The sequence below is a fragment of the Salmo salar genome, chromosome ssa17, assembly GCF_905237065.1.
Source record: "Salmo salar chromosome ssa17, Ssal_v3.1, whole genome shotgun sequence".
Taxonomy (NCBI): domain Eukaryota; kingdom Metazoa; phylum Chordata; class Actinopteri; order Salmoniformes; family Salmonidae; genus Salmo; species Salmo salar.
In genome coordinates, this window is record NC_059458.1 from 17,545,001 (window position 1) to 17,602,625 (window position 57,625).

At 44.2% G+C, this 57,625-nt stretch overlaps 2 protein-coding genes and 1 long non-coding RNA gene across 6 annotated transcripts in view; 2 read left to right on the forward strand and 1 right to left on the reverse strand.

Moving 5' to 3' along the window:
- LOC106575332 (uncharacterized) overlaps positions 1–90 on the forward strand; it is a 2,497-nt gene extending 2,407 nt beyond the window's left edge. Inside the window, exon 6 of the mRNA XM_045700375.1 lies at positions 1–90. This exon is cut by the window's left edge and continues 270 nt beyond it. Coding sequence (XP_045556331.1) covers positions 1–17 — 17 coding nt within the window. The 3' untranslated portion in view covers positions 18–90.
- Positions 91–3,392: 3,302 nt separating this feature from the next.
- LOC106575299 (uncharacterized) lies at positions 3,393–10,427 on the reverse strand. 3 transcript variants are annotated; one of them, XR_001321728.2, is made up of 7 exons: positions 9,839–10,427; positions 7,607–7,749; positions 7,143–7,344; positions 6,837–7,055; positions 6,124–6,316; positions 4,640–5,821; positions 3,393–4,369 (listed from the first exon to the last, which is right to left on the reverse strand). It is a non-coding gene; the product is annotated as an uncharacterized lncRNA (long non-coding RNA). The 3 variants fall into 3 exon arrangements; XR_001321724.2 differs by having other exon boundaries at positions 3,393–5,821; positions 9,839–10,425; XR_001321726.2 differs by lacking the exon at positions 9,839–10,427 and adding an exon at positions 9,086–9,810 and having other exon boundaries at positions 3,393–5,821.
- Positions 10,428–17,745: 7,318 nt separating this feature from the next.
- On the forward strand, positions 17,746–55,164 carry LOC106575301 (sodium channel protein type 2 subunit alpha). Of its 2 annotated transcripts, none has more exons than XM_014151744.2 (27): positions 17,746–18,030; positions 22,380–22,696; positions 23,982–24,100; positions 24,447–24,536; positions 25,134–25,262; positions 26,457–26,548; positions 30,037–30,318; positions 34,237–34,300; positions 35,240–35,381; positions 35,853–36,059; positions 36,802–37,062; positions 37,271–37,612; positions 37,859–37,988; positions 38,491–38,729; positions 39,406–39,579; positions 39,848–40,204; positions 40,465–41,010; positions 46,055–46,190; positions 46,555–46,709; positions 47,161–47,334; positions 47,964–48,086; positions 49,034–49,309; positions 50,143–50,196; positions 50,427–50,564; positions 51,515–51,619; positions 51,858–52,128; positions 52,226–55,164. In XM_014151744.2, exons 2-27 carry the CDS (start codon positions 22,433–22,435, stop codon positions 53,389–53,391), a joined length of 6,036 nt encoding a protein of 2,011 aa, XP_014007219.2. In that variant the 5' UTR covers positions 17,746–18,030; positions 22,380–22,432; the 3' UTR covers positions 53,392–55,164. The 2 variants fall into 2 exon arrangements, with proteins under 2 accessions (XP_014007219.2, XP_014007218.2); XM_014151743.2 differs by lacking the exon at positions 26,457–26,548 and adding an exon at positions 26,733–26,824.
- The last annotated feature ends 2,461 nt before the right edge of the window (positions 55,165–57,625 follow it).

Sequence of the window (57,625 nt, forward strand, 5' to 3'; positions counted from 1 at the left end):
TGCTCTTCCCTATGTGAAGGGAGCACTCTGGCGTGAGTTTGAGATCAATAAATAAGCCAGATCATTTATATCATTGGCGTGAAGCGACTCCTTCACTCCATCCAGGCTTTTCCGTGTATTTTTGACAGTGAGAATTGCAGAGGAAAAAAGAAAATAAGATAATAAATAATCATAAAAAATGAATGATTTATTTGATTTGAAAATGTAAAAGGTTGTTACATTCATATGTTGACATGGTAAAAAGTCTAGACCCCTCTTTGACCAGGAACCAAATCAAAGTGTGAACAGGTAACACAACAATGGTGCCTGACCTAGTGGTGGTGTTCAAGGCACTCTCAGGTTGACATTAAACGGGCTGTGTGTGGCTCTCTCCCTACCGCCCCACGGTAAGGCCTCCGCATCAACACAAAACAGCCTCTTCATCTTTGTCACCGCTGGTGAACAGAACTCAGAGAAAAAAGATATCACATGTGGCGTTCCAAAAGGTTCGGTTTTGGGTCCGGTACTGTTCAGTTTATGCAGTATATGTAACCCCTTGGCAGCATGATCAGAAAGCACATCATTGATTTTCACTGCTACGCACAGAAACTTTACATTTCTGTGTCACCAGAGTATTTTAGCTCCACAGATAAATTCTTAGACTGTATTAGTGATTGAAATACTTGGATGGCTCACAACTTCCTCCAGCTAAATCAAGACAAGACCGAGGTACAGTTATTACAGAGAATTTGGCTCCCATTTTAATTTACGGGCAATAAAGATAAAACACCAGGTACAAAACCAAGGTGTCATTTTATATTCTGAACTCAACTTCAAATTACACATTAGGAATGTGACCAAAATAGCTTTTTACCACCTGAGGAATATTTCCAAGGTGTGGCTGTTTCTCTCTCAGGCTGGTACAGAGAAACATTTTCTATGCTTTTATTACAAGCAGGCTTGACTACTGCAATGCTCTCCTGTCTGGTCTACCCAAGAAAGCCATTGGTCAACTGCAAAACATACAGAACGCTGCAGCACTGGTACTGACCAAGACCAGACAGAGAGCACACATTAAATCAGGTTTAAGGTCTCTGTACTGGCTGCCTGTGAGTTTCAGAATTCATTTTAAGATTATTATATCGGTTTTTAAATCAATCCACAATTGTGCACCCCCAATACATGTCAGACATGCTTTTAAGTTATGTAACCAGTAAGTCCCTCAGGTCCTCTGTCCCCAAAGCCTAGGACCAAGAAGTATGGAGAGGAAGCCTTTAGTTATGCCCCCAACCTCTGGAATAGCCTGCCAGAGAACCTGAGGGGGGCTGAAACTGTGGACATAATTTAAAAGAGATGTTTTTAGTTTTGCTTTTCCTAGGTGTGCTTTTTAGTTGTTCAGTCTTTGTTATTCTTTTTTTTTATCCTCTTATTTCAGTTTTTATTTTCATCGTTTTTTATGAATTGTTTTCCCTGTGAAGTGCAGTGTTGCATTTATGTCTGAAATGTGCTGTATAAATAAAGCTTGATTGAATTTGATCTAAAAGGCCCTGCTTAATCAAAGGCTTTATTAATTAAATCTCTAATGTGACGGACACAATATGATCCTACATTTACAGTATGTTGTAATCTCAAAGGTTTCCCTCATGCTTTGAACATCTGCATAATCATCTGACAAGATACACTATATATACAAACGTATGTGGACACCCTTTCAAATTAGTGGATTCATCTACTTCAGCCACACCTGTTGCTGACAGCTGTATAAAATCGAGCACACAGCCATCCAATCTCCATAGACAAGCATTGGCAGTAGAATGGCATTACTGAAGAGCTCAGTGACTTTCAACGTGGCACCGTCATAGGATGCCCCCTTTCCAATAAGTCAGTTGGTCAAATTTCTGCCCTCCTAGAGCTGCCCTGGTCAACTGTAAGTGCTGTTATTGTGAAGTGGAAATGTCTAGGAGTAACAACGGCTCAGCCGCTAAGTGGTAGGCCACATAAGCTCACAGAACGGGGCCGCAGAGTGCTGAAGCGCTAGCGCGTAAAAATCGTCTGTCCTTGGTTGCAACACTCACTACCTAGTTCCAAACTGCCGCTGGAAGCAACGTCAGCAGAAGAACTGTTAGTCGGGAGCATCATGAAATGGGTATTCATGGCAGAGCAGCCGCACACAAGCCTAAGCTCGCAATGCCAAGCGTCAGCTGGAGCGGTGTGAAGCTCGTCGCCATTGAACTCTGGAGCAGTAGAAACACGTTCTCTGGAGTGTTGAATCACGGTTAACCATCTGGCAGTCCAACAGACGAATCTGAGTTTGCGGATGCCAGGAGAACGGTACCTGCCCGAATGTATAGTGCCAACTGTAAAATTTGGTGAAGGAGGAATAATGGTCTGGGGCTGTTTTTCAAGGTTCGGGCTTGGCCCCTTAGTTCCAGTGAATGGAAATCTTAACGCTACAGCATATAAAGACATTCTAAGCAATTCTGTGTTTCCAACTTTCTAGCAACAGTTTGGGGAAGGCCCTTTCCTGCATGACAATGCCCCCGTGCGGAAAGCGAGTTCTATACAGAAATGTTTTGTTGAGATCGGTGTGGAAGAACTTGACTGGCCAGCACAGAGCCCTGACCTCAACCCCATCGAACACCTTTGGGATGAATTGGAACGCCGACTGCGAGCCAGGCCTAATCGTCCAACATCAGTGCCCGATCTCACTAATGCTCATGGCTGAATTGAAGCAGGTCCCCGCAGCAATGCTCCAACATCTAGTGCAAAGCCTTCCTAGAAGAGTGAAGACTGTTATAGCAAAGGGAGAGGCCAGCTCCATATTAATGCCCATGAGTTTGGAATTAGATGTTCGACAAGCAGTTGCCACATACTTTGGTCATATAGTGTATAACATCATAGCCCAGGTTGAAATGCAACCTTTCATCACAAGAAGGAGAATGCCAGAGTTGTCACTTGTACTGGGTATCTTTAGGTAGCGTCAGTGTGTGGGTGTGTGTCTCTCCTCTACCTTCGAGACGTGACTCTCCCTTAGGGGCGATAATGGCATTCTCCATGACAACGGCCACATGACATCGCCGCTGCCCTTGAGGGCCAGGACACATCCTCCGGGGGGGATCACCGTGGAAACACGATAGGGTCAGAGGTCGCCTCACAAGCTAGAGGAGAGGAGTGTATCCCAGGGCTCTGCCCTGGTCTGGTAGTAAGAGGCTTTAACCACAGGCTGCATCTGCTCTGGCTAGGTCTGACTGTATGTAGCGACGGCTGCTTGCTGGCTGTCTCTCTAAGGCCAGAGCTGAATCAATATACAGTGGATGCACTCAACACCCATGCATACTGTTACACAGTGCAGCCTTCGGGCAGGGGTACAGTATGTCAACAGTACAAGATTTAACACTGTACATCATCTCAGTTTATTCAGTAATGTGTTGCACTCTGAACAACAATGCATAGCAAGAACGTTATTTATTTCACATCATGTAGATTTAATATTACATATCTTCCTGCAATGCTCTAACCATGGCACCGTGTAGAATATCCTGTAGAATATCATTGTGAAATAGCAACCATAACGCGATAACGGACAAGATAACAAGGCTTGAAATAAAACACACTAATCCATTAAAAATATATAGTATAACCAGTAAAGACAAAGAAGATGAATGATAATTGATGCTCTTCTTTAATATCTGGATATGTCAATGCTAATAATTGATCAAGTGTGGATCACAAAACAGCTCACACAGTGGTTCTGTACATGAGAAATTTGTGAAGTGTGCTCCTGCCCTCCGGTGGCAAAAGAAAGCAACACACTTGTTGATAATGGCGTATCATTTACTTATAGAAATGATACATGTCTGGAAGAAAATATATAGAATAATTCTTGATTTGTACAGAATGAAACGTAACATTTTAAGTCATCTTATTTCAGAGTTCTCTGTCCTTGACAAACAAAAAGAGATACTGAGGAGAGATTACGTATTATTTAATCTCGGTTTTGGCACATTTCAACACTAATGAGTCAACAGGAAACTCCAAGTACAAACATGTAGATCCCATAAATACTGTACTACCAAGGTCAAATAAATACATCTTCGCATACAAGTCAAATATCTTAATAACAGATACAAAAACAAACATTCAGTGAAAATAAAATGACCTGTACACTAATCAAACTCTTGGATGAAGTCTTGGATAAATGTTGTTTTTATAATGTGCTGACTCCCAGTGAAAAACAGGGGCCTGGGCTTCTTTGGAATTTGTCGGTCCATAAGTGGGGTCCATTTGGAGGTCATGTGACTATGTGGTTGCCGGCTCTACCTCACTGCAGTTGCCTCACCCTAAACAGGAACTTCCATTTCACAGATTTACTATGAAGCCATTATGGCCCCTGTAGGACAAGAGACACAAATATCACCAGTTTAGATTAGGTCCTTCCTCCACCAGGTCACACAGAGTGTGAGCATGTCAATAGAGGTATTCTACAGGGCCATATACCACATTTTGCACATACACATGAAGATAACAGACAAACACCAAGGTGTCTCAGAAGAATACCAGTCTGCCAGGATTGTTTAGAAAGGCATTTGTCGCCATTTAATGTAACAAACAACATCTTTCCAGATAGAAAAAAATCCCACTGTAGAATATACACACTTACATCAAGATATGCCCTTCCCTTCTTTCCTGTGTAAAGCAGTGGAGGCTGGTGGGATGAGCTGTATGAGGACAGGCTGAATGTCTGCAATGGAATGGTATCCAACACATGGAAACCCTGTTTGACTCCGTTCCATTTATTCCAATCCAGCCATTCCAATGAGCCCGTCCTCCTATGGCTCCTCCCACCAGCCTCCGCTGGTGTAAAGAGTTCACCTGTGGAACATGTGAGGTTCACAGAGAGATCATGAAAGTTAAGAATGGCAACTTTATGTATGGAAGCAAGCACATCGTAGTATGATAGGGGTAACCAATGGTTCAATTTTGGGTCCAATCCAGTTGCTACAATGGCAAAATTTGCATGTCATCACCGTGTTAGTGCAGGTCAAAAATCACCACTCACCACATTGGTTAGCGGTAAGGCAGTGGAGGGTGAGGAGCCTGAGAGGGAGGAAAACAAGTCTGGTGCTGGCCTTCGGGGACAGGAGGACTGGGACTTACGGACGGCTAGAGCCACAGCCTGGGCAAAGCAGGAGGGGATGGCAGTTCTCCTGGCCAGGGCTGCAGGCACGTATGGTTTGGGTGAAGTCAAATTAATCATGTTCGGTTTGGGTGATGAAGGGGCATTAGTCTGATTGTCTCCCGCAGCTGGTTCACAGAAGGTACGACTCAGCGTAGGAAGAGAAGGGGGAGGATAAGAGGGAGGGCGGTGATTTCTTCCCCCAGGAGGCCTCACTCGTAACTGGGTCGGCTCCGTCTCCTCCTTACCATAGCACACACGGGGAGGGGAAGGGGGAGGAGGGGAAAAGAAACGGTCCTCTGCTGACTCCTCTATCACCAGACTGGGCTTCCGGAACAATCCCCTGCTCTCTAGTAGTTCAGGAGTTGAGGTCACCTCATCTCCACGTATTCCATCTCCAGGTATTCCATTTCATCTCCAGGTCAGCCGTGTATGGGTTGGGAATCTCTGAGAGTGTATCCGACTCCTCCGGGACTTGTACCTCTAGACTTTTCTGTAGTTCTGAATCTAGACTGTCTGTGGGTGATTCGGACTCCTCCTGGGCCTCCATCTCTGAACTCTCCTGCTTGACTACCACTGGTGATTTTGGTGCGGTCTGGTAAAGCTCACTAGGACTAGACACGGTTGGAGCACTGAAGACCCAGTCAGTGGAACCTTCTGGAGACCCTGAAGGAGAAAGTTTAGAATCCATATCAGGGTCTGGGGTGGATCCCTCAACCTCTGACCTCAACCTCTGACCTATAGAGCCCCACGATGGTGGTGTAATAATACCCATAAAACCTAGCGGACAAACAAGGAAATGGTTCCAATCGTTTTCCACCATTCATTTTTCTAATAGGGGATTTTAGAAACACTTAAAATAAGGGCTGTGTTTCGTAAAGGCTTAACAAAGCAGACAAGCAAAGAAAACCATGAAAGAGTATCGAGACACAGCCCTAAATCCTACTCCCTAACCACCAATCACTCACCGGCTGGACGTTGAGGTTGGCAGGGACGCTTTGGGAGCCTGCCATGTGGAGCGTGGGTGCCCGTTTTCTTCTTGGCCATGGTGTCGTCCATGGGCAGGGTGTTGGAGGAGTGGACACCCAGGGAGTTCATGCTGATGCTGGCCACCCGCTGGTTTTTCAGACCACGTGAGGCCGGGGCACTCACTGAGAGACCCTTTAGAAGAAGACCACAGCAAAAAACACACATCACAAAGCTTTATCAGTGTACACTGAAATCCCACCACACACTGAAATCTAGTACGGCTGAGAGAAAAAAGCTGCATTCACAGATCTAGTCAAAGTCTAAAATCTATTTCTTACACAATGCTTACGTACAATGGGGGGGGTGCTCTACAGGTGCTTCTAGGAGAAAGAAATAGCAACGACAGATAATTGAAAGCTGGTATTCAAATGAAATGTGTTACTATGGGGCATCTTCAGCCATTTTTGTTAAGTTTTGTTCCTTAGGGGGGAAAGTGTGATAACCACTTCAGGACTGACAGCTGTTCAAGATTAGAAATAGGCATCCATGTTAGCATTTTCATATTTACAGTATATATATGCACTATGCACTCAGTGGGTAAATAATATACTGTAGACGGTCTCCAAAACACAGTTTGGGTATGAAACAAGTATGACATCACTACCAGTACCACCAAAACGCAAAAGCAGAGTAGCATAAAAACATCTCTCACCTGCTGTTTCCTTGGCGTACAGTTCCCTTAGTCCATAGTCATCGAGGGACCTGCTCAGGTTTAAAGGTTCTTCAGAGCCGTTGGCTCTCAGTAAAATGGTGGACTCCAGGTCAAACTCACACACACCGCAGGCAGGAGCTGCTCCAGAGGGACTCTAGGGTTGACCCTCACAACGGCCTTATGGTTCTTCTTGTAGGTGATTAGCAGACGTACAGTGACCTATAGGAAACAGTATCCCTTCAGTACATAAACTGACCTAGGTTGGAGATTGGCTAGTGTGTACAGATGCATTTTGTTAGTATTTACCTCTGGCACGTACAGCCTCCTTATCTTCTCCTCTCCCCCTTTAGGTTTCAGTAGGATCCTCTGAGCCTCCATGGCTCCAATCAGAGAGCTGGTTTTGAAGGAGATTTTGTTTCTATTGGCTGACTGGAGTTCTATGGTGAAGTCAGATGGATTCAGGTGGTACTGGGCACAGAGTGTGACCAGTATGTCCATCACAGGTTTACTGTAGAGATAGAAACACAGTGCAGGTGTACCACATGTGTCCACAGTATAGAGTTATATTCATGGTTTAAAATTCATTTCAATGACGTTCAAATATAAAAGGAACCAATTTACATTTTAGTCATTTAGCAGATGCTCTTATCGAGAGCATCTTAGTGAGTGCATACATTTTCATACCTTTTTCGTACTCAGTCAATCCATTCCAGATACACAGTATGATTTGGTATTGCTCCAACGAAACATTCTGTCTGTATGCCTCTTACCTCCCATTTACCGTGGCCGTTTTCTCCAGGCAGAACCACTGCTAGAGTATGCACCCTCTCCATCAGGTTCTCCTCCATGGACCCTCCCCAGGGGTCTAGACGCGACCAGAGTCGGAGACTTGACTGAATCTCAGCTGAATCTCCTAACAGAGAGGGACAATGTCAACATAAGGAGAGGAGATGACATCCTGTGAGAAGCTGATGTCACAGTCAACTACAAGTGTTACTATAATACATGAGTTACACTGCATGACCAAAAGTATGTGGACACCTGCTCGTCCAACATCTCATTACAAAATCATGGGCATTAATATGGAGTTTGTCCCCCTTTGCTGCTAGAACAGCCTAATGGCTTTCCACTTGATGTTGGAACATTGCTGTGAGGACTTGCTTCCATTCAGCTACAAGAGCATTAGTGAGGTTGATGTTGGGCGATTAGGCCTGGCTCGCAGTCAGCGTTTCAATTCATCCCAAAGGTGTTCGATGGGGTTGAGGACAGGGCTCTGTGCAGGCCAGTCAAGTTTTTCCACACCGATCTCAACAAACCATTTCTGTATGGACATCGCTTTGTGCATGGGGACATTGTCATGCTGAAACAGGAAAGGGCCTTCCCCAAACTGTTGCCACAAGGTTGGAAGCGCATCATCTTCTAGAATGTCATTGTATGCTGTAGCGTTAAGATTTCCCTTCACTGGAATGAAAAACAACCCCAGACCATTATTCCTCGTCCACCAAACATTACAGTTGGAACTATGCATTGGGGCAGGTAGCTTTCTCCTGGCATCCGCCAAACCCAGATTCCTCGGTTGCAACCGAGGACAGACAATTTTTACGCAGTACGTGCATCAGCACTAAACAATCCCATTCTGTAAGTTTGTGTGGCCTACCACTTCACTGCTGAGCTGTTGTTGCTCCTAGACGTTTCCACTTCACAATAACAACACTTACAGTTGTCCAGGGCAGCTCTAGCAGGATAGAAATGTGATGAACTGACTTGTTGGAAAGGTGGCATCCCATGAAGGTGCCATGTTGAAAGTCACTGAGTTCTTCAGTAAGGCCATTCTACTGCCAATGTTTGTTTATGGAGATTGCATGGCTGCTTGCTCGATTTTATACACCTGTCAGCAACAGGTGTGCCTGAAAAAGCCAAATCCACTAATTTGACAGGGGTGTTCACATACTTTTGCATATATATATACTGTATATAGTCTATCACAGACCGTAAGACAGTCATCCTCCTTTTCTCAGACAAAAACATGGACTTTTCCCACAAGACTTACTCAGCAAGAGTAACTACATTTAAATTGTTTTAATTTGAAATTGTCACCAGACTTGACCACCTGGCAATTACTGGATTTTGACTGTGTGCGCATTTGGCACACTAGTTCTAAATTAAATGTTTTAATGTCACTACCAAGTACATTTATACTACTTCTCGTTAAAAAGTTATACAAACTACATCAACATGAATCTACTTACGAGACAACATCGATACGGCTTTTCTGGACACGTTCGTCAAATAAGGGAGACCTACTGTAATATTCACGCACCAACCGCGACGCACACAAACGTATTGTTCACCGTTTTGGGGCACGCGTGGTTGACAAAACGGAGCACCAGCATGCAAAGTGTCAAACTCCTGGTCTATATCAGACATCCCCCAGAGTATTTAAAGAAGTGAGTTCAACAATGCATGCCTTCCTCAGCAGCTCTGAGTAACTGTTCGTCGCCACGTTCCGATACTGCAACGCATGAGTGCTTGCTCTCTGGAATGCGTTGCTAGTAAGCTTTATAGCTGTTGGACTCCAACAATTTGGAGTTGCCTGCGCTCCACTCAATGTGGAAGAATATCCTGGGAGCTCCTGTGAACATCTAAATGACATAACCAAAACACGTTTTACCTTATAGCCGTTCTGTTCTGGGCTCTACAAAATCCACAACTGAATGTTGGTGGTAATCAGAGCACCTAATTGAATAGGTTAAACACTTAAATTCACACTTATTTTTTGTCTCTTTAAAAAAGAGCAAATATACTCAGAATAGACCAAACACATAATGAAATGCAGCCCTGCCTGGGCCATGTTGGTCAACTGGCTAATGCTAACCAGAATAGGCTTTACTCCTCCAAGAGCAGGAGGGATTAGTGCTCTCCAAGCCCTGTCCCAACACATTGTCCAGCAGTTACACAACAATCAAATCCACAAATCAGTTTCAAATAGACAATGTCCTTACCTCTCTCTGTCCAGAAATGAGATATCTTCAATCAACATGACTGTCATTTCACCACCATCGAGGGAGAGAATCAGAGAGAGGGAGAGATCCCTTGCTCTGTAATCCTTGTTTAGCAGACAGCCTACTGCCCCTTCTGGCCCTGCTCAGCCCTCTGACATCACAGACTGTCCTGTCTACACCTAGACCCTACTGTACTATACAGCCTAGTGAACCCTAAGGGCTCCTATGGCATTATTTCAACTGGGTGAACCCTCCGTAGTCCCTTTAATTTGTAAAAACACTTCTAATCTTCTTAGTTGCTGTATCCTTCTCATCCTTCACGGACTAGAGACTCTACAGTATGCCTTATAGGTCTGTGTGCTGCCATCTTTGCATCGTCAGTCATGTTGTCCTGTGTGGTGATACTATACTGAAGGTAACCCATTGCGATTTCTGTGTCTACAATGCATTCACATCAATGGGGAGGACTGATCTGGGGTGTATTCATTAGTCAGATTCCATTGCAAAACGTTTCGTCTGTTGCAAAACGTTTTGCAACAAAAACCCTTTACTCCAAATGAAAACAAGAGTTTGTATTGTACAAATTCATGTACAGTACCCGTCAAAGGTTTGGACACACCTACTCATTCAAGAGTTTTTCTTTATTTTTACTATTTTCTACATAGTAGAATAATAGTGAAGACATCAAAACTAGGAAATAACACATTTGGAATCATGTAGTAACCAAAAAAGTGTTAAACAAATCAAAATATATTGTATATTTTAGATTCTTCAAAGTAGCCACCCTTTGCCTTGATGACAGCTTTGCACACTCTTGGCATTCTCTCAACCAGCTTCATGAGGAATGCTTTTCCAACAGTCTTAAAGGAGTTCCCACAGGATGAGCACTTGTTGGCTGCTTTTCCTTCACTGCGGTTCAACTCATCCCAAACCATCTCAGTTGGGTGTAGGTCGGGGGATTGTGGAGGCCAGGTCATCTGATGCAGCACTCCATCACTCTCCTTCTTGGTCAAATAGCCCTTACACAGCCTGGAGGTGTGTTGGGTCATTGTCCTGTTGAAAAACAAGTGATAGTCCACTAAGCGCAAACCAGAGGGGATGGCGTATCGCTGCCGAATGCTGTGGTAGCCACGCTGGACAAGATATCTAAATAAATCACAGACAGCGTCACCAGCAAAGCACCCTCACACCATCATACCTAAAGGAGATGGTAAACAGTTTATTTGCAAAGCATTATGCAACAGACGAAAGGTTTTGCAACAGAATGCAGTTGCCTGTGATTTATGGAGACAAAGTAGCACCATTGAGGGAGTAGAAGTCTACTGTTTGGAGGCTCTGCTTGGTTCAACACTATCACACAAGGTCAGACTGGACTATGGCAGGCGATGGACATTGTCTCTATACTAAAGTTTAATTTACACAGTAGCAGTCACTCACCAAGTAGGAGTTTAATCAAATTAAGCCCAGGAACACATGTCCACATTGAATGTAAACGTGTAATCTTCTATACTTATCTAAATGTGTTGCATTGGCTACATTTCATTGTTACAAATCGCGTATCACTTATCTGGTGTGCACTGATGTTTATATACTGAAATCTGTGAGATGGACACTCACACTATCATTTTTAAATTGCTGTCTTAGAATAATAATCAACATGTCCCCTACTATTACAGCCTACGCACACAGGTCTAAACTTATCCATCTTTAAACAGTGGCGGCCATGTTGATGAACATTTCTGAAAAACGTTGCACCCTGACCCCATAGTGAATAGTCGTATCTATAGGTGAGGAAATAGAGTCAGGAAGTATAATACGATCTCATTTTCCTCATTTTCCTCCTTTTCCCGCATGCCTTTTTTTTAATCTCAATGCACTGTTTACTCGAGACGGTTTATTGAATAGGTCAGAGGTAACTCTGGAAGTTTTGACTCTGGCTTGTGTGTGTAGCCCCTAGACTCCTACTGGTTTCCTGTCCTGTACAATCCCCTGATCACATGTCCACCAGCAAAATGGAGGTTAGTCCGAAAACATTACCATCTGACTAAATGAACAGTTTTAAATAAATCAACATTTGACCGAAGCACAAATTTAGTCAATTCATTCAGAATTTTCACTATCCAGTTATTACTATTCTTTTCAGTCTTGGAATAATCAGGAAGGGCAGTAGATTTACAGTGTATTGAGTGGCTAACTAACTCCCAACATCCCCTCCCTGAGTACTATGGCATGATATAACCCTAAATACCACAGAGCTGTAAGGGTCAAGCTGTTGCAAGGCACTCACATTCACCACTAGCCCTCTAATGAAAACGATAGCAGAGTCACAGCCAAAGGTCAAGAGAGGACAGGAGCCATGAGCTCCACCTCAGTCACATAGCTGACATTGTTTCGGGAGCACAGTGAGGTCAGTCAGATGCTCTGCCAGCCTGATAAACAACTAAAGATTTTGTCACAATATGACATCCCAGACACCTTCAACTGTCTTCTTCTACTTGAGGAGAATGTAATGTGTCTGGAATGTTATATTGTGACCATTTTTTTAAGTATAATTTTTTGCATATGCCTGTTGTCACTTTGAATGGCAGGTCCAGGTTTAGATCAGCGCTTGATCAATAGTTTGATTAGATGCCTTAAGGATTAAAAATATGGTGTTTGGGAGAAACCCGAGTTTGTTCTTCTTGGAAAGTCATGTTAAGCTGAAGTCTTGGGTGTGTCTGTCGATGGAGTGATCGTTGATCGTGAGATTATGTACGTGTGTGTGCATGTGTGTGTGTGTGTGTGTGTGTGTGCGTGCGTGTTGCAAGTGTACAGTGCATTCGGAAAGTATTCAGACCCTTTGACTTTTTCCACATTTTGTTATGTTACAGCCTTATTCTAAAATGGATTAAATGTTTTTTTCCTCATCAAACTACACACAATACCCTATAATGACAAAGCAAAATAAGGTTTTTATAAATTTTTGCCAATATGTTAAACATAACAAACGGTATTATCACATTTACATAAGTAAGCACCTTTGGCAGCGATGACAGCCTCGAGACTTCTTGAGTATGACGCTACAAGCTTGGCACACCTGTATTTGGGGAGTTTCTCTCATTCTTCTCTGCAGATCCTCAAGCTCTGTCAGGTTGGAAGGGGAGCGTTACTGCACAGCTATTTTCATGTTTCTCCAGAGATGTTCGATCGGGTTCATGTCCGGGCTCTGGCTGGGCCACTCAAGGACATTCAGAGACTTGTCCTGAAGCCACTCCTGCAATGTCTTGGCTGTGTGCTTAGGGTTGTTGTTCTGTTGGAAGGTGAACCTTTGACCCTGTCTGAGGTCCTGAGCACTCTGGAGCAGGTTTTCAGCAAGGATCTCACTGTACTTTGCTCCGTTCATCTTTCCCTCGATCCTGACTAGTCTCCCAGTCCCTGCCGCTGAAAAACATCCCCACAGCATGATGCTGCCACCACCATGCTTCACTGTAGGGATGGTGTCAGGTTTCCTCCAGACGTGATGCTTGGCATTCAGGTCAAAGTGTTCAATCTTGGTTTCATCAGACCAGAGAATCTTGTTTCTCATGGTCTGAGAGTCCTTTAGGTGCCTTTTGGCAAACTCCAAGTGGGTTGTCATGTGTCTTTTACTGAGGAGTGGCTTCCGTCTGGCCACTCTACCATGAAGGCCTGATTGGTGGAGTGCTGCAGAGATGGTTGTCCTTCTGGATGGTTCTTCCATCTCCACAGAGGAACTCTGGAGCTCTGTCAGAGTGGCCATCGGGTTCTTGGTCACCCCCCTGACCAAGGCCCTTCTTCCCCAATTGCTCAGTTTGGCCGGGCGGCAAGCTCTACGAGTCTTGGTGGTTCCAAATTTCTGGATGTTGATTAAGGCAGCCCTCCGCACCGCTCTGATTCAGAGGGGTTGGGTTAAATGCGGATGACACATTTCAGTTGAAGGCATTCAGTTGTACAACTGACTAGGTATTCCCCTTTCCCTTATGTAAATATGGTATTTCTGTTTTTTATTTTAAATAAATTTGTTAACATTTCAAAAAAACTATTTTCGCTTTGTCATTATGGGGTGTTGTGTGTAGATTCATGAGGGAAACATTTTATTTAATCAATTTTAGAGTCATCCTTTAACATAATAACGTGGAAAAAGTAAAGGGGTCTGGATACTTTCTGAAGGCACTGTATGCATGAATGTGTATTGGTGGCTGTGTGTGTGTGTGTGTGTGTCTGTGTGTTTTTGTGTCTGTGTCTGTGTGTGTGTGTGTGTGTGTGTGTGTGTGTCTGTGTGTGTGTGTGTGTGTTTTTGTGTCTGTGTCTTGTGTGTGTGTGTGTGTGTGTGTGTGTGTGTGTGTGTGTGTGTGTGTGTATGTTTGTGTGTGTGTGTATGTGTGCGTCTGTGTGTGTGTGTGTGTGTGTGTGTGTGTGTGTGTGTGTGTGTGTGTGTGTGTGTGTGTGTGTGTGTGTGTGTGTGTGTGTGTGTGTGTGTGTGTATGTGACAGAAACTCACACGTATTACTTTCATCACTGAGACGGTAATGAGAAGAGAACAGTGTAACCATGATGACAGGCAGCTTCAGGAACTTCCTTGATGAGGAGCCAGGTGAATGTCAAATAGACAGACACTCCACAAGGGCAACACTACAGCCTTTTACTCACTATGACAGCATATAAAAACGAAAATGTCATGTTCTGTGTTAAATTCAGGTATAGTTTGACATGTGAGGGGTTAGATGTGTATATGATGGAGATGTGCTTTCTTGGCTGGTTGTAAAAATGCACATTCACCAGCAGAGGGCAGGGACCTGCAGGAATCACAGGGTGGCTACATTTAAGGTGGAAAAATGGTATAGACATACTACTGTGCTTCCCTCTACACACACACACACACACACACACACACACAGCTTGCCGGTTCTCCCTGAGTGCCACTTCAGAGAGAACACATGTCGCTCTTTAGTTAGCAGTGTAGTTCTTTAGAATGCTCAAGTATGGCTTGTGCTAAGAAGACAGATTAGTAGCCTGTTTCACCCACACTACACTACAGCCCATCTGACAGAGAGCCTGCGTCCCAATAGTCTACCGTGGCACCCTGACCTTGTGTCCTACCCTTCGTCTTCTGCATTAATCTGAATGAAACAGCTGGATAGGTGGAAGCAAAATCATCTAATATGATTTCTGCCATTATATTTGTTGTTTTCAAATTGGTGCAGTTGTGGAGGATCAAGATCTCCAGTGTGCTGGAGTTTCTTTTTCGGCCGAGGCTACGAATATAGAGTTTCCGCTCCCGTCCCTCCCCTTCTGGAAACTTCTTTCTCAAATCTAAGAATCCAAATCACATACTGTGCCTGTGTTATTCACACAGGTTCATGTTTCTCTCTTTACTCGCCCTCTTCTGAAGCCTCAACCAATTAGATCGATAGGATGATGTAGCCGATGTGTCTGCCTCATATCTCTGGAAAGCTGCGACTACAACGAACGTTCCAAAAATATACAGTGAGCTCCAAAAGTATTGGGACAGTGACACATTTTTTTGTAATTTTGGATTGTAAATAATTCAATAAGTGCAGACTGACAGCTTTCATTTCAGCTGTACCGTTTAGAAATGACAGCACTTTTTTAACATAGTCCCCTCATCCAACCAGTTTGTTGATGAGTCACAAGCTTGATGTAATCATTGCGTGCTTGGAATATGGGACCAAATACTACTACACTTTCCTACTTTAATACATATAGAAGTGAATTTGGCCCAATAGTTTTGGTCCCCTAAAATGGGGGGGGGGGACTATGTCCAAAAAGTGCTGTAATTTCTAAACGTTCACCTGATATGGATGAAAATACCCTCAAATGAAAGCTGACGGTCTGCACGTTAACCTCACAGACATTATATCATTTCAAATCCAAAGTGCTGGAGTACAGAGCCAAAACAACAACAGAAACGCGTCACTGTCCTAATACTTTTGCAGCTCACTGTATATGAAGTCTACATACAACCGTATGTCGGTTGTAACAGATATTGCCGTAGCACACGCAAGAAGCAGTCTACACATTGCATTGGGGAAAAAACAATCAGCGTTTTGTGTGGTGATGTAATTTTTATAGTTATGCTGCCATATAGTTAGCAGTCTGCCTCCAGTTTAGCCAATGTTTGCAAAGATGCAAAAAAAATGTTTAAACATTAAATTCGCTATTGACTATCTGTCTGTGACTTACTTGTATGATATGCTGTGTAGGCTACATATAGCTTGCCTAAATATCTGCATGTAACTCCCCTCCTGAAAAAAAAAAACGAAATTGCTAAACAACCTGTGTGTTGTGCGTATTTTTGCAATAGCCTACTGTTACAACAGATGTACGTTTCTTCGAAGCGTTTCGTGAACAAGCGGAAGGCGGAGTCATGGAGTGACTGAGCAGCAGCTGAGAGGTAGGCTAGTGGTCTATTTAATTGAGTCTAGCTCAGACTTACAAATGTATTTTTTTTTAATATAGATTTGTTTTACTGGATTTCATAAAACATTCACACAAACAATACAAGACAATAACCAATGATAATCTGGATGGTTGAGGCTATGTAATGGCCAATGAGAGGCTTTGAAGCCACCGGCCGCCATAGTGGCACTCCCCAGAATGAGCAGTCCTCCATTGGAATGAAAGAAATTCTACAGTATGTCAATAAAATGACAAAATTGCATGTATTTAAGTATTCTTAAGGAATATGTTTTATATATATATATATGAAATAAAATCATGTTAAGTTCACTTAATATAATTTAAAAGTATGCATTAAGGTGTCTGTAGAACATACTTGTCAAAAACGAATGTAGACATTAATAAATGCATTAAAAAAAAATTACAACTGAGGGGAGTACCAAAATGGCTGTGCTGTGGTTTTAAAACAGCGCCCCTTTCAGACATCTAGAGATATCATTGGCAATAAGCCAGATCCATAAGTATTGGCACCCTTGAAAAAAGAGAGCAAAAAAGACTAACATCCCTGTTTTCAATACTCTAGCACCCTCCCCTTGCGAGGATACTGACACTGAGCCTCTTTGTAAAATGTTGTATGAGATTGGAGAACACGTTGGGAGGGATCTTAGACCATTCCTCCAGACATAATCTTTCCAGATACTTGATATCCTTCGTCTGCTCTAATGGACTGACCTCTTCAACTCAAACCACAGGTTTTCAATGGGGTTCAAGATGTTGATTTGTCATGAACAGTGCATGTGCCCATAGACATCGACGTGGCGCTTGCGCACAGGGGGAGCGCGGGGTGTTCCCATTGGGGGCCCGAGTGAAAAGGTTTGGAAACCCCTGACATAGACAATTAATGACAATCAATTATTTTTTAGGCTACCTTCCTATGCTTCTTTCTTATAATCTACAAATAATGGCTTAACTTGTTTTATACGTGGGTGTCGCAATTAGATCATTTAATTTGTTGTCATACATATCAATGACAAGAAGCATATTGTTTAACAGATTTGCCTTCAATTGACATATACACCTCTAGCAAGGCATTTATCAAAATTGGTAGGGATGTTGTTGTCTCTACATGTGTGTTACTCAAACACACGAACGCACTGAGCAAACGGTGATCACGATCATATTTTCCATCGATATTGTTCAAAAAGCTTGAGTCATTTGCGGTCATGTCTCGATAATGTAAAAATAGATGGCAAAACTGCTTCTTAGGCTATAACTTAGGATAGATGACTCTAGTGTCATGGACATAAGATATGCTCATGGCTATCGATAAAACAATGCTACATAGAGAATGTAGTGGCAAAATACAAACGTTTATCCATATTTCAGCTAACAGGATCTCTGGTGGATCCATCACAAGGAATAAACAACTGGTATGGGTAAGGGAACGCCCAGGCACTGTTATGAGATCCATTCACACCCATTCAGTTGGGTGGGTGACGGTGACGCGCGCTTGGGAACAGATTTTGTCACTCACGTCACTGTTTTCGGGAATTGTGGTGATTGAGAGAGATGGCCACTGTTGCTCCTTAATGTTCCTCGCTCTTTCCAACTATGGTCTGAGTCCCTCGGTTTTTGGAGACTTATGTGCGTCAGATGGTGGTGGCAGGGCGGAGATGTTACAAATGAGAAGCGGTAAATTCGAGGAAATACACGGATACGTCAATATGGCGACAGCTGCCGCCTCCCCTGCTCGTTTTGACTCCACGACAATTAAGGTATGGCTATTAGTCTCACCTTCTCTTTCAGATTATACCTGTAGCCTGTGCTTATTGTTCGTGATAAGGCGACATAAATGTATTTAAAAGCAAACCACTGGACTTGTCTAGACGGATTTATTAGCCATCAATCGGTTCCTAACTTGTTTCACACCTTCATGTGTTTGGCTATGCGTTTCATGATGACAAAACGGCTGTATGTTGTGGTTACCTGTGTCTCTGTTAGTAGCTTGCCATTTGGTTTCTGTCTGCCGTTTGGCGTATGAGCCACAAATTGTTTTTTTCCGTGTTGTTTCACATTTCAGCACCATGGACAGCAGACGTGTTCCGAGAAAATTAGGCAACGCAGCAATACGTACTAATATGGACGGTTACTACAACTCATATGTCACATTTAATGTATTGATATAATAACAGTATGTATTTATTTAATATATGTGTTGAGTACATACTTCTGTTGATAACAGCCTACATAAAGTCTCGAGGGATTCGTGTGTCTGTGAACAGATCGGACAAATTCCAGCTGTGATATCGATCACATGCCGAGTATGATATTCCCGAAGCTTCTTTATCCCGATCACAGACAGACATCATCATATTAAAACAACCTTTTTAAATGTGGAGGTCGACATTTGAAACATTCTTCGGAGAAATGCCGTCCACCCAGGACTACCTTTTGATTTGAAATGTCTTTGAAAATGTCATGTCCATTCAAAACCCTAACGTGCCAGAAAGCATAGCTACCGATGCATGCTAAAACTGGAGATCGCATTGCATTCATCGTTAGAGTTTATAAATAATCAGTGTCTGCGGTGTTGTTTGACTCCAGGCAAAACAAGCCGTCAGAGACTGGTTCAGTTGTGGGCGTGTGTACTAGCATAGGGTCTAGCAAACCTCTCATAGGGCTCTTAGGTGACGTGCTGTCAACTAACTCACACATCAGAGCAGTGGGTCCCCAGGCTGTCTTTAGAACACAAGCAGATGTGTTTATGAATTTCCCCATGGGGAAAGCTAGCTAGGACACAGTGACACAGATATCGGCTAATGTACAAAAAACCATAGGATATACAGTTGAAGTCAGAAGTTTACATACACTTAGGTTGGAGTCATTAAAAGTAGTTTTTCAACCACTCCACAAATTTCTTGTTAAGAAACTATAGTTTTGGCAAGTTGGTTAGGACATCTACTTTGTGCACGACACAAGTAATTTTTCCAACAATTGATTACAGACAGATTATTTCACTTATAATTCACTGTATCACAATTCCAGTGGGTCAGAAGTTTACATACACTAAGTTGACTGTGCCTTTAAACAGCTTGGAAAATTCCAGAAAATGATGCCATGGCTTTAGAAGCTTCTGATAGGCTAATTGACATCATTTGAGTCAATTGGAGGTGTTCCTGTGGATGTATTTCAAGGCCTACCTTCAAACTCAGTGCCTCTTTGCTTGACATCATGGGAAAATCAAAAGAAATCAGCCAAGATCTCAGAAAAAAAATGTAGACCTCCACAAGTCTGGTTCATCCTTGGGAGCAATTTCCAAATACCTGAAGGTACCATGTTCATCTGTACAAACAATAATACGCAAGTATAAATACCATGGGACCACATAGCCTAGTGGTTAGAGCGTTAGACTAGTAACTGAAAGGTTGCATGATCAAATCCCTGAGCTGACACGGTAAAGATCTGTCGTTCTGCCCTGAATAAGGCGGTTAACCCACTGTTCCTAGGCTGCCATTGAAAATAAGAGTTTGTTCTTAACTGACTTGCCTAGTTAAGGTAAAATAAAAATACTGCTCAGGAAGGAGATGTGTTCTGTCTCCTAGAGATGAACATACTTTGGTGTGCAAATCACTCCCAGAACAACAGCAAAGGACCTTGTGAAAATGCTGGAGTATACATGTACAAAAGTATCTATATCCACAGTAAAACAAGTCCAATATTGACATAACCTGAAAGGCTGCTCAGCAAGGAAGAAGCCACTGCTCCAAAACTGCCATAAAAAAGCCAGACTATGGTTTACAACTGCACATGGGGACAAAGATTGTACTTTTTGGAGAAATGTCCTCTGGTCTGATGAAACAAAAATAGAACTGTTTGGCCATAATAACCATAGTTATGTTTGGAGGAAAAAGGGGGTTGCTTGCAAGCTGAAGAACACCATCCCAACCGTGAAGCACGGGGGTAGCAGCATCATGTTGTGGGGGTGCTTTGCTGCAGGAGGGACTGGTGCACTAAACAAAATAGATGGCATCATGAGGTAGGAAAATTATGTGGATATATTGAAGCAACATCTCAAGACATCAGTCAGGAAGTTAAAACTTGGTCGCTAATGGGTCTTTCAAAAGGACAATGACCCCAAGCATACTTCCAAAGTTGTGGCAAAATGGCTTAAGGACAACAAAGTCAATGTATTGGAGTGGCCATCACAAAGCCCTGACCTCAATCCTATAGAAAATGTGTGGGCAGAACTGAAAAAGCGTGTTCCGAGCAAGGAGGCCTACAAACCTGACTCAGTTACACCAGCTCTGTCAGGAGGAATGGGCCAAAATTCCCCCAACTTATTGTGGGAAGCTTGTGGAAGGCTACCCGAAACATTTGACCCAAGTTAACCATTTTAAGGCAATGCTACCAAATACTAATTGAGGGTATGTACATTTCTGACCCACTGGGAATGTGATGAAAGAAATAAAAGCTGAAATAAATCATTCTCTCTACTATTATTCTGACATTTTACATTCTTAAAATAAAGTGGTGATCCTAACTGACCTAAGACAGGGAATTTTTACTAGGATTAAATGTCAGGAATTGTGAAAAACTGAGTTTAAATGTATTTGGCTAAGGCGTATGTAAACTTCCGACTTCAACTGTATGAGGTCACTGTAATTCCCCATTTTTACGCCTATTCCATGCCATAAATTAGAACAAAGGTGATTTCGGGCACACTTTATTTAGATAGTCCATCTGTAGATGCTCAAACGATGGTCATACTATCTGTTGATAAGCAACTGGTTGGTAAGGTTACGGTTAGGTTTAGAATAAGGCTTATAGGGTAAGGGTTAGTGCTAGGATAAGGATAACCGTTAAGTTTAGGGTTAGGTTAAGGGTTAGGGTTAGTAGATGGTTAGTTGAATTGTTACTTATAGTCTGTAGAAACACTCATCAACTCTGAAAACACCTACTACTTTGGCGTCAGTTGCTCAAACAGCAATCAGAAACCAAATGGTGCTAACTTGATGAATGCAAAATGAGATCCCTCCTCGGCTGGCCTAGGAGCCCCGTGGAAGTGTATGCTGGGTGCTGTGTCACTGTTTTGTATGTGCCATTTGTCAGTAGTCAGACAATATAGGGTTGCCATTTCTCATAAGTCAGACGATATTAGGGTTGCTAGGTGACACATCTGCAGCTCCTTCATTGTTTCAGAAATATTACATGATAAAGACTGACAATGAAGGCTTTGTCAGTAGTACCATTCCGTAACGAGGATCACAGTGTTAAAGATGTGATGAGAGAGGAGCCGCTGGTGGATCACAGTCCTATTCTCTGGCCCCTGCTCCCAGACAGGGAGGCCCCACTGCCCTCACTGGCCTCTGAATATGTGTTGTCTTCAAGGTACAGGCTTTGTTCTAATGGCCCACTTGGGTTTCAAGGGAGTGCTTGTTTGTATCTCTCCCTGGGCCTCTGGAGGAAACAGGGTAGGCCTTTGGAGAGAGGGAGAGAAAGAGAAACGGGGGAGCAGGGAGGGGGAGAGGAAGGTGTGTGTGGGCGTTGATTGATGTTGATGGAGAATCGGCCATGGCGAGAGAGAAAATGAGTGGTTATTTCCATCACAGATGTATCCACAATGAGGGTGATCTATCCACAGCAGTTGGCTGCTTTTAAAACAACCACAGTGGCAGTGACAACCCTGGGAACATATTGAAGGCCACCTAAGTAGAATTACATTTAAGAAGTTTAAAATAATCTCTGTGGTCACCTATATCTCTGTTGTAACTTGGTGACCGCTTCCCTTCTCAGCAGAAAAAGAGTGTGTATTGTTTCATATAAACAAAAGGGCTGTAACCAGGTCTCTGTATATGATGGCGTACTGGTATATATGAACATGGTGCTACAGTACAGTAAGATACAGTAGACGTCATGGGACATTAAGATTATATTGCCATTCATGCTGTTTCAGTTGTGTCCTCCCAATACGTATTTGACATTCGTCTTAGGGGGAGGGGGGAGTATTTGTCTGAACATACAGTAGAGTACTGGGTGTATCCCTGGCCACTTGTCATGCACACCATGTGCTATAGGCTAAATGTTGTAGCTGGGCCTTCCTGATCTCCCTCCCTCTCTATCCCAGCCCCCTGCCCTGGCGGAGCCCCAAGCATCCCTGTGAAGGAGCACCATGACAAGATGGCACAGCTGCTTGTACCGCCCGGACCTGACAGCTTCTGCCACTTCTGTCCCGACTCGCTTGCCGCCATCGAAAGGCGCGTCGCTGAGGAGGAGACCCGGAGACCCCGCGTTGACCGCTGTAGCGACAGCGATGACAACGGGCCCAAGCCCAACAGCGACCTGGAGGCGGGGAAGTCCCTCCCCTTCATCTACGGTGACGTCCCCGAAGGCTTTGTCTCCACCCCTCTGGAGGACCTGGACCCCTTCTACTCCAATCAGAAGGTACGTCTGGAGTCTGGACACACCCACACCTAGCCTAAGTTCCAGATCTGTTTGTGCTGTCTCGCCAACTCCTATTTCATGTCATATGGTACTCAGGCTAAACCACACCCACAACGTTTATGGTTTGGTCAATTTTTCAATCCCAAATTGTTATGGTACATTCACAAGACATTGCAAGACTCATTGGCAATCACGTTATCCCCTGCTGGCCAATAATGACACATAGGAGTTCACAGAATGTTCAGAATTTTAAGCAAAGCTAGCATACCATGCTCCAAAGCGGCAACATGGTGTTGTCCTCATGCTGCCTTCATGTGCCATGTTGTGTCATTTATGCATTAACTGGTGCAATCAGTGATGCATCTTCAAAGAATAACAAAAACAGACCAAATTACATTTGAGGCACTGTTTCTGAGCACTCAGTTCATGTCATCACACTCTAGGGTCCTCCTCAGATGGTGCCAAGGCTAACTAGCAGCCACACTCTAGGGTCCTCCTCAGATGGTGCCAAGGCTAACTAGCAGCCACACTCTAGGGTCCTCCTCAGATTGTGCCAAGGCTAACTAGCAGCCAACACACAGGTGGCAGGAACTGAGCTGAACTGTGGCCCCAGCTGAGTCTTTGATGTAGTCATCCAGACACAGTGTACTGTAGAAGCCCCTTCTGTAGGACGGTTGTTTACAGAGTCTACCTAACACTTTCACACTGCCGTGATCAGACACACACACACACACACACACACCCACATAGACGGAAACACACAAACACACTTAGACAGAAACACACATACATGCACACAGAGATACACTTGCATGGGTAAACACACACACCCCTCACACCCTACACACGTGTGTACACATACAAACACATAGAAAGTCACACTTGCACGGGTACACATACACACACGCGCATCATGAGTCCATCTGAGAGAGAGAGGGACTGCCTGACTGCTCTCCTGTCCTCTGGGGTTTGAGCGTGCCAGACAGAAGGAACAACACCAATAGTAACAGGACCACAGGACAGCCTCAGCACACCATCAACAGTGGTGGACAATGTCTTGGCCTTGCCTTGGTGCTGTGGTGGTGTGTACAGCTGGGATGGGTGTGTTTCACAGCCACAGTCACTTCTTGTAGTCTTAGTTCCATAGTCAGTCAAAGATGTTCTACATATTACCTCATGTCATTTGGACAACTCAACTCAACTCTTCTCTCTCTCTCTCTCTCTCTCTCTCTCTCTCTCTCTCTGTCTCTCTGTCTCTCTTTCTCTTTCTCTCTTCCTCTTTCAGACATTTATAGTATTGAATCGCGGCAAGGCAATATTCCGTTTCAACGCCACTCCTGCATGTTACATCCTAAGCCCCTTCAATCCTCTACGGAGAATAGCAATTGCAGTTTTAGTACACTCATATCCTTTCACATCTATATCAAGGCTTGGTTTGATATAATGATGGCCTAGTTTGGTGTCATATGGAGCATGTATGTGAGAGAAATGTGACTAAATTGTATGTCGACTTTGAAAATATGTTATGGTAGAGGGTTCCCTGAGTGGTTCGTGTCCATGTGACCTGACCAAGAAAAAATTCTGGGTCGATATTTCTAGGCTGTATAGGGCATGGAGTTTTTCCTGGTAAAGGCCTATGCTCACGGAACACTCGGGGCCTAGTCCTCATTATTAGTTAGCCTTGATGTCACATTGCTTTACATGTGTCTCTGAACGTGTTGGGTTCTTTCCTTGACTTGTGTCTCTGTACGATGTTCAGCATGTTGATCATGTTCACCATTTTGACCAACTGTGCATTTATGACTCTGAGCAACCCACCGGACTGGGCCAAGAATGTTGAGTAAGTAACTTATATTCTAGATTTAATTCCTGTAGGTTACTTATTATTGGCTGTTACCCTATTCAATTGACACCAGTTTTTATAGCTTCCTTGGTAAGGCAAAGATACAATTCTGTTTCCAGTGTGAGAATGCATATTTGCGTTTGGGCTCAAGTAATCTCAGGAATTTCTACTGTGAGAAACCAAAAGAAACGAATTAGCATGACAATTCAAACATTGGCTATGCTCCAGTATCCACCACAGGAGGTTGGCGGCTCCTTAATCGGGGAGGACGGGCTGGTAGTAATGACTGGAGGAATAGGTGGAATGGTATCAAGTACATCAAACACACGGTTTGATGCCATTCCACTCGCTCCGTTCCAGACATTATTATGAGCCGTTCTCCCCTCAGCAGCCTCCACTGATATCCACACTAGCATAACACTTACAATTGTTATCTTGGTATCAAAATTGGAACAGAGCCTACACTGGCACAGGACAAATAGTGTTGTTTTGGTCTAGCCCCAGAAAACAGGCATAAGGTTTTGATTGAATAGGGCTGTTGTTGTTGACTTCCATAGCAACCATCATAATGCCTTTCTCTCTTGGTTTGATCAGGTACACGTTCACAGGGATTTACACATTCGAGTCTCTCATTAAAATCTTGGCGAGGGGGTTCTGTGTGGGGAAGTTCACCTTCCTCAGGGATCCATGGAACTGGTTGGACTTCATGGTAATATCCATGGCGTAAGTATTACCACAGATGTATGTAGGACTTATATTTCCAGCTAGGATCAATAGAATAGGATATTATGAGGCATTGACACATTATTATCTAGGACTGATGTATGTATTTCTCCTAACCAGTGTAGATTAAGAAAAAAAAGTATAATTAATATAACACTTCACTACAAAACTGCTACTCATGTCACTAATCCAAATATCAATATATACTGACTATACCAAACGTTATGAACACCTTCGGTTGCCCCCCCCACCTCCGCTCAAAATGCTGGCCCATGTTGAGCGTGGAAAACCCAGCAGCATTGCAGTTCTTGACACAAACCGGTGTGCCTGGCACCTACTACCACACCCCGTTCAAAGGCACTTAAATCTTTTGTCTCGCCCATTCACACTCTGAATGGCACACGCACACAATCCATGTCTCATTTGTCTCCAGGCTTAAACATCTTTCTCTAACCTGTCTCCTCCCCTTCGTCTACACGGACTGAAGTGGATTTAACACGTGACTTCAATAAGGGATCATAGCTTTTCACCTGGAATCACCTGTTCAGTCTATGTCATGGAGAGAGCAGGTGTCCTTATTGTTTGTACAGTCAGTGTATATTCTGATTCTGCCGTGTAACTGGAAGGACTGGTTTGAAAAGTGTGGACACAGAGGTTAGAGCAGTATCACCACACTCAACCCTCTAGACCGGTGCATTCAAACTTTTTCAGCGGGGACCCCATTTTTTGGGGGGGGGGCCAGAATTTCTGGGGACCCCGTTTATTTTGTTCTCGTGATCCCACCCCGAATCTAATGGCGCAACCTTAGTTCGTTACGTTTCTATTTTCACATTAACAAAGGGCCATCAGTTCATTACATTTTAATCTCTCTTCAAAAAGAAAAGAAGCCATTAACTACATTTACTCAATAAAATAGTATTTTTCAAATGATCTGTCTCGAAAACGTATATAATGTATGTATGATACTCCTGTGTTTATGGTGTAGTACATTTGATCGAATGAATTCTACTGTGAAAGTGTGTACTGTGCGCGTATGTGTGTACCTGCGTCTGTACGTGTGTGTGTGTGTGTGTGTGTGTGTGTGTGTGTGTGTGTGTGTGTGTGTGTGTGTGTGTGTGTGTGTGTGTGTGTGTGTGCATTTGCAAGTATGTCAGGGTACAATGCAGATTTTTAACTGTGCATTTAATCCTGCAGGTATGTAACAGAGTTTGTAAACCTAGGCAATGTTTCAGCCCTGCGCACTTTCAGAGTATTGCGAGCTTTGAAAACTATCTCGGTAATCCCAGGTAAGAACCTGTGTCTGCTCTCTCACCCGTCAGCCAAGATGTCTTTTGTTTGTGACGTTTGTCGACCCCCCCCCAACCCCCTTGTGTTGTCATGGTGTCTGTCCTGTCCGTTTTTGTGTGACTTCCCCCTTCCCTCGCTCCTCCTCCCTCCCCCAAACCTCCCCCCTGCTGCCTTCCCTTACAGATATGTGACAGAGTTTGTGGACCTGGGTAATGTCTCGGCCCTCAGAACCTTCAGGGTTCTCCGAGCCCTCAAAACTATATCAGTCATCCCAGGTGAGAGAGCCCAGGTCAGAGGCTAAAGGTTAAATGCTTAAATGCTAGCAACAAGGCTATAAGCTAACGGCTAATGGCTAATTCGCTCCATCTGAGATACAGTAACTGCTCATCTCACGTTAGCTTAGCCTAGCGTTGTTGCCTCTGTCACGCTGCCTTTCCACAGGCCAGTAAAAGCAGGAATCCGGGCCCACTCCATCGAGATGGAAAAGATTCCACGCTTTTAGACACATTACGTTACTTTCACTTTCTTCCTGTAATTCTCTTTCTTTGTTATCTTGCCCTTTGGGGAAATTAGGTGGAATATTTATTATTTGTTTGCTTTTTTTATGCATGAGACATTGCAAAAGACAATTTGTGTGGTGAGCATTTGTGTCAAGGGTTCCCCCTCTCTGTCCTTGTTCTAGGTTGCATGTATGTCTTGTTCACTGTGTGTGGTGGTTGTTGAATAGGGTTGTACTAGAGTGATGCTAGGCAATGCCATGACACACACACTCTCACAACGTTGTCATCTCTCGGTTTCATGGACCAACCAATCACATCATTGACCCCATGATTAGTGGGGGTCTCTAACTTCAACCTACATCAGCCCGCTTTCAAATGAAATCCAATCCAATCAAATCAAATGTTATTTGTCACATGTGCCGAATACAACAGGTGTAGACCTTACATTGAAATGCTTACTTACAAGCCCCTAACCAACAATGCAGTTTTAAGAAAAATACCAAATAATTAAAGAGCAGCAGTAAAATAACAATAGTGAGGCTATATACAGGGGGTACCGGTACAGAGGCAATGTGCGGGGCACCGGTTAGTCAAGGTAATTGAGGTAATATATACATGTAGGCAGAGTTATTAAAGTGACTATGCATAGATAATAACAGAGAGTAGCAGCGGGGGGGAGGGGGGGAATGCAAATATTCTGGGTAGCCATTTGATTAGATGTTCAGGAGTCTTATGGCTTGGGGGTAGAAGCTGTTTAGAAGCCTCTTGGACCTAGACTTGGCGCTCTGGTACCGGTTGCCATGCTGTAGCAGAGAGAACAGTCTATGACTAGGGTGGAGTCTTTGACAATTTTTAGGGCCTTCCTAAGACACCAACTGGTATAGAGGTCCTGGATGGCAGGAAGCTTAGCCCTCTGTAGTGCCTTGCGGTCGGAGGCTGAGCAGTTGCCGTACCAGGCAGTGATGCAACCCGTCAGGATGCTCTCGATGGTGCAGCTGTAGAACCTTTTGAGGATCTGAGGACCCATGCCAAATCTTTTCAGTCTATTGAGGGGGAATACGTTTTGTCATGCCCTCTTCACAACTGTCTTGGTGTGGTTGGACCATGTTAGTTTGTTGGTGATGTGTTCGTGCTCGGTACTCCTTTTCCTGTAATCCACAATCATCTCCTTTGTCTTGATCATGTTGAGGGAGAGGTTGTTGTCCTTGCACCACACGGCCAGGTCTCTGACCTTTTCCCTGTAGGCTGTCTCGTCATTGTCGGTAATCAGGCCTACCACTGTTGTGTCATCTGAAAACGTAATGATGGTGTTGGAGTCATGCCTGGCCATACAGTCATGAGTAAACAGGGAGTACAGGAGGGGACTGAGCACGCACCCCTCAGGGGCCCCCGTGTTGGGGATCAGCGTGGTGGATGTGTTGTTACCTACCCTACCACCTGGGGGTGGCCCGTCAGGAAGTCCAGGATCCAGTTGCAGAGGGAGGTGTTTAGTCCCAGGGTCCTTAGCTTAGTGATGAGCTTTGAGGGCACTATGGTGTTGAACGCTGAGCTGTAGTCAATGAATAGCATTCTCACATAGGTGTTCCCTTTGTCCAGGTGTGAAAGGGCAGTGAGATTGCATCATCTGTGGATTTGTTGGGGCGGTATGCAAATTGGAGTGGGTCTAGGGTTTCTGGGATAATGATGTTGATATGAGCCATGACCAGCCTTTCAAAGCACTTCATGGCTACAGACGTAAGTGCTACGGGTCGGTAGTCATTTAGGCAAGTTACCTTAGTGTTCTTGGGCCCAGGGACTGTGGTGGTCTGCTTGAAACATGTTGGTATTACAGATTCAGACAGGGAGAGGTTGAAAATGTCAGTGAAGACACTTGCCAGTTGGTCAGCGCATGCTCAGACTACACGTCCTGGTAATCCGTCTGGCCCTGCGGCCTTGTGATTGTTGACCTGATTAAAGGTCTTACATCGGCTGCGGAGAGTGTGATCACACAGTCGTCCGGAACAGCTGATGCTCTCATGCATGTTTCAGTGTTACTTGCCTCGAAGCGAGCATATAAGTAATTTAGCTTTTCTGATAGGCTCGTGTCACTGGGCACCTCTCGGCTGGGCTTCCCTTTGTAGTCTGTAATAGTTTGCAAGCTCTGCCACAGCCGACGAGTGTCGGAGCCCGTGTACAGGTATTATGATTATATCTTAGTCCTGTATTGACGCTTTGCCTGTTTGATGGTTCGTCGGAGGGCATAGCGGGATTTCTTATAAGATTCCGGGTTAGAGTCCCGCTTCTTGTAAGCGGCAGCTCTACCTTTTAGCTCAATGCAGAGGTTGCATGGCTTCTGGTTGGGGTATGTACGTACGGTCACTGAGGGGACGACGTCATCGATGCACTTATTGATGAAGCCAGTGACTGATGTGGTATACTCCTCAATGCCATCGGAAGAATCCCAGAACATATTTCAGTCTGTGCTAGAAAAACAGTCCTGTAGCTTAGCATCTGCTTAGCATCACTAAAACCCCAACACACTTGGTCCCTATCAAACTGAATGATCACAATTTGTCCATTACGTAATTATTACATTGCTGTACAGATCACTAAGTAATGATATGAATATGATATGATATCTGTAGTGATCTGAGTCTATTCAGAAAGAGAATTTGATTATCAACAAACAGACTTTCTGTGTAGACAGTTTGCTAGGAGTTAATCTAAGTGTGTTATGAACTGGGTAATCTTAACACCAACAACACCATCTCTGGAGAGATCCATGAGAAAAAAAATGATCAGTCTATACCTCAACTGGCTCCTGTATGAATGCCATACAGAAACTTGACATATGGATCTCCTATGCTGCTTGCTAGCTATCATTGGGGGCTGAAGCATTTCTATATACCTTAGCATTTCTATACTATATTTCTATACTGTATTATGTATCTATTCTATTAACCAGTTGGAGCTGTTAACCAGGACTGTGCGTCGTCCCTCCCTTGCAGGACTCAAGACCATCGTGGGCGCTCTGATCCAGTCGGTCAAGAAGCTCTCCGACGTCATGATCCTCACCGTTTTCTGTCTCAGCGTCTTCGCCCTGATTGGCCTGCAGCTCTTCATGGGCAACCTGAGGCAGAAGTGTATCCGCAACCTCGTCAATGACACGATCCCCGACGACCGCCTGAACAGAACTCTGGGAACTCCAAACTTAAATGGAACCGATTTCAATGGCACTGATTTCAACGTCACGAGCTCCGTAAACTGGACTGAGTACATCAACGATGAGAGTAAGCTAAGTGCTTGTTTTGTCTGCAGGGGCACCGGGGTAATGAGGGTCAAGTTCTATACCTGAAATAGTATCTGAGTCACACTACTCAGACAGACTTCATATTCCGTGAAATAAAACCAGACAGCCCATGCCCTGCTCACTTTCTGTGAAGCAGCGTGATAAAGAGTGACAGCGATTGGTGGGGAATTGTGGAAAATGTGGCGGATAATCGCCCACAACAAGAACCCCCCCCACCGACCCCCCATCCCCTCCTACACACTGTCTGTGTGTGAGAAAACAGGCACATTATGAGAGAAAGAGAGAGAGAGGAGGCTGTCACTGGCCGCTGGTTGGGCGCGGCAGGCGGGCAGGCAGGTGGGCACACAGACCAGACCAGCAACATATGACACTGATGTCATGGGGAGAGAGGGGAGACGGCGGAAACGGAGGAGGAGATAAATGAAGAAGAGAGAAAGGGTAGAGTGAAAATGGTCTAAGGATAAAGAGGAAAGGGATTTACAAAGATAGAGAGAGCGGGAGAGAGAAGATAGAGAAAACAGGGGAAAATGACAATGGAACTGATGCAATGTCATGCAAATAAATCAATTTGAGTGAGAGATGGAAAGATGGAGAGAGTAATGGAGGATGTGAGTCACAGATGTCTGGGAGGGAGGTGTAGCAGTTAGGTGGGTGAGAGTTCCAGTAAGCCTCCATCTCTCTGCAGCCAGCAGTTTTTAGTAATCAAGGCCAGAAAGTCACAGGGTCAAACTCTATTGGACATCTCTCTGTCCTCTTCCCCTGAGCTGTTGGTACACTGTCAAACAGACAGTATATGTCTCATTGACCTCCAGTCTCAGGGGATACATTAGTTTGAATAATTGATATCCTTGTATAATTTAATGTTTACTCCTTGCGTCCTTTGTTTTTGTGAATAATTTATTTATTGACAACAACCTATCATTCACCCACAGTAGTGGCTATGAAGTGGTTTATTGTGGTCCTCCTTGGTCCATAATGTTCCAGTTATGGTCATGATGAGATATTGTTGGAGTTATTACCTCTGCACGATATATAAATATACAGTTGAAGTCGGAAGTTTACATACACCTTAGCCAAATACATTTAAACTCAGTTTTTCACAATTCCTGACATTTAATCCTAGTAATAATTCCCTGTCTTAGGTCAGTTAGGATCAACACTTTATTTTAAGAATGTGAAATGTCGAATAATAGTAGAGAGAATTATTTATTTCAGCTTTTATTTCTTTCATCACATTACCAGTGGGTCAGAAGTTTGCATACACTCAATTAGTATTTGAAAGCATTGCCTTTAATTGGTTTAACTTGGGTCAAATGTTTCGGGTAGCCTTCCACAAGCTTCCTACAATAATTTGGGTGAATTTTGGCCCATTTCTCCTGACAGAGCTGGTGTAACTGAGTCAGGTTTGTAGGCCTCCTTGCTCGCACATGCTTTTTCAGTTCTGCCCACAAATTGTCTATAGGATGGAGGTCAGGGTTTTGTGATGACCACTCCATTACCTTGACTTTGTTGTCCTTAAGCCATTTTTCCACAACTTTGGAAGTATGCTTGGGGTCATTGTCCTTTTGGAAGACTCATTTGCGACCAAGCTTTGACTTCCTGACTGATGTCTTGAGATGTTGCTTCAATATATTCACGTAATTTTCCTGCCTCATGAGGCCATCTATTTTGTGAAGTGCACCAGTCCCTCCTGCAGCAAAGCACCCTCACAACATGATGCTGCCACCCCCGTGCTTCACGGTTGGGATGGTGTTCTTCGGCTTGCAAGCCTCCCCCTTTTTCCTCCAAATAAAACGATGGTCATTATGGCCAAACAGTTGTATTTTTGTTTCATCAAACCAGAGGACATTTCTCCAAAAAGTACAATCTTTGTCCCCATGTGCAGTTGCAAACCGTAGTCTGGCTTTTTTATGGCGGTTTTGGAGCAGTGGCTTCTTCCTTGCTGAGTGGCCTTTCAGGTTATGTCGATATAGGACTCGTTTTATTGTGGATATAGATACTTTTGAACCTGTTTCCTCCAGCATCTTCACAAGGTCCTTTGCTGTTGTTCTGGGATTGATTTGCACTTTTCGCACCAAAGTATGTTCATCTCTAGGAGACAGAACACATCTCCTTCCTGAGCGGTATGACGGCTGCGTGGTCCCATGGTATTTATACTTGCGTACTATTGTTTGTACAGATGAACGTGGGACCTTCAGGCATTTGGAAATTGCTCCCAAGGATGATAGGCTAATTGACATCATTAGCCTATCAGAAAAAAGCCATGACATAATTTTCTGGAATTTTCCAAGCTGTTTAAAGGCACAGTCAACTTAGTGTATGTAAACTTCTGACCCATTGGAATTGTGATACAGTGAATTATAAGTGAAATAATCTGTCTTTAAATAATTGTTGGAAAAATTGGTTGAAAAACAAGTTTTAATGACTCCAACCTAAGTGTATGTAAACTTCCGACTTCAACTCTATATACACACACACACACTGAGTGTCTAAAACATTAAGGATGCCTGCTCTTGCCATGTCATAGACTGACCAGGTGAATCCAGGTGAAAGCTATGATCCCTTATTCATGTCACTTCAATCAGTGTAGATGAAGGGGAGGAGACAGGTGTAAGCCTTGAGACAATTGAGACATAATTTGTGTATGTGTGCTATTCAGAAGGTTAATGGGAAAGACAAAATATGTCAGTGCCGTTGAACTTGTCGAGTGAACGCCCCGAGAAAGTGAGGCTGTTGTGAGGGCAAAAGGGGGATGCAACTCAATATTAGGAAGGTGTTCTTAATGTTTTGTACACTCAGTGTGTGTGTGTGTGTGTGTGTGTGTGTATATATATATATACTAAACAAAAATATAAACGCAACATGTGACAATTTCAATGATTTTACTGAATTACAGTTCATATAAGGAAATCAGTGAAATGAAATAAATAAATTAGGCCCTAATCTATGGATTTCACATGATTGGGCAGGGGCGCAGCCACTGGAGGGCGTAGACCCACCCACTTGGGAGCCAGGCCCAAGCAATCAGAATGAGTTTTTCCCCACAAAAGGGGGAATTACGGACAGAAATACTCCTCAGTTTCATCAGCTGTCTGAGAGGCTGGTCTCAGACGATCCGGCAGGTGATGAAGTTTACACGTGGTCTGCGGTTGTGAGGCCGGTTGGACGTACTGCCAAATTCTCTAAAATGACGTTGAAGGCGGCTTATGGTGGAGAAATGAACATTAAATTCTCTGGCAACAGCTCTGGTAGACATTCCTGCAGTCAGCATGCCAATTGCACATTCCCTCAAAACTTGAGACATCTGTGGCGTTGTGTGACAAAAGTGCACATTGTCCCCAGCACAAGGTGCACCTGTGTAATGCTGTTTAATCAGCTTCTTGATATGTCACACCTGTCAGGAGGATGCATTATCGTGGCAAAGGAGAAATACTCACTAATAGGGATGTAATAAATGTGTGCACAAAATATAAGGTTTTTGTGTATATGGAACATTTCTGAGATATTTTATTTCAGCTCATGAAACATAGGACCATAGGACATGTTGCGTTTATATTTTTGTTCAGTATATATTAAGGACACCTTCCTAATATTGAGTTGCAACCCCCCTTTTGCCAAATATAATATATAATGATAATAACAATTATTTGAATAAAGTGCTTTTGTTTATTTCACTCAAAGCACTCAACAGCAGAGCCACAGCAGATTGTTTGCTTAATTCATAAATCAGAATACTGTACAAGTTTTGAAAACCCATTAACATTATTTGCTCAATTTCAAACCTTTCAATCCAGTTTCAAACCTCCCTCCTCTCTTTCCTCACTGCCCGCCTCCCTCCTTTCCTCCCGCGCTCCTCAACATATTGACTGATTGTTCCTCTCTCTGTTCTTCCTTCTAGGTAATTACTATTACCTCCTCAACCGCAGGGACGCCCTCCTCTGTGGGAATGGCAGTGGAGCCGGGTGAGACTCGACAACATCCTTTATTTATACAGCCAATTACATTCACCAACACAGCCTCAACACGCATACGGAATTCCCGAGCACGATTACAGGCACACAATAAATATGTTTATCGTGCACTGTCAGATTAATATAATAGTTTGATTGAAACCTTTACGTGCTCTGCAAGAAGAACGATTTACCGAATAATCATGTTTCAATGGACACATTGGAAAATCAGCAATCAAAATAAACGTTTTTACAACAGCGAACGTGTTATTTTTGCAAAGACTATTTGATTCTGAGTTCGGACGTATGAAGTTTGTTTGTGAAAAATATTTGTAAGATGCGTACTTTCAGTATGTATGTGCTGCCGGCGCTGCTACATACACGTATCAAATACACAGCTGGAACGCCGATTAAGCTGTTTACCTGTCCTAATAAACAGAAAGACTGCTCAGAAAAGCAGGTGTTTTAATTGACTTTGACCATACGCCGGTTAAGATAAGCAGAGTAATGCCATACTCTGCCTTCTGCCTTAATCAGTTTAATATCAAGTTATTAGTCTGCATGTAAGCGTACTCACACGTTTCCTTAACACTTAGGCATTGAAGACATGCTAACTAGAATAGAGCACTTGGCGCTAATACAAGAGAGTAGAGAGGACTATACTATTTCAGCAGAATTTAGTTGGATTCATTTGATGTGGTCAAGTCAGTTGAATAAAAACAGGTGCTTCTTACTGTGGATAGTGTTAATGTAGTCAGGCTGATCATATAAAATGAAATCATATTCAGTGTAAGTGCAGTTAAGTCAATCTAATGAAAACCAATGCTGCTCAGTGGACACCGTAAGTATCCACTGTATCGCTCTGAACTGTACAAGTGGCTTGTGGTTGTGGGTTAGTGACCACCACATGTTTGCTGACCTGTGTGTTGTGTACGGGGGTCTTCACCACAGGTTGTGCCCAGAGGGATTCACGTGCATCAAGGCGGGCAGGAACCCAGACTACGACTACACAAGCTTCGACTCGTTTGGCTGGGCCTTCCTGTCCCTGTTCAGACTCATGACCCAGGACTTCTGGGAAAACCTCTACCAACAGGTGGGCCAAAGCGATTGGTTAGAAACAAAATGTCCACTCACTGTTTGCTGATCTGATATACTTGATCCCCTTTTAGTGCTTTATCATTGAAAATAACAGTGAAACAACTCAGGAATACTGGTAAAGAAAATAAAATGCATATAATGAAAACAATTCTCTATCTCCCTCCCCTCCCTCTATCCTTCTCTCCCTCCCCTCCCTCTATCCCTCTTTCCCCTCCCTCTATCCCTCTCTCCCTCCCCCCCTCTATCCTTCTCTCCCTCCCCTCCCTCTATCCCTCTTTCCCCCTCCCTCTATCCCGCTCTCCCTCCCCTACCTCTATCCTTCTTTCCCCGCTCCCTCTATCCCTCTCTCTTTCCCCTCCCTACCTACCTTCTTATCACTCTCTCCCTCCCACCCTATCTCTCACTCCCTCTCTATATCTCTCTCTCTTTTCTTCTCCCCCCCCCCCTCTCTCTCCCTCCCTCTTAGACCCTGCGAGCGGCGGGGAAGCCCTACATGATCTTCTTTGTGTTGGTGATCTTCCTGGGTTCCTTCTACCTGGTCAACCTGATCCTGGCTGTGGTGGCCATGGCCTACGATGAGCAGAACCAGGCCACCATAGAGGAGGCAGCCCAGAAGGAGGAGGAGTTCCAGGCCATGCTGGAGCAGCTCAAGAGACAGCAGGAGGAGGCATTGGTATTGGCTGATTTCTGGTTGTGAATTTGCATTGCAGAGTTTGACTTTTTTATAATTTGCATTTGAGTCATTACGCAGACCATCTTATCCAGAGCGACGACACAGTATTGGGTGCATACAGCCAAAGTCCTTCCTGTCTTTCTCTGTCTTTCCCTACCTTGCCCTTCCTCTCTCAAGTCCATAATCCTCTCTTACTTAAGTATGTCTTGGTGCTTGGTTGGTGTCAAGCTTCTACACACAAGGGTGCTCCATTACTATGGAAACAAGAGGTAGATAGAGAAGGAATTATTACTCTGTGCAGTATTGGTAGTACAGTATTAGGTTCCGTGAAGGGAGGGAGGTTCCATCTGCTACATCATTTCTTATTTACAATAACAGCTTGACCAAGAGTCCAGTAATGCAATAATAACAAAAACATGGATATCACAAAGATTTTATATACTGAGTACAAGGTTGCTTTTGAAAAATGTATGATTTTGTATCCCAGGTTATGCAGGGTTGTTATTATTTCAAAGAGCAATCGGGTTGTTCACTTGGTTCCGGAACAGATAACCTTTTAGTCTTTGCCAGTTTCGTTAAGAAAACAGTCAGTTTGTGGGACAAAACACAGGCCTCCATTTTTAGAAGTTCTTTGAAGTTGATTTGGGTATTTGTGCTGCCTGCTGTTCTGCTCTGTGCTCTGTCCACCAAAGACGGGTGCCGGTTGCCGTGACAACTGTGCTTGTGTGTGGTTGGCTGGCAGGTTGCCGCGGCAGCAGCCACAGAGAGCCACGGAGAGTACAGCGGGAGAGGGGGGCCCTCCTCAGAAGCCTCCTCAGGGACCTCCAAACTCAGCTCCAAGAGCGCCAAGGAGAGAATGAACCGCCAGAAGAGAAAAGAGAGGGGCGAGCACGAGAAGTTCCACAAGTCCGAGTCGGAGGACAGTATCAAGAGGTTAAGCTTCCGGTTTTCTATGGATGCCAACCGGCTGTCCTACGAGAAGAGATGCTCCTCACCCAACCAGGCGAGTACACAGTGAGGGGAAAGGGCCATTGTCTTAGTCACCATTGTCCTCATTGCCATCATCTTCCTCATCACTGCACTGGGCAGAGTGTCCACTGAACCACTCCAATCTTGTGGGTCTCCCTTCTTCTGTTTCATCGTCTCTATCACCTCTATCCTTCTCCTCTTTTTCAGTACTGATACCTTTCTCTCCTCTCCCCTTCCACCAGTCTCTCCTCAGTATCCGTGGCTCCCTCTTCTCCCCGAGGAGGAACAGCCGAGCTAGCCTGTTTAGCTTCCGAGGCCGCGCCCGCGATGTGGTCTCCGATAACGACTTCGCCGACGACGAGCAAAGCACGTTCGAGGACACCGACAGCCTCCGCGGCTCCCTGTTCGTGCCTTGCCGTATTGAGCGCCGCTCCAGCACGGTCAGTCAGACTAGCCTGGCCCCTCAGCGCGTCCTGCTGCCCGCCAACGGCAAGATGCACTGCACCGTGGACTGTAACGGCGTCGTCTCGCTAGTGGGAGGGACCTCTGTGCCCACCTCGCCTGTAGGACTGCTCCCGCCTGAGGTGAGCTATAGTTTTTATCAGTCCAGGCTCCAAATAGTATTCATTTTCTTTTTGTTGAGCCAGATGTCATGGGTTTGCACATTTGGGATTATTCCATTTGTTCCTTTGCTCATCTAAAGTATTTGACAGAAAATAAATACTATTTGAAGTGAACCCAACATGGATGGTATAGTCATGGTTATGGTCCCTTACAGGCCACCTCGTCCGTACACTGAATAACTCTTCCCGATGTTTCTTGGTCTCCAGGGGACAACCACTGACTCTGAGATGAGGCTGAAGAAGAGGAGGTCTCGCCAGGCGTCCATGGCCTACCTAGATGAGCCAGCCAGAGCCAGAGCTATGAGTGTGGCCAGTATTCTCACCAACACCATGGAGGGTTGGTGTCACACCAAGTTCTCAAATAATATATTATTATACTAGACCGATGAACCAAACGTCTTGAAGACCCATAGCCTACAACAACCATCATAATGTCTATGCCTTCGATCAAGCGTCTTCCTTAACATGATAAAAGCATGCTAGAACTTTCCTGAAAGTTAACTATATGATATTTGATACTTGTTATACATGCTTATAACATGTCATAATGCCTTATAGCCAAAATGGGGACATGTATACATGCCAACAGGCAGCAGGTAGCCTAGTGTTTAAAACCGCTGAGCCAGTAACCGAAAGGTCGCTGGTTCAAATCCCTGAGTCGACGGTGAAGAATCTGTCTGTGCCCTTGAGCAAGGCACTTAACCTTAATTGCTCCTGTAAGTCGCTCTGGAGAAGAGCGTCTGCTAAATGACTAAATAGTAAAAAAAATATATATTAAAAAGGAGGGAAAATGACATTAGAAAGTGTCACTAAAATGTGTCTGTTTAAACCCTTTCCAGAGCTTGAAGAGTCCAGGCAGAAGTGTCCACCATGCTGGTATAAGTTTGCCAACACCTATCTGATCTGGGACTGCTGTCCTATGTGGTTGAGTTTCAAGGGGATCGTCAACACGGTGGTGATGGACCCCTTTGTGGACCTGGCCATCACCGTCTGTATCGTCCTCAACACCCTCTTCATGGCCATGGAACATTATCCCATGACCAAGGAGTTCAATCACGTCCTCTCTGTCGGGAACTTGGTAAGTGTTCAATATTATTGAGGTAAACCTGCAAGGCTTTATCGAAATATCAAGCTGTTAAAGATACTGTTACTGGGGTGGTTTTCTCCCCTAATGGCCATTTCTAATTGTATATTTCTTTCTTCATACAATACATCATATATATTTAGATATTTTTCACTCCCAAACCCTTTACTCAGCAATCTTATAGCATATGTAAAATTAATCGTGAAATAGAAACACAGATGAATAAATGCCTTACATAGTACATCTATTGAACAATACTTCACAATACATACATCAGAAACAGTTACAAATGATAGAGATCCATTCATGGGTGTACAGGTCTGGTGGATAAGAGTTCCGAAATGTCCTCAGCTGCTTTTTTCATTTCAAAGGAATTTGTAAGGAAAATCTCTTGCACCTGGTATAGCTTCTCCTCAAAGTCACACGTGGCACCTTCCAAATCCCAATCTGTTATTTTTCACAGTTTCATTGTCTAAGTCTATTTTAGAAGATTCAGCCACCAAGTTGGCCACATATTATTGAAATTGTATACAAAGATGTGTATCTATCCATAGGTCCAAATAAGTATGGCTAGCCAAGCTTAACCCACTCACTACCCACACAACCACTAACACTCATTCTATGGAAGTATGTCGAACCGTGCTCAAATCTAACTACTGTCTCTGTGTAGGTGTTCACGGGCATCTTCACGGCTGAGATGTGTTTCAAGCTAATCGCTCTGGACCCCTACTACTACTTTCAACAGGGATGGAACATATTTGACGGCATCATCGTCAGTCTGAGTCTGATGGAGCTCGGCCTGGCCAATGTAGAGGGCCTGTCTGTGCTCCGGTCTTTCCGATTGGTAAGATCCCACTTCTGACGCCAGCTTCTCCCGAGTCCACCCTGTCAGAGCAGATTGTGTACATTCTAGTTGACACATTTCTACAGGAGACATAACTATACTACCCTTCCTTAGCGGAATAACAGTTTCCCTTTCTTTTACGTACTCCTTGATACAGTGGTAATATTCATCTTCATGCTTTGTTGATTGTTGTTCACTAGATATTAGTACCGTAGTCACAACCAGGAACAACAAAATAAACTCCTGATGTGATTCTTCTTGTCGACAGTTGAGGGTGTTCAAACTGGCCAAATCTTGGCCCACCCTGAACATGCTGATCAAGATCATCGGTAACTCGGTGGGAGCTCTGGGTAATTTGACACTGGTCCTAGCCATCATCGTGTTCATCTTCGCCGTGGTGGGCATGCAGCTGTTCGGCAAGAGCTACAAGGAGTGTGTGTGTAAGATCGCAGACAACTGCCAGCTGCCGCGCTGGCACATGCATGACTTCTTCCACTCGTTCCTCATCGTGTTCCGGGTGCTGTGCGGGGAGTGGATCGAGACCATGTGGGACTGCATGGAGGTGGCTGGCCAGAGCATGTGCCTCATCGTCTTTATGATGGTCATGGTTATAGGGAACCTGGTGGTAGGTGGCTGTACTGTAGTCATTGTATATCCCAGAATCCCCATACCTATGGATGATTTCACTGTACTTGTGATGAATCTTTTGTGGTCAGTTTGTTTTTTTGACACTGGGACAGCAGATATGTTTTAAGCATTGCCATAGTATTCACGTGAAATGCAATTTTCAATTTGAACTGAATCTTCAAATTAACAACTGAACCCAGATCAGAATGGACTCCAACTCTCCTCCCTCCTGGTCCTTTCCTCCCTCTGTCTCTGCAGGTCCTGAATCTGTTCCTGGCCCTGCTGCTCAGCTCCTTCAGCGCCGACAACCTGGCGGCCACGGACGACGACAGCGAGATGAACAACCTGCAGATCGCTGTGGGCCGCATCCAGAGGGGCGTGGCCTGGGTCAAGGTGACCATCCGCCAGGTCATTCAGAGCCTGTTCCTCGGGGGTGGCGCCACCAACGGGGTCAAGGAGGGGTCACTGGAGGAGGGCAAGCCCCTGGACGAGCTCCACAGCTCCATCAACGGCAAGGGGGGCAACTGCATCTCAAATCACACGTTGGTCGAGATCACTAAAGATCCGAGTGGGGTCTATCTGAAGGAGGGGAACGGGCGGCCAGGAGGGGGTTTGGGGGTGGGGCTAGGAGATAGTACGGAGAATTACCCAAAGGAGGAGTGCAACTACATGTCGTTCATCCACAACCCCAGCCTGACGGTGAGTGTGCCCATCGCGGTGTGCGAGTCAGACTTTGAGACCGCTATCACGGAGGACTTCAGCAGCGACTCGGCCTCCGAGGAAATGTCGATGGGCAGCAAAGAGGTAAGAGAGGAGGTTTGACTAGAGACCCCTGTGCTGCTCTGTTCAGTAGCAATGAGCACAGTCACATCACATCTTTTAATTGTGGTATCTTTGAGTGGTGTCTGTGTTAGTTTTGAGTGGTGTTAGTTTTGAGTGGTGTCTGTGTTAGTTTTGAGTGGTGTCTGTGTTTGTTTTGAGTGGTGTCTGTGTGTCACATCTGGGTCAAATACACTATGCCAAATACTGGAGGTGCCGTGATTTAGCTTGATCTTAAGCAGAGTGGGCACTTTTGGGACTATTCCATTGGTTTACACTTTTGGGACTATTCCATTGGTTTACACTTTTGGGACATTTCCATTGGTTTACACTTTTGGGACGATTCCATTATTTAACACTATTGGGACTGTTCCATTGGTTTACTAGCCTTGTGAATCATAACTAACCGTTTGTGCTCCCATTTCGTGTCACGTGTAGTGAAACAGAATGTGAACTCGGGAGATCAGGATGGTTGAACAAGGCTTATTGGATTACACCTTTTGGACTATTCCATTGGTTTACACTTTTGGGACTGTGCCATTGGTTCCATTTTGTCAGGCAAGCTAAATACAGCGCAACTCTATGGTATTTCAACGTTTTTGTCATATGTATTTGACCAAGGTCTGCTGTGTTTGATGTAGATCTGTATACAGAATCAGTGGTGAAGTGGAAGGGAAACGCACATAATCGGCGTTCACATACCTTTTCATCTTGCCAGGCGTTTACCCACCTAAAGCGAAAAAATGCATTGAAAATACTTTGTTCACCTATTCTTTTTTTACCACTACATATCAATGGATAGAATCTGAGAACTCCAGACTTTCCAGAGGCAGTTACCAACTAGATATTTTGCTGACTCATTGAGTCATTGCATCATGTCTTTCTAGCCTAGTCCACTATCCAGGGAGTTGCAGTGTACTGTTATAAAGCCCTAGGCATCAAAACAATGACGTAGCATGAGAGGACAGTACAGTCACTACAGATAATGAGTCAGAATGGCCTATGGCGCAAGTAGCAGGTCGTTTCTGGATGTTTTCATTAGATGGGCTGATGGGCTGATGTGTGTGTGTGTGTGTGTGTGTGTGTGTGTGTGTGTGTGTGTGTGTGTGTTATCTGGTTGACTGAGTATACTCATGGATGTGTGTGGAGGCTCATGGATGTGTGTGGAGGCTCATGGATGTGTGTGGAGGCTCATGGATGTGTGTGGAGGCTCATGGATGTGTGTGGAGGCTCATGGATGTGTGTGGAGGCTCATGGATGTGTGTGGAGGCTCATGGATGTGTGTGGAGGTTCATGGATGTGTGTGGAGGCTCATGGATGTGTGTGGAGGCTCATGGATGTGTGTGGAGGCTCATGGATTTGTGTGGAGGCGCATGGATGTGTGTGGAGGCTCATGGATGTGTGTGGAGGCTCATGGATGTGTGTGGAGGCTCATGGATGTGTGTGGAGGCTCATGGATTTGTGTGGAGGCTCATGGATGTGTGTGGAGGCTCATGGATGTGTGTGGAGGCTCATGGATGTGTGTGGAGACTAATTTCTCACACATTTAATCCCAGTCATTAGAAATCACACCAGTGAGATTTTAAAATCAACAACATCTTTATGACATTTTTAATAGACTGTAAATTAAGGCCAGAAGACAGATAAAGAACTTAAAATATCCCACTCACTGGCCACTGGCCCACGCGCACGCACGCACACACGCACACACACACACACACACACACACACACACACACACACACACACACACACACACACACACACACACACACACACACACACACACACGCGCACACGCACACACACAAACGACATTCTGGAGCAGATGTTGTAAATTAGATGTGTGTCTGTTTCGAAGACATAATGTCACGTTAGGCTGGGAGGGCAAGGTGGCCTCCTGGGCTCCATAGCCCTGTCCCCACATCTCCAGACCACAGCCAAGGACAGGGAGTGGAGCTGAGCCGACCTATGGTAGTGTCACCAACCTGCCCCCAGCCAACTCCTTCAGTTATTAGAGAAAGCTAGCCAGGTCTGTTTCTGGCCATGACTCCCCATGCTCCAAATATGCATTAGAAGCCACTGCTGATCCCTGATCCCCCTTCTCCCTTATAAATAACATCTTCAAATGAGTCTAATTATTGGGAACGGGATCATAAACCGTGTGTGTGATTGATTTTGTGCTACGAACAGTACAGGGTCAATTGTGGCCCTCACAAAAGGTTTAATCCTATTCTATGTCATGCTAGAGCCTTGTCCTCTAACGTGTATCTGCATGGAAGTGTTCCTCTGTGGATATAACCTGTGTCCCTCTGTGCCTGGCAGCTGATTAAAACAGACATAGAGGTTGTACTGTACATTATGTGCTGGCTCATGGTTGTGTCACTTTACCTTGCTTAACCCACCGTTTGTTATTGCAGCTGTGTTACAGACGCTCACAAGGTTGTCAGTGAGAGAGAGGAGACTTGTAAGACCATTTTATTCTACATAGCACTAACCATGAAGACTGCCTATGCCATTTAACAGAACCAACAAATACTTGTCTTGCATTCTTTTCAATGGATTTCCTTTTTTTTCGTTCTCTGCCTGACTAAACCCCCCCCCCCCACCTGCTTTGTATTTTATCTCATTTTTTATTTCTAATTTGAGCATCAGGCTTTTTTGTAGTTTCCACACCATTATGAATGAGCTGCACCCACTTTTCCCATTGATAGGTGGAGTCATGTGACTTGTTTTTGATTTTCTTGCCTGGTTTGTATTGATTTTGGAGGTGATTCGCATTGTCCACCCCAAGATTGAAAAAAAAAACCAGAGAATTGATGAAGAGAGAAAAGGAGGAGAGGAAGAGACAAAGATTAAATAAATTAATTTTGCCCAAAATACTGTAGGTTAAGATAACGAGGGTTACAGTGTCTCCCTGTGCAGATCTAGTGAATGTGTTAGAGTCTGAATATTAGTCTCTTTGAACCCCTGGTAGATTAGTGGTGGCATACCGTCAGCCATACCATACTCATGCAGCAATTATAGCAAACAAGTGAAATCAAGACACAAATTACATATTGCCTTCCAAAGGCATGGTAGGAGGGCACCCTCAATTTATATATAGCCTTCACCCTGAACAAAGACTGGGAAAGAGAGAGAAGGAGAAGATGTGTGAATGAGTAGAGAGAGGGAGGGAGACGGAAAGGACGGAAGCAAGCCGGATGAGAAAATGTGTGAGACAGAGGGAGAGAGAGAATGTGTGTGAGAGAGGTACAGCGAGAGAGAGGAAGGAAGGAATAGAGAACATGTGCGAGAGGGGGATATAATATGAGGGAGAGAGGGGTATAGAGAGAGAGAAAGAAAGAGCTAGAGAGAGAGAGAGCGCCACCCCTCTTTCTGGAACATTGTGGATCACGGGGCGGGAGGGGCGTGGAGCGGGCAGGGTAGCATGCTTCCATCGTTCGCACTACGTATTAGCTGGGTCCCACGGCAATCAGACCTGCTGCACTGTCTAGTACTGATGGCATGTTACTCCTCTGTCTGCCAGCCAGCCAGATGTCCCAAACTCCCTAAAGATTGCAGCATGTTTTACCAATGAAAACAGGACAGGGATTCCACCTACGGAGCTAAGCTAGACCTTCTCACCATATAGTACACAGAACACTGTATTGCATATTGTTTTTTATATATTTAACCTTTATTTAAATAGGTAAGTCAGTAAAGAACAAATTCTTATTTACAATTACGGCCTACCCCGGCCAAACCCGAACCTGAACGACGCTGGGCCAATTGTGCGCCGCCCTATGGGACTCCCAATCACAGCCAGTTGTGATACAGCCTGGATATCTAACCAGGGTCTGTAGTGACGCCTCTAGCGCTGAGATGCAGTGCTTTAGACCGCTGCGCCACTCGGGAGCCAAATCAGCATATAGATTATATATTTATATATATAAAAATATCTCTAGTACTGTATTATGGATGACTTGCATGGATTGCAGGGCCCTAATGTCAAAGTGTGCATTATAATCCAATGCTTATCCTGCCAATAGCAAAGAATAAGGACAGTAGTACTAGTCAGCCCCAGAGATCCCTCCAACATTATTTCCTCTTGGAGGGACATTTCCTCTTAGTCTCCAGTGGATAATCACAATAGAGTACCCCATTTAGCTGTGTCTCCCCTGTATGTTTTCTGGGTAACATGGTCGCACTGCATCTAATGTTATATTAGTATTCATTATGTTATTATTATCCGATAGCTCCAGACCACATGCTGTCTTGTCAACAGTGCACAGTACTGGGTTTTGCTGGTTAGCTAACGTGATAATACCCATTTATTTTCCCGAAACAGAGACCGAAGCTTGTGAACACTGCTTTTTTTTAAGGATGGGAAAAAAATGTGTTTTCATGTCAATGAGGAGAATGTTCAGTATTTCGGGGGAGGGAGGAAAGCGGGGGGAATTGATTCGTTATCGTCTTTTGATCGATTGGGCTATCAACCAATCAAATCCTGGGCCATTTTTCAGTGGACATGAAAATACGTCAGCCCACGTTCTCTTGCTTGTTTTCCGATTTCAGGATTGGAAATGCACTGGAATACTGCATGCCCCCTTCGACTGTCTGAGCCGATATCAAACATACCCACAGTGCAATGTAACACCAACCTCTCCCTGTAGCATGTATTGTTGCTACCAGGTGCTGTATACTACAGTGTGATTGGATATCCCCTGATCAAACTGATCCCAAAGCCTGTAGGTACGTTTGATCGATGCTGCATGTAATGAAGATTATAATGATGAAACGGGTTCAACTCTGAGTTTATATTTAAGCCAAAGTCATGTCTCCAGTCCAGACCAAAGTATCTGGTGAGACTACTGTACTGTTACAGTCCATGACAATGGAGAATGAACCATTACAAGAATCTCAAGATCTCTAGTAGCTCAGAAGGTTGTCTCCTGTATGGAGGGAGCTGGTGAGAAGGGCTGGGGCTGTGTTACTGTAGACATTGGCTGGTTAAACGTGCTGGTTCTCTCACTCCCCCCCCGTACAGAAGCTACCTGTAGAGCCCCAGCACCTTACCTCGTCGGAGGGCAGCTCGGTGGATATCAGGCCCCCGGGGGATGGAGCTGAGTCAGTGGAGCTGGAGGACGAGGAGTCAGAGGACCCAGAGAACTGCTTCACTGATGGTGAGGGAGGGAGGGAGGGAGGGGCAGGGGGAGAGGATGAGGAAGAGTGGGGGGAAGAAGGAGGGAAGGAGAAGGAGGGAAGGGAGAGAGGGGCTGGCGAGAGGAAGGTTTGAGAGAGACTGACAAGAGACAGAAGTTTTATCTTTGACATACTTTGTCCTTTCAAACATTAGAAGTAGTCCAGAGGGAATTCCGAGCTCTGATAGGGGGGAAAACTGTTTGAAAAATGGGAGGACAGTTTTGTTTCAGTCAAGGACAAGGCATTATTTTATCTCCTCTGTCTCTCTCTGTCTCTCTCTCTGTCTCTCTCTCTGTCTCTCTCTCTGTCTCTCTCTCTCTCTCTGTCTCTCTCTGTCTCTCCCAGGCTGTGTGCTCAGGTTCCAGTGTTGCCAGGTGAACGTTGAGGAGGGCAAGTGGAAGATGTGGTGGACCTTGAGGAAGACGTGTTTCATCATCGTGGAACACAACTGGTTCGAGACCTTAATCATTTTCATGATCCTGCTCAGCAGTGGCGCTCTGGTGAGTGGCTGCTGCTCACCTGGCCTGTGTAATGTTGTACCGCTCCTTTAAGAAAAGTCAAGTAAACGTGTGCTCTAGTTGTCTTTACATCACAATGTGAGTGTCAAATAATTCCAGTCTGCTTACTTTGATGTAGAGTGAAGATGAGCTTTATGGCTTCTTGTTTAGCCTGACACTTCTGCTTTGAAGTGAAAACTGAAACGTTGATTGGTCAGAGTGTACTCCTCAGTAGGGTTGAGTCTGGACAGGTAAAACTCTGATCCATATGCATAACTAGGGCCCAGATTATTTCCTGGTCAGGTCTTGTGTTCAGAAAAAACTCAGAGCCTGACATTTGACCAAAAAAAACACCAACCCACTGTATGTGACTCAAAACAACCATGACCTTAGCCCAGACCTCAGACACTGTCAACTATCTGATGCTTGATTCCTTGTTTGTGTCTCCGTGTAGGCCTTTGAAGACATTTACATAGAGCAGCGGAAGACCATTAAGATAGTGCTGGAGTACGCAGACAAAGTCTTCACCTATATCTTCATCCTGGAGATGCTGCTGAAGTGGGTGGCCTACGGATTCAAGAAGTACTTCACCAACGCCTGGTGTTGGCTGGACTTCCTCATTGTTGATGTATGTATTTGCTGGAGTTGTATGCGAACTCTGAACACACACGACGAACTTGAACACGCTCTGTCAGCAGATGAATTCAAATCTAAGCTTTGGATAGCAATTGAGAGTGATTTGATTCATTTTGTAATTATTCATTTACCAATTGGAATGAATGGAAATCACATTACATTTTTCACCCATGTACCACACATTCTCCTTGTGCAAATGTCTCTCCTGACATTGCTTATTTCTCTCTCTCTCTCTCTCTCTCTCTCTCTCTCTCTCTCTCTCTCTCTCTCTCTCTCTCTCTCTCTAATCTCTCTCTCTCTCTCTCTCTCTCTCTAATCTCTCTCTCTCTCTCTCTCTCTCTAATCTCTCTCTAATCTCTCTCTCTCTCTCTCTCTCTCTCTAATCTCTCTCTCTCTCTCTCTCTCTCTAATCTCTCTCTCTAATCTCTCTCTCTCTCTCTCTCTCTCTCTCTCTCTCTCTCTCTCTCTCTCTCTCTCTCTCTCTCTAATCTCTCTCTCTCTCTCTCTCTCTCTCTCTCTCTAATCTCTCTCTCTCTCTCTCTCTCTCTCTAATCTCTCTCTCTCTCTCTCTCTCTCTCTCTAATCTCTCTCTCTCTCTCTCTCTCTCTCTCTCTCTCTCAGGTGTCTCTGGTGAGCTTGGTAGCCAATGCGTTAGGCTACTCTGAGCTGAGTGCCATCAAGTCCCTACGAACACTGCGGGCCTTAAGACCCCTGAGGGCCTTGTCACGGTTCGAGGGCATGAGGGTAAGGGTTACTGGAGAACATGTTTCGTGCTGAACTGAAATCAGAAAGAGCCTCTCAAGCAGCTTTTAGGATATTTGTTACGATAGAAAGTCCACAGCAATTGAGTCTCTTGAAAATAACTAAATATCACTAAGTGTAACTTATTTTAGGAGAGTAATGCCTTGTTACATTTGACATCTTGTAGCGTTCTTAGCCGCAGTCCTTTTCAAATGGCTTAGGCTTCTAGAAGGAGGAAAATAGGAACCAGTGATGTATTTTAAAACGGATGCATGCCTGTGTGTAGAGCTAGATTTCGAGATATGTCTCTCGTTGTGTGTATCTGCATGACTTTCTCCACATTGTGTCGATAGATTCTATATCGATGTTCTCTGACATTGCTCTGCCTCGATGTTGCTTGTGTGGGGCCTTTTGATGTGTAATTCTTTTCTTTGTGTGTCTTTTCATTTACAGTAAACACTGTTGTGACTTCATCCTGACTCTTCTGAGGTTTTTTTCTGTTTTGAGTGGTTAAATGTGCTCCGTCGCCACTCCTTTGAAAGAGCGTTTCCTCCCTTTTCCTTTCCTCAAATAGTTAACTGTCAAACTCTTGTTAACCCTCTGTGGTAGTGCTAGTAACATGCTTTGTACTGAAAATAACACAGTGAAAATACTGTACACATATTCTCATGTGTTCCTAAACCTAACACAATATCTCCATATTACCAGCGCTATTAACCCTTCCTATACATATATGATTATATTATTATTACGTATGTTATCATCTATGGTAACCAGGTTTCTTGGATAAGCCTAGAAAGACATGTTTTCTTGAGAAACAAGAGTGTGCATTTCAGCTTCAACTTTATCTCACTCAACAACTTGGTCACATGACTTTCTAGTCCTATCCAGAGAAACCTCAGAGAACCGGTTTGATCGAGCGCTCTAACCGTGTCATCTTTGATTGACAGGTGGTGGTGAACGCCCTCCTGGGCGCCATTCCATCCATCATGAACGTGCTGCTGGTGTGCCTCATCTTCTGGCTCATCTTCAGCATCATGGGCGTCAATCTCTTCGCAGGGAAGTACTATTACTGTGTCAACACCACCAATGACGAGACCTTTCCCATCGAGGTGGTCAACAACAAGAGCGAATGTCTGGCCCTGGCCAATGACAGCGCCCGATGGAAGAATGTCAAGATCAACTTTGATAATGTCGGGGCTGGGTACTTGGCCTTGTTGCAAGTGGTGAGTGGGGCAGGCAGGGTCAGTTGTCTATTGCCGTTTTACATTGTTCAGGAAGATTATGCTTTAAATCTGGTTTAAAAGTGTAGTTATTATGAAATGTGCATATAATGTTAATTTACTTTGAGTGAACAAAACATTAGGAAAACCTGCACTTTCCAACAAAGTCAAGGTATTGGAGTGGCCATCACAAAGCCCTGACCTCCATCCTATAGACAATGTGTGGGCAGAACTGAAAAAGCGTGTGCGAGCAAAGAGGCCTACAAACCTGACTCAGTTACACCAGCTCTGTCAGGAGGAATGGGCCAAAATTCACCCAACTTATTGTGGGAAGCTTGTGGACGGCTACCCCAAATGTTTGACCCAAGTTAAACAATTTAAAGGCAATGCTACCAAATACTAATTCAGTGTATGTAAACTTCTGACCCACTGGCAATGTGATGAAAGAAATAAAAGCTGAAATAAATCATTCTCTCTACTATTATTCTGACATTTCACATTCTTAAAATAAATTGGTGATCCTAACTGACATAAGACAGGGAATTTTTACTAGGATTATATGTCAGGAATTGTGAAAAACTGAGTTTAAATGTATTTGGTTAAGGTGTATGTTAACTTCTGACTTCAGCTGTAGCTTAGCACCTTTCACAGACTATTGAGACTGTTCATTTCATATTTTCTACCTGCTACCAAAATAGCTCTCCTTAACTAAAAGTAGTGGAGCGGAGCCTGACTGCAAGGCTGCAGCAAGGGAACAGGGAAGTGAGATGTAAGTAATCGCTCGAGAGTGACCCCTCAGAGAGTAACTCATTCTGTTCTCTGTTCTCTGCTCCTAGGCAACGTTCAAAGGTTGGATGGACATCATGTACGCAGCTGTGGACTCTCGTAATGTAAGTGTTTCTTTGGGGCTCTGGTCATGGAGAATGGCTGACAGTTTAAAGTCAGGTTGACTCTTGCATTTAAGGTTTTGAGTTGACCTTTTTTTTATTGGAATGTTGGTGTTTTTATGGCTTTCATTAAATAAAAAAAATGACCTGTAAAGAAGGGTTTGACTTGAATATGGTGGAAAATGTGCAATAATTAGACATTTTACTGTATATCTTTCTTGTCTGTGTTTCAGGTGGAACTTCAGCCCCAATATGAACAGAACCTCTACATGTATCTGTACTTCGTCATCTTCATCATCTTTGGCTCCTTCTTCACTCTCAACCTCTTCATTGGTGTCATCATTGACAACTTCAACCAACAGAAGAAAAAGATACGTATTCAATATCAAATCAAATCCAATCTTATTACCACAGGTGTAGACCTTACAGTGAAATGCTTACTTACGAGCCCCTAAACAACAAAGCAGTTTTTTTTAAACGAATAAGAATAAGAAATAAAAGAAACAAGTAAGTAAAGAGCAGCAGTAAAATAACAATAGCGAGACTATATGCAGGGGGATACCGGTACAGAGTCAATGTGCGGGGGCACTGGTTAGTTGAGGTAATATGCACATGAAGGTAGAGTTATTAAAGTGACTATGCATAGATGATAACAACAGAGAGTAGCAGCGGTGTAAAAGAGGGGGAGGGGGGGCGGGGGCAATGCAAATAGTCTGGGTTGCCATTTGATTAGGTGTGCAGTAGTGACCAGGTGTTCGTATACACTGCGATATTGATAGCACAGTGTTTTTTTTAAACCTGCTTGCTGCTAGCTGAGAGATTATTCGGAATACAGCAGGCATATGAGTCAAACACACACACACACACACACACACACACACACACACACACACACACACACACACACACACACACACACACACACATTCACCTTCCAGTTGTTAAGAGAGATAACACTGTGAATACAGTCTCCATAATACAGAGACAGAGGAGACAAGAGAAAAAGAAAGAAAGAAAGATCAAGGAGAAAGAGGAGAGAGCGTAAAATAGCATGAGATATCGAGAGAAGAGAGGGATGGGAAAGAGAGAGAGAGATCTGAAAAGCGTGCCTTGCCCTGAGCTAACAATGACCGGAATAAACTCAGCCAGCCAGCCAGCCAGCCAGCCAGCCAGCCAGCCAGCCAGCCAGCCAGCCAGCCAGCCAGCCAGCCAGCCAGCCAGCCAGCCAGCCAGCCAGACAGACAGACAGACAGACAGACAGACAGACGCTCTGGCTGTCCGTTTGTTAGGTTTTTACCAGGTTTTGTATTGTTCCCTTTACTTTGGAGGTCAGGACATCTTCATGACAGAGGAACAGAAGAAATACTACAATGCCATGAAGAAGCTCGGCTCCAAGAAACCCCAGAAGCCTATTCCCAGGCCAACGGTTTGACACTGATATTGACACATATTGATATTACAATAACCATTCAACCAAGCAGTAGCTCAATATTTAAGACTGATTAAGAATGAATATTTAAGACTGATTTCTCAAAGCAAAATAACAAAAATTGTAAATCAATATTTATTTGAATTCTCACTGTAATGATCATTAAAAATATATATCTTTATATCGCACTCTACCTCTGTTTCTCTCTCTCCCTTTGTCTGTCTTTCCATTCTAGAATGTATTCCAAGGCTGTGTGTTTGACTTCGTAACGAAGCAGGCTTTTGACATTGTCATCATGATCCTCATCTGCCTCAACATGGTCACTATGATGGTGGAAGAGGATGACCAGACACCAGAGAGGGAAAATGTCCTGCACTGGATTAACTTTGTCTTTATAGTGCTCTTCACTGGGGAGTGTACGCTCAAAATGATATCCCTCCGCCATTACTACTTCACCATTGGCTGGAACGTGTTTGACTTTGTCGTTGTCATCCTTTCAATCGTAGGTAAGAACCCCGACTCTTCATAGTCGTTTGAATCAAAAGTTGTAACTGAGAAATTGTATGTGTTTAATTGGTGGGATTTTTGTCTCTGTCATTACAGGTATGTTTTTATCAGAATTGATTGAGAAGTACTTTGTTTCCCCAACGTTATTCCGAGTCATCCGACTTGCCAGAATCGGCCGCATCCTCCGTCTCATCAAGGGCGCCAAGGGCATCCGGACGCTTTTGTTCGCCTTGATGATGTCACTTCCTGCCCTGTTTAACATTGGCCTCCTGCTCTTCCTGGTCATGTTCATCTACGCCATCTTCGGCATGTCCAACTTCGCCTACGTCAAGCACGAGGCGGGAATCGACGACATGTTCAACTTCGAGACGTTTGGCAACAGCATGCTCTGCCTGTTCCAGATCACCACGTCGGCGGGCTGGGACGGCCTCCTTGCGCCCATCCTCAACAAGAAGGAGCCCGACTGTGACAGCCAGATGGAGCACCCGGGCACCTTGTACCGGGGAAACTGCGGCAACCCGCCAGTGGCCATGTTCTTCTTTGTCAGCTACATCATCATCTGTTTCCTCATCGTGGTCAACATGTACATCGCTGTCATCCTGGAGAACTTCAGTGTGGCCACCGAGGAGTCGGCCGAGCCGCTGAGCGAGGACGACTTTGAGATGTTCTACGAGGTGTGGGAGCGCTTCGACCCGGACGCCACTCAGTTCGTGGAGTACGACAAGCTGTCGGACTTTGCAGACGCGTTGGACCCGCCGCTGCGAATGGCCAAGCCCAACCACATCCAGCTGATCAAAATGGATCTCCCCATGGTCAGCGGGGAGCGCATCCACTGCCTTGACATCCTGTTTGCCTTCACCAAGCGTGTCCTGGGAGAGGGCGAAGGCTTGGACCTCCTCCGGGGCCAGATGGAGGAGCGCTTCATGGCCTCCAACCCCTCCAAAGTCTCCTACGAACCCATCACCAGTACCCTGCGGCGCAAGCAGGAAGACATGTCTGCCGTGGTGATCCAGAGGTCCTTCAGGCGCTACCTGGCCCGACTCTCCCGGAAGAAAGCAGCAGAGCTCTACAAGGAGCAGCCTAAAGGCAGCATGATGTGCGAGCTGGAGGACAAGGAGGTGTTGGTGATAGGGAAGTTTGCGGACAACTCCACCTCCACAGAGAAAATGGACATGACGTCCTCCACCGCCTCGCTGCCTTCGTACAACAGTGCCACAAAGTCGGAAAAGGACAAATATGAGAAAGAACAGAGGGAGAAATAGGACAGAGAGAAAGATCTAAGAGAGCGAAATAAATAAGTGAATAAAAGGAGAAATGATGAGTACTAAGACGTTTGCTTTGAAGGAAAACTTGTTTACAGTTTTGGATTATCGATGTATGCTAAATGCTAATGTGTTGGTGTAGGGTGTGTTGGTGTTGGGTGCTAGGCCAAACTGATATGTAGCTAGCTAAAGCTGAGGCCAGGGAGCAGGTTTGGAGCCACTTAAGGGGACTGTTCCAGGGGGTTACATAGTTACAAGGCAGGGGAAGATAGCCACTTGTTATGTATCACTGCCAGGAGTAAGTGAAAGACGGCAACTCAAAAAGCTGTTGCGAAACCGCTTGTGATTTTCTGTTGAGTGTTACTATCTGACACACTTGTGTATACTGTGAAGTTTTCTGTAGCTAGTGCTGCTGCTACCATCATACATCCAGTGTCTTGAATAACGATCGCCGTGTTACTTAAGGTTCTTGCATTTTTGTGTAATTTCTTTTTTTTTAATGGTAAGGAATGTTTTATCGTGTAATTGTGAGAATGTGTCCACTGCTTTTCACGGTTGTAAAAAGACCATGTACAGCAAAACTCAGCGACTAAACAAATCCATGTTCCAATACTAACGCCACATACGTTTTGTTACTCCCAGAACTCTTTGTGCTCAGGCCGCAGTTTTCGTGTATCACTCTGGGAAGAAGCATAGATACTGTATATGTAACTAACCGGGTCTCCTGCACACCACAAGACTGTGCTAGCCCGCTGAGGTAAGGTCTGAGACTTAGCTCGGGGAGCTAACCCAGGTCTTCAGGTCTCAGGCAAGGTTATTTATCACGTGAACGTTACCTTATGCACAAGCTTAATTCCACAACCTATCATTGGTGACACTTGGCAAAGATATATCTTGTACCTCTATATGAATTGCTATTGTTTTTCCCCACGCTGTTTCTATGAACATGCCCACGGACGAAGAGATCCTGAATGTACGTCAACAGATTCATTGAGAGGGATTCAATGACATCTTCTTCATTTTCGTAGACCTTCATTGTCACAAAGCAATGTATCCGAAAGATGTATTTCAATCTCTCTCTCTCTCTCTCTCTCTCTCTCTCTCCACTCCTTGTTTCTGTCGAAACGCTCTTGTAAAGAAAGATGACTAACAAAAATATAATAAAGGGAACACATTGACGGTCTTCTTCCAACGGTGTCTAAGTCCATTATAATATGTGCATATGACACCTGGCGTTGAGTTTACCACTCGTCTGTACTGCATACTGTACTCATAGTTCATGAATGATTTGAATTCAAAGCCTGATTCTTTCAACATAGTGATTTGGTTTGATTTATAAATAGTATGGTGTGCTATATGGACCCACAGTATGCATAACACTTCCATTTGATGTAAGAGCACTTTTTATCTTTTTATGGCCACCCCAATTGGTATTATGTTAGCGTGTGTGTGCCTGCAAGTGTGTGTGACTGGGCTCTACAGTTTACTTGTATTACAAGGATTATAAATAGCGCTTCTTCTGTAGCTACTGTTGCTTTTTAAAGTAAAGTTTAGGTTGCCATTTTTCTACAACTTGTTTTACATTCTGCACACATTGACACATGAAACACTTGTATGGTCCACATTTCTGTAGATATGATCCATAAAGCAATCGGCAGCCATTTTTCCTTGGGGTAGTGTGTTAGTGAAGGGCATGCAGGTCAGGACTAGTGTCAGCTCATCTGCTAACATGAATGAAAACGTTCAAAAGAATAAAGAACATATTTGTTTTTACACATTTGTTACCTTCCTCTTTTAAGCTATGCTCTATCAGAAAGTATGACGATTGCTGGATATTGCTGGATATTTGATTGAAGGGATCATCCATGTGGTTGAATTTCATGTTACACTGAAATGTATACATTTGCAAATGTGTGACGAGTGACATTTTTGTTAGAACCAAAGATGTGACCACAAAACACAAAATCAAGATTTCTAAAATAAAACCGATTTTGGAAAGCATACTTTGTACACAGAATATTTTCAGTCAGATTAAACTGTTGCATTATGCAATCTATTGTTAGCATGTTGAATGGTCAATAGGCAGCTGGGAGACATACTGTATATGAGCTGTATACAGAGGGAGACAGATTGAGATTACCCCCACCCTTACCACCTCAAAACACTTTGCTGAACCTGCGGCCAGATTCTCCCCTGCTGTTGCTTGGCAACCTTACATCACAGCTCCCCCGCTTTTGATTGATCAGTAGTGTTTCCCAACTGCCTACCCACAATACCTTGTTGCGAGCAGGCGTACCCTTCCCAACCCATTTCCTTCCCTCCTTCCCTGCATCAGAAATAAACACCACGATCAGAAGCCATGTAATACACTTATTATACTGAAAAGTATTACAGTATATGCATAGTATCGATGAACTGCCTTCATATCCCTGTGCTTTAATCCATACAAGTCCTTTGTGTGCTTAGCACCTGCTGCAGTGGGAGTCTGTTTGAGTAAATGTTAGTTTAATACACACCCATGGGCAGTGAGCCATGACAAGGTCCCATACAGGAACATATTAGCCTGTGTGAGGTGGGAAGACAGGACCACCTTATACCCTAACCTGCCTGCCACCAAAGAGAGGACTCCCTGCAAAACAAGGTCAGTGGTTCCACCTAGAGGTGGGGAAACACACGACCAGTCGGGGTAGCACTTCTGGCTGATTTCAATGAGCTTTTCAATAAACATGCTCTATGAGTGCTTGTTGACTGGCTCAAATCACGCAGTAGGCTGAACTTATGTGCTCAATTAAGTACTCAAATTATGTCATTATAGTAGGTTATTATGTCTGTTGAACTCTTGAGAATAATTTCCATGATTACCTAGCAATAGTTGCTCAGCAACAGCACAAATGGGCAATAAACAATAACCCCCCATAGGCAAACACAGTAAGCAAGGGAATGTTGGTTTTGTCATCAAGTTCCATTGAGTCAAACCGTACAACCTATTATAATTTATTGTACTTGTATTATGTAATTTTAAGAATATTTGAATGTAATAATTATTATTTCAGTGTTGTTACTTAACTCCTCATTAATCCATAATTTAGTCAGGATTAAATCTGTTGTCAATTATCCAGGTATAGAGGTATAGCATGGGAGTGACATCTAAAGACTTTGATTTGACAGTCAGTTTAAAACTAAGACCTTGTTCCTAATGTATTTTCGGAATATTTCTCAATTCACTACAATCACTACTTTTGAAGGTATGAACAAGAACAGAATCGTATTAACTATAACTGACTTTATACTAAATAACAATACATACAGTGCCTTCAGAAAGTATTCAGACCCCTTGACTTTTTCCACATACAGCCTTATTCAAAAATGGATACATTTTTAAAAATCCTCAGCAATCTACACACAAAGCAAAAACAGACATTTTTGAAAATACATTAAACATAAACTGAAATACCTTATTTACATACGTATTCAGACCCTTTGCTATGAGACTCATGTTTCCATTGATCATCCTTGAGATGTTTCTGCAACATGATTGGAGTCCACCTGTGGTAAATTAAATTGATTGGAAATGATTTGGAAAGGCGCACACACCTGTCTATATAAGGTCCCATAGTTGACAGTGCATGTCAGAGCAAAAACCATGCCATGAGGTCGACGGAATTGTCAGAAGAGCTCCGAGACAGGATTATGTTGAGGCACAGATCTGAGGAGGGTTACCAAACAATTTCTGCAGCATTGAAGGTCACCAAGAACACCATGGCCTTCATCATTCTTAAATGGAAGAAGTTTGGAACCACCAAGAATCTTCCTAGAGCTAGCTGCCTGGCCAAACTGAGCAATCGGGGGAGAAGGGCCTTGGTCAGGGAGGTGACCAAGAACCCAATGGTCACTGACAGAGGTCTAGAGTTCCTCTGTGGAGATGGAAGAACCTTCCAGAAGGACAGCCATCTCTGCAGCACTCCACCAATCATGCCTTTATGGTAGAGTGGCCAGACAGAAGCCACACCAAAGTAAAAGGCATATGACAGCCCACTTGGTTTGCCAAAATTCACCTAAAGACTCTCAGACCATGAGGAACAAGATTCTCTGGTCTGATGAAACCAAGATTCAACTCTTTGGCCTGAAGGCCAAGCATCACGTCTGGAGAAAACCTGGCAGAATCCCTACAGTGAAGCATGGTGGTGACAGCATCATGCTGTGGTGGTGTTTTTCAGCGGCAGGGACTGGGAGA

What these genes read in the sequence shown, in the direction of transcription:
- LOC106575301 (XM_014151744.2), top strand. Translation starts at nt 22,433, where the DNA reads ATGGCACAGCTGCTTGTACCGCCCGGACCTGACAGCTTCTGCCACTTC. An exon ending in TTCATGGTAATATCCATGGC is followed by an intron (nt 25,263 to 26,456) that starts GTAAGTATTACC and finishes TTAATCCTGCAG; the next exon opens with GTATGTAACAGAGTTTGTAA. An exon ending in TGTCATCCTTTCAATCGTAG is followed by an intron (nt 52,129 to 52,225) that starts GTAAGAACCCCG and finishes CTGTCATTACAG; the next exon opens with GTATGTTTTTATCAGAATTG.